This window comes from Mya arenaria, chromosome 15 (assembly GCF_026914265.1).
Source record: "Mya arenaria isolate MELC-2E11 chromosome 15, ASM2691426v1".
Classification (NCBI taxonomy): Eukaryota; Metazoa; Mollusca; class Bivalvia; order Myida; family Myidae; genus Mya; species Mya arenaria.
In genome coordinates, this window is record NC_069136.1 from 4,680,996 (window position 1) to 4,753,084 (window position 72,089).

Here is a 72,089-nt window from a genome sequence, read left to right on the forward strand (position 1 = left end):
ATCTTTTCGGGAGCAGTTTCGCTCCGGGATTATTGCAAATTTACCTACTTTTAATAACATTGTTAATAGCGCAGATTGCTCAAGTAAAGACTCTGTTAATAATATGTTGCTTATGTTTACAAACACAATACGGAGTGTAGCCGACCCATTGTTTTCTAAAGAATGTTTTTTTAAAGATTAAGTATTTTTTACAAATTATACAAATAGTAATAAGAACTGTTTTGATCACGACTGTATTATTTCACAAAATCTGTATTTAGAAGCACTAGGAATTTTCAATAAGGATAAATCAGATGCTAACAGATTGATTTTATGTGATCGGAAAACTTATTATAAGAATATTGTTCGTAAAAAGAAGAATATTGATTATAAAAAGAGAATGAGTGATATTGAAAACTTAAGAAAGAGCAAACCTAGAGACTTTTGGAAACATTTTAAGTCTAAATCCTCTAATAAATCAAACAAAATACCATTAAAGGAATTTCGGGAATATTTTGAAACACTTAGTAATAACACGTTTGGTGATATTAATCACGATGCCGAAGATTTTAATAATAATAATGATTTTAATGTTCCAAATAATTCTTTTCCTGAACTGGATGAGCCTATAACTATACAAGAAATTATAAATGCTGTCAAGTCATTGAAACGATGTAAGGCTTACGGCAGTGATTATTTGTTGAATGAATATTTTATCGAAACTGTAGATATATTATCTTCGCATTTATTCTGGTCATTTTCCCGAGCAGTGGACAGAAGGTATTATTATTCCCCTTCATAAAAAGAGTTCAGAATCTGATGTCAATAATTACAGGGGAATTACTTTAGTAAGCTGTTTATCAAAATTATTTACCACTGTTATAAATAAGCGTGCCGAAACATTTTGTGAAGAACATAATATTATTTCGGATGCTCAATTCGGATTTCGAAAGGGGCGCTCTACAATAGATGCTATTTATATACTGTTATCTCTGATACAAAATTATTTGTTTGAAAATATAAGACTATATATTATTTTTGTCGATATGATGAAATGTTTTGATACTATTTATAGAAATGCATTATGGTTGAAGATGTATAAATGTGGAATACAAGGGAAAATACTTAGAATTGTTCGGGACATGTATCAAAGGGTTAAAGCATGCATTAAATCATTATCATCATATTCTAATTATTTTAGTTATGCTGTAGGCTTACGCCAAGGGGAAGTTATGTCCCCTTTATTGTTTTCTCTATTCGTAGAAGATATTGAATTATATTTGCAAAGCGATATTAATTTAGGATTACACATAGATGATATTGTATTGATTTTATTATTATTTGCTGATGACATGGCCATTGTAGATAAATCTCCTGATGAACTTCAAACCCATTTGGATAATTTAGCAAATTACTGCAACACTTGGGGATTAAAAGTTAATACTGATAAAACCAAAATTATGGTGTTTCGTAAGAGAGGTGGGTTATTGCCCAATGAAAAATGAACTTATAATGGCCACGATATTCACGTTGTTAACGACTTCAATTATTTAGGTGTTGTGTTTAATTATACTGGCAGTTTTTGCCTTAACCAAGAACATTTGATTGGTAAAGCCCTTAAGGCAATGAATATTTTATTTTGCAAATGTCAAGAGTACGACTTGAAACCAAAAATATTGTGTCAATTATTTGACGCATTTGTTGGTTCTATTTTAAATTATTCGGCAGAGGTTTGGGGCTACACAAAATCTAAGGAGTTAGAAAGAATTCATTTAAAGTTTTATAAAAGATTATTAAGAGTGAAAACAAATACTTGCAATGCCACTGTTTATGGCGAATTATGAAGATTTCCTTTATATATTCAAAGATATGTACGTATAGTGTCATATTGGTTTAAGGTTGCTACCACTGATAATATTATTATCAAAACTATATAAACACAAGCTAAGAATGATTGTGACAAAGGTTGTCGTAATTGGGTGTACAACATAAAAAAGATTTTAAATGATTTTGGTTTTAGTCATGTTTATGACGATATTTACAATATTGATGTTGAGAATACATGATGCTTTTAAACAAGATTGGTATGGTACTTTAAAAAAAAAAGCACGGTACTAGATATGTATAGAAATTTTAAGACTAGTCTTGAATATGAGAGTTATTTAGACATTATATCCCAAAGTTTACGATTTTTCTTTTGCAGACTGCGACTCTCCGTGCACCCACTCCATATTCAGACTGGTAGATACGCTAGAAATAATGTTGTTCGAAACCAAAGATATTGTCTTTGTTGTAATTCCAATTATATTGAAGATGAATTTCACTTTATCTGTGTGTGTCAAGCTTTTAATGATTATAGAAAAAATATATTAAGAAATGCTATTATACCAGACCGTCTGTATTTAAATATTTACAACTTTTGCAATCAAATGATAAAATAGAGCTTATTAAACTATGTCTGTTTGTTAATTATTCGCTTAAAGTAAGATCCACGATAATTAATGTTAGAACTGAATACTGTAATATTTGTTCATCCTCTGATTTAGACAGATGATTTTTTTGTATTTATATATACTTGTTAGTTTTACATTGTTTGTTATTATGCATACACGTTGACATTGACTAGTATAAACATATGTGTTGCTGACGATGTACATTGTACAAGTCGAAATAAACTGTCTGTCTTTAAACATATTAACACCGATCATAAATTGCCCACTTACGTTACCTCAAAATCAAACATCAATAAAAAGTACCAAAATACATCGATATGATACCATAGTTAAATACTGTATAGCTTAAACATACTCAAACAAGTAACAGGATGGGCAGTTTTTCTACCGGCGAATTAATTCTGGGTTAATACGGGGATTGTAAACTCGAGAATTATTCGAGTGTTATTCGTAATCCGGAATTCTTCGCACTGCGTCTTTTCTTAAAATTTACAAATCCAAGATGTATACTGGGTTATGAGCATTCAACCTTAAAAGTGTAACATTGCACAGGTTAATGGTATCATTTGCAGTACATCTTGATACATGACTAATTTTGATTTATAAATACGGAGCGAAAAGGTAAACATTACTCTCAATTTGAGAAAAATGTTATTTTAGATATTGTCGATAAGTATAAAACGTGTATTGAGAATAAAAGAACGGACGCCGTCACCATTTCCAAAAGGGAAGAATGTTAAAAGCAAGTGAAAACAGAGTTCAATGCACGGTAACGTATTAGTTAAAATTTTATAATATCCAATGATAAAAAAAGTTAATTATATATTTATATATACCTTGCAATACATAAACATGTATTCCATTTGATACTCTTGTGACATGTACTCTACTAAATTACTTATGTTGATGATTTTAAAACCTATTATCCATTGCATTGACATATAATTCATCGTTTTAAAATGTTTCGTTTAATGGCATTCTAACAAACAATACATATAATATAAAAAATAATAAAAAAGAAAACAGTACTATTCATACTTTCGTTGATGTATTGTCGCATACCTGTATTTGGCGACGATGTTGCTGGATGGGAAATATTATGAATGTTTTCTTCAGGGACGTTTTATAGCCTGAATCTTTCTTCACAACGTCCGAGACCCTCGAAACACTGATTCCAAATGTATCGCCTATGAGTAAAAGGATCATACGATCAATAAATGTAATATTTCCAAAGCACATCATATTAGCCCAACATATTGACGTTCATATAAATGACCCAGTTGTTTATTGTATAAATAATTAGATATAAAATAAATATCATATTGTGCAGTACACATTTTTATTGAAAACACAACACAAATAATTTTGAAAATCTATATATCTAGCAATCCAAAAGGTTCTAAAACAGCGTCCTTTGGAAGCCGATATCGATATACAAAATATGCATCATCACATTGATTTAATTGGGTTCACCCGGTCTCTAACTACTCGCTGATGACGTAGCAAGTAATAAGCCATTTTGAATCGATCTGACATTCTCATCATTCAAATAATCCAGCTATATCCCAAGATTTTTTAAACAAAAGAAAACTACCCGCGAATAATGCCTGTGTTATTCAGAAAAAAACGGCAAAATATTTAACACTCGAATAATTCGCTAACGGGTAAATTTCCTCGTGGCAGGATTATTTGCCTTAAGAAACACGTATTGGGGAATTAAATCGGAATTAATAATTCTTCGTTCAAGTAAAAAACTGGCCATAATATAGTTTCTTATTTCAATATGGTTACTTTATTTACACTTAATAATAATAATATTAAGTGCCGAATTCAGAACAGCAAACCTCTTTCACACTCAATTAGTTAATATTTTGTAATCACATAACGGTTCCGATATTTTCGAGTGAAAAGTATATCCGTATTCACAGATGTGAGTGTAACTCAAGTGTTTTCTCATAGTTGGGACATTTGTGAGTGCTCGGCAAGGCCACTTGAACAATCGAGGACAGGTTGTAAATACGAATTGAATGAATGCGAGTGTTATATGTACATGACAAGTAAAATATATGGAATATATCAGGTATTTGGAACAAATAAGCGAAATTAGCGTTTCCAGACAATATTTAAGAGATCGGGAAACTCCATTGGGATACTTTAATAACGTGGATTTCTTAATAAATTTAGAGTTTCAAAAGTATGTGTCCATCACATATTTGTTTTGATTCGTGGTGATCTCGAACGTCATGCAAACAGAGCTGTAGCAATTCCTTCTTGGCTCAATATTTGGTAGCTTTGAGGTCAGGGGTGTGTTGGGGTTCTCCCCCTTGCATATCAAATGCATTAAAATATTTACAAATATTTTGTTAGTGGTTGAAATTTTTGTGTTATAAATTTTAAGAATTTATTTAGATAGACACGTTTATTTAAGGAGGCGATAAAGCAGAGTTGTACAGGAACAATAATGGCTATTTTTCTATAAACATTCAAGCTGTGTATGATACAAACTAAACGTTTTATCAACATCATTGTCCGTTGGCCAGGTTCAGTACATCCCAGCAAAATATTCAATTGCAGTCGACTTTGTAGACTCTTTGAAAATGGCACACATTAAAGTATATAGTTTTGTCCCCGTTTTTTTAACATGAACCTTAAAGCTGCACTCTCACAGATTGAACGTTTTGACAACTTTTTTATTTTTGTCATGGAACGAGCCACTTTTTTTTGCGAAAATGCATTGAAACCAATCATATAAGACTGCTGACAAAAAAATAGATCGCAGATTTTTATCAGAAGTTCAAAAATTGATGTCATATGCATTTTTCTTAAACCGTTAGCCATAAAAAGTTATTTTTCGAATGGAAATATGAAAATCTGCGATCTGATCTTTTGTAAGCAATCTTTTATCATTAGTTTGCAGATATTTACGCAAAATTTTGCTCTTTCCAAGACAAAAAAATGTAAAAACGGTATTTCTGTGATAGTGCAATTTTAAAACCTGTATTATTTACGTCATTACTGGTAAAGTAACTGATATCACTTAATAATTACTCCGCCAAAATATATTTGCTATAAAAGCTGTTACAACAATGTTGTAATAATGCATTATTTTTCTTCTTGAATCACTTATAAGAAAAAAGCTTAGGTCTTCAATCCGTCTTATCCGTAAGGTGACTCTTATACGTGTATGTACTTATTGCTAAAACAATATAGCCTTTTGAGAATATTTGTTGGTGTTGTCGTTGGTGATGATGCTGATGCAGATGTGCTTTGGTCCATCTGGGTACGCTTCTAGGTGACTCTGGTTATGCGCTGAGGCATTTCCTGTTGACACCGGTACAGACACCCCATTATAGGCCAGACAAAAATACAATATCACAAATGCAAGGACAAGAAATTCAGTCGAACGTATGTTTGATGTATGGAAAACGCGCTTCCCTTGGTTGGCTATGGGTCTGAGACTTAAAATCAGACTGTCATCAATGTTATCATTGCCACTGCTGATTTCCATAATAATGCGAACATATTCAATAATGGTAAGACAGACTACGAAGGTGACACTGACGACATAGATGATGTCAGCGATGATGACATGGACGCCGGAAATGACAACAACATTTAACCGCGCGCTCAAGTCAACGCAATTGACGCGGTTGAGCGGAACACAGTTATTCCTCGTTATCTGCATCTACCGACGAACTAGACGAATATTTGCCATTTTCTGGACATGAAATTAATTTACTTTATATTATTTTTCACTTTGAGGGTATATATAATACCGCCATTATTATGAATTAAATTTTGTGATTATTTTTATTATTATTATTATTATTATTATTACTTTATTAACTTTTTCCTTTAAAATGTTATTTTCACATTCAGAATAATATTGGCGCTTGCTTGTCGCCGTATCCAACAATAGTAATACTCTACACAGATCTCAAATAAACATATGTTTTCGTTGACAGTTGTATACTCTCTGCACCCATAATCAAACAGATAATCCGATATGATAATAATTATATACATGTATATTTACTACATTCGTCATTTGATGAAGTGGAGTGTTAGCGAGGATTGTGAATATGAAGTGATCACTTGATCGTCCCTTACGTGAATGTGGTTGAAGTGTGAGTGAGAGTGGATGTTCTAAATTTGGCCTTAAGATTTATACTATGTTTTAAACATAAACAATTGATGTTTTATTTTATACGGTATATAAAGTATTTTCACTGGATTGCATCAATTCATACGATTGTTCATAGCAACGAAAGGAGTTCCGTATAAGCCATTATATTTATGGAATCATAGATAGTTTAGCATTAAGTTGTTGATTTCTAATGGATACGCATTCATTGATTACTCAGGAAGAAGAAGAGAGATGCAATACAGTATAAGGCGTAAACGAAATAAACTTCATAACTTGAACACTTTTTTAGATACTGAACCCGTTTCACCTGGAGATGATTTGACTTAATTATGTCCAATACGGCGTATGGCAACCTTGACCTAAGATTATCGGTCAGCCATATCAATACCGCGTTTGTAGCATATTTTAGCAATCCTCTCGTTGTGTTTTGCTTTGACATATCATCTGTCTTGTTTTTCTGAAAAAAACTCGTTAGCGAAAAATAAATACGTATCTTCAACTTGTAACAACCTCAAACCTATTTCCCGATGATCATATTCGATACTTATTCAATACTTATTTGTTTGATTCGACCTTCCTAAAATGGCTTAAAAGATTTCTAGTTTCATTTAATAATCTTAACAATGGTCAATGGTATGTCTAGTTTCATTTAAAATGACCTATGTGAATTGTAAATATATCCAGTTCTTGTTTATTTATTTCACAGGAATTTACGGTGTTTTGAGTCGGCCATAGGCCGGAAGAAGTCGTGTTAATATTTATTTATTAATCTCATAAGGAGACACTTAAATGTGCCCATGCATTTAGGTATGATGAAATGTGACTTAGTTCAACGATTTTTTTTGCATTGTATAAAACAGTATAAGTATTGATAAGCAAAGATTTGTTGCAACCAGTTCTTTAGAACAAAAAAATTATCATCAAACAATTATAATTAATACAAATTCCAAGCAGAATTAAAATGTTATATTATTCAATTTATAGTATCTTATTAATTATAATATCACAACTTCTTGTAGTATAAATGCATTGATAGAATTTCTCATATCCTTGGCTTACGAATAATATACTTCGTATTGTAGTAACATCCCTTGGGCCACAAGCGCGATTTCGATATTACTAGTAAGGGCAATAACAGCGACAAATTTTGTATTTGAAAAATATAATCGACACTTTTGTAGTTGAAAAGTGTTATAGATTGTTAAATTTATGCACAACGAATACAATATACAATTTAGGTCAAATAAATTATCTTCAAGATCAGCACCACACGATGGAAAGGTTGTAGTAGTTCACTAACAAATTGAACGACTGAATATGCTATTATTATGCCCTTTATAAAAGTATGCATTATTTTCAAATCATATTTCGTTGAAAAAAAAGGATTACGTGTTACATGTTATATTTAATAAAAAATAATGTAAGAAATTCATCAACATTTAAGGATACGTTTGTTATTTTTAACAAAGTAGTACTTGAATAATTGACATTATTCAATGAAATATGCACTAACTTTATGAATTGAAGTTGCTTCCCTTGCATTATCGTGCAACAAATGGTATTACAGTATTGAATACAATTTAAATAAAACATGTATTTTAAAGGCGATTACTTCTCATCAGTTTGTTTTCTTTACAGTTTTCACATTCCGAAGAACAAAACAATGTTATAGCACATTGTCATTTTTTCAAAGACAAAACCTAACGATTTCAACGAGAAAAAAACTCATGTAAATAGAAAAAGAAAAACTGATATATCATCGCGTTGTTTGAATTTTATTTTCCATCAAGCACAAAGTACCGAAGTTAACATAATATTTATTAATTATTGGTAAAAAAATGAAACCGTGTTCTGCAATCGTCCGATATACAAATGTTGTTGTTTCTATTTTTTATACAAAGATACTTTACATGCTACAATGCATTCACGCATGACTAACTATGACTTTGTTCAACAATTTAAAGAATGTTCGTCTGGTATATTAGTATACTAGGATGTATAAGGAATAATACGTTGCGTCTATCTTTTAAAAAACAACACTTGTTATAAAAGAACAATTATAATTACTGCAACCATTACCAGATTTATAATTTGATACGTTATATTTATTATAACTGATTAATTATTATATGAAAACATAACGTCTTGTAGTATTACCACTTTGATTGAGTAACTTCTATCTCCAATATTCAAAGAAAACTGTTTGTATTGTAGTCGCCTCCCTTTGCCCACAAGCGCGTTTTTATATGACTTGTTATGCCAACAAGTGCGACTCATTTTGTATTTTTAAAAAAAGTTAAAAATTATTAAATGTATGCACATTAAAATATTATAAACAATATAGCTAATATATACCGTCTTCAAGATCTGTAACTTTCGAAGGTTAGGTAGTAGTAGTTCACTAACAGAATTTTTATTTTTACTTTAGTTCTTTACTTATGCCCTTAAATGTATGCAATATTATCCTATAATAGTTGATTTTAAACACGATAAACATTTCACAAGTTATATTTAAATACAAAATATTGTGTAATATACAGCAACATATCAGGATAATATCGCTGCTTTTAAAAATATATTGTAAAAATAATTTCAAGTTTTCAAACACCCAATAAACACCACAAGTATAACATGTTGTAAATGAAACCACTAACAAAGCACACATATTTTATTGTATGTAAGAAAATATCTGAGGAATCATATCTTAGATTGTTGATGTCCCTCAATTATTATAATCGTTTTATTTCGTTCAGCTTTTGCTTTTTCATTGTCTGATGAGGACTGTTTTAATGTTTTCCCGTCTTTTGACTTCTTTTTCTTGTGCTTTACTGGCCTAGGTGGAAGTTCTGATTCGTCAAAGATCGGTTCGTAAGCCTCGGCATCCTCGTCGTCTAGACAAGTATAGACAAATGATAAAGTTGTGTTTTACAAATGACTCGTTTATACAACTGGATTGTTCTCTAAAGTTTTAACTACTTTGTGGATAAGTGATAATATGTTTAGAAAATGAATTATTAAAAATATTTTTTATATAAGAGTTTTACATATCCATTCTTTATGTACCCAATGTACATGTAAATAACCAGATGTTGTCATAAGGCAATACCATGTTATTGCATTGAATCAATACAATACTTACCTAATAGGTTAATGAAATGCAACTATGCAACTAAAAAAATATTTATTACCAGAAGGAGTCCTTGCAAACTCTACACGATTCAGTTCAGGCATGTCAAAATCAGAAGCCATGACGAGGGCCTTTACTATATCTGAAGGCTGAATTGCGGATGAATCACCGGAGGCATCCATGTGTGATTTATCGTGTTCTCCTATAAACCAATAACGCATATGATCAACAATAAAGTAGTTTTACCTTGTTAATTTTGTATCAGATTTAATTGGTATATAAATTAACGTTGAACTCAAATACCAAATATTCTACAAACACATAAGGGAACCAATTTGCATCAGACATTCAGACAGCAGAATATAAACAATATTTGTGTTTTATCAACAGTTTATACCGCCCCATCGCATTCATTTGAGGTAGGATAATGTCTTGTAGCTAAGAGGGTTTTGTTGTTGTTGTTGCTGTTTTGTTGGATCCTTTTTAATTTGCATGACCAATATTTGCACTGAAATAATCTATTAATTTTGTCTTACTTACTTACGACTTGCACCCGAGTACTTTCGCTGGTTCCAAGAACTTCTCGTTCTTCTCCAGGTACGTGCACATTCTTTTCCTCAATTGTCTTGCGGCGTTTCACAATTCTTCCACGGTATGTCTGGTCAACACATTTACCCACTGTTGAAAGCGTCATCTGAAATTAAAGTAAGTTTTGTTGAAAATGCATTTCAGTTTGTTTGGTATCTATGTTAAGTTTTGCTTAGTTTTTAATATTTCTTTAACTCATTGTAGTCAAAATACGGGCAGTCTGTTTATAAGGCTTTACCTTTGCCGGAGAAATGCATATGTTGATATCAAACAATACGTTAACGTTGTAAGCATTAAACAATGTCATTATTTAACGTAATATATAATATATAGTGGTAATATATATTGTTTGTAAACATAGACAGAACATAATGACAGTAAATACAATGATTTGATACTTAATTCAAATACATTAATCATTTTATGATTGTCTGCACATAGAACTAAGACACTTCCAAAAACAAATATGGACTTTTAAAAAAAATCTCTTCCAACAAACGTCGAAATGGAAACGTACGACGGGATTTCGCGTGCCGTGGTATGTCTTCTCTTCGCATGTTATTATAATTATGGCTATCGAACTACCAACAATTGCAACATACTATAAAACACGTTTTATCCCGTTCACTTAAATAAACACGGACAAAATGAATTACTCTTTGATTGGAGGAAACGTGACTTAAATAGTGGAAAAGCATTTTTAGGCTCCCAATCCAAATATGCGTATGAAGGACAACTTACAACTGAGGACTCCTGATTAGTATGTGCGAGCATACGCCCGATAGCCAAGACAGCGTTTGTGACCTCATTTTGTCAATCGCGTTTGAGATGCTTATTAGTGTACCTCAAAATAGCCAAATGGGGACATGAGCAACATGAACATTCCTACACTTCAAGTTAATCTGAAGATGATGAAGCTAAATATCTTTCAAGTCATTCATCAGGAAAAGCACAGTGACAGACATCGAAATACTAAAAGATCAAAGGACAGGTCAATGTAATGAGTTGCGTATTCCACGTCCGAATATGCAAATGTAGAAGTGAGAATTATCCCAACAAAAACATGTTATTGGATGTGAAGACATTTCTTAACAAGACGGAGTGCAAATATATTATAGCGAATCCTTCCAATGGCAAATGCCGCAAGATTCATACTTCGGAAGACTACCCGACTATACTCTACGATGCCACTGCAATTGTAATCTACTACAGACAGAGTATGGTTTCGAAAATTAAACCGTTAGTATTTAGCAACATCACTCAATTTATTGGGGTTGCAAAATTCACGTTTTGGAAATGATGGCATTATGTTACATTTCATGTATGCTGAATCAAACACCTGGTCAACTTAGAACGTCAAAAAGGCAAATAAACTGCAGGTAATAATATTATACTTGTTGTACAAAATATATCTCATAATTCGTATATCTCATGCATAGCATTTACACAAATACATCTCGTTTTTCCTTGCTATTGTATTGATTCACTTGACGGCCCTAGGTAGTCAAAGCGGTCGATATCACAACGGTCAGTGATCTGGCTATATTCTCGTGCGTTCATTAGTAAAGTTTGCGGGGGTTACATACACTAATTGTAATTAAGTATGTTTCACTTTTAAATGACTGATCACTGCTGTTTTGCAAAGTATAATTATTTCATTAGTTTAAAGTTTATAAAGAAAACTAGTCAAACGAGGAGTCATTTTTATCCTATATGATCGGCATGTTCTAGTTGCCCCATCCACAATATAAAGCATAGAGAAGGTCACCATGGACTTGGAAAGACGCCAACAGCTTTTTCATTATCACTCTGAATTTAATAGAGAAAAAATGCTTGGAAATTTATTGTGGTGTGTTTTTTAGTACATGAGATGTGTGAAAATGTTCTTATCATATATAAATACTTCGTATGAATAACACTTCGGGGATTCGGAGAGGGAAATTGAAATAATCAGTGAAGTCAGGCATCATCATCGAAAACTAGGCGGAAAATAGGTCAACATATTTGCATGAAGGAAACCATGCACAATTCATTACCTGCCTGTTTCCCGGCTTCAAATCGTGAACAAAGTTTGCTCGGAAGACCGGCTGCCATACACTGTGGCCTATGATCAAATGCAAATGGCGTTGAGAAAATCATATACAATTGGAAACCATATTTTCGCATGTATGCAGCACTATTATATATGATTCTAGATCACATGCCTGTCAAAGGACAAACTAACCGTAGTCATCGTTACTATTGTTGACGGCAAGATGGATTTAATTATCCATTTGATTATTTGTGGGAAATTTATAAACTGCAAAGTCATAGCATATATAGGTTTCACGCAAGGACAAGTCGATTTCCTTATTAACAACACCAAGTTTTGCAACGTTTGTAAATAATACGTTACTTTCAGATTATAACTTACATTCTAGACTTCTTTTGATTTTTGTTTCAAATAACCGGAAATGAGGCTCCGAAATAACTGTCCGCACAAGACTTAATTACTGCACATGTATCCACGTAACACATTTGTTAACGTTTGTTCAATATTTAAATACAAAGGCGTAAGCAAATCTGAAGTGGTTATCAGTTTAATTTTTATGAACGCATGCACATAATTTAGCTTGTCTGGATATTAATTCCGCCATTGCAGGTCTGTGCTTATTAAACAGCAACAAGGAGGTAATTGAATTTTGGTTTGATAAAAATAATTAAGATGTATAAAGATACTAGTATATAACTTGTTTCCCCTTTTCAAGCTACCTTTTTGACATAAACACAAATATTCTCATCATTAAAAATGAATAAAAACGAGAATGTTTGAAATAATTATCACCATTGTTGCCATTTTGCTCACTAAACAGGTCTGTACTGGCTTAACGCCTGGTCGGTATTCAGTGTTTAGCTGTTACTTACACACCCATACAGTACAAGTGTTCAACAGATACGAGCGAACGAATGGCAAAGGTACGTTTTTTGAATTCAATATTCGTTTAAAAAATATGTATGTATCAGTTAGTCTACTTTCTTAGAGTTCCTAAAATGAAACAACTCGCAAATTCAAGCCGTCATTATCAAGATGTTCTCTTCTTAAATCGTCCGTGTCGGTTAAAATTAACATGCCCCATTTTAATCACATTTACACTGATTCGAGTACACAACAATTGATAGTGGATGTTCAGTGTCGTACGTCGGAGACATATTGTCAGCCCTACAAGTTGCTGTAGATAAAAGGGGCTTTTCGGCCCAACTAACTACGAGACGGAAAAGTAGCTCACATAAGCGAATACTGCCCATATTCAAGGCAACAATGGCCTTACGGAAAATCAGAGTTAAACAAGATGATATTTCTCTCGTTTTGAATAAGCCCTGTTCTACTAAAATTCCAACTCCACTTAATACTAGTATTTTACAGTCTGTGACGTAACCCCTACATAACATAAACAAACTGGACAAAGCACAAACTGTTAACACATGTCAGTAATTCATTTATCAACACTGGTTGGTGTTACCGCCATGGAACTGTCATCGGAAACAAAGGAAGTAACTACTGGTTCAAGTTCAGAAACAGTGTTATTAAAGAATAAATACATAATAAACATCACAAAACAACAGACACGACAACTAGTCAAGACTCCAAACATTAGTTACATGTATATATCTTATGTTTGTACTTTGATATAAAGAAAACATCTCAATGAAAAAAGAATGTATGTAAATAGATATCAATGGTTTAATACACACATTCATTCTAAACCTGATATTAAGATTCAGGATAAAGTTAAAAATTAGTTTTCAAAATATAAGTTCGTTTTGATATTCTTTTGATGTAAAACTTAATAAAAACTCATTCTCTCGAGCATTTCTCCATCGAATATTAAGTGTTTTCTTTTAATTTAAATTAAAGTCAAACACCGTTTGATCGAACTCCCGGAGACCAGCGTAAAGACATCCAGCCTTAGGAAATTCGAGCCCAGCTGGAATTCTTACATCCTGTTGAGAGAAATCGGTCCTTTACATCCAGTTCGAATTAACGGGAAAATCGGGCCAAGCGAGTTCGAGCCAAAAGGGTTAGACTGTTTAGTTATTGCATATAGGTTAAGGTTGATAAGTAGCGTTATATTATTTAGTCTGTTTAAATTAGGTATAAGAAACATTTTTCGAGGTTGAATTCATAATATTGCTTTTGTTTATCTTTATTATGAACATAATGTAGAACTGTGAGTACACTCTTCTTCGATTCAAGTATTTAGTTGAAATAAAATTACCACATCCTAAAATAAAATACGGATGAGTTTTTATTTGAATTAAAAAAAAACAGGCAACGATAATTTCAGTACAGTATGTTATATAAATATTGCCTTCCGTTAGGGGAACAAAGCATCTTGTAAACCCGAGATAACACTGATGCCAAGGTTGACAGTGATTGCCGACGGTTCAGATGCGGCGATGTTTACCTCGAGGGAGGCAATATTTGTGTTGGTAATGAGAACCGTGTTATGTATTCTGGTGTCAAGTAGGAAGCTTCTGTTAACGTAAATGAAGAGAATACATGGCAAAACGAGTACTGCATAGGAGACCACATTTCGAACTATAATTTTCCACTTTAAATTGCGTGCAACCATGCATCTCATCGATATTTGTCTTTTGGAAACTTATGACGTCCTTTTTCGTTAACGAAATGGTACAACATAAGTTGTTTCAGGCATGATTTATCACATCCAATGTCTAACTGTCAAACAACCATGGAATGGGTGGAATGATCAAATCCGAGGCTACCCGGAAAAAGGACCTACTCGACAACAGCGCCACCTATAGTGTGATTTGGGGCAGATCACCCGCTAAAATCGCCCTATTTATACAAAATTAGGTCAGGTAACGTAAATTTTTACCTTCGTTTTGATATTTCTGATTTAAATTTTAGCATTTTTTCCAACTTGTTACGAGAAGTTTTCGGTCGTAATTATGTAAGACGGAACTTATCTAAATTTAGTTTGTAAATTAATATATTTTTACCACAGAACAAACAATTCGAGACAAATTCAAAACTATAAATGTGTCAAAGCAATTCGCAAGTTTTCGTAATTGGTAAAATATAACAATATGTTTCAATGACTGTTATTCACACCGCTAACTTGTAAGTAGCATTTTATAATATGCATACCCGTTCGTATCTGTAAAAAAAACATTGGTATATTATCTTTGTCGTGGTTCATAATATGATGCAATGTATTCGTAAAACTGACGGAGACAAAACAAATGTGGATGTAAATAAATCGTTATTGTCGTTTATGTATGTGAAACAACATATTTCGTTCAAATTATTAGTATTCTGACACTTTTTGTAAAATTGACCATAATGTTAGTCTGAAGTTTGTTTTGTGTTCAACCATGCCGTCAGTTTCACCATTTCAAATAAAGTTGTATTCAACTAATTCTATATTTGCGTATGTGTATACCGTATCGTGATATTAGGAAGAATGTTTGTCCTTTTTATTATCATTTTGTCAAATGTTTTTATCTGTGATTTAATTAATTCACTCTTTATTATTTGAAAAAAAAATACTCCTATAAAAGTTACAGTTATCTTACAAACAGAAAACAATGTTGGATCAAAACATTTGACTTAGTTTGACAGTATAATAACCTTTGTATTTGTGTTAAGTGAGAAAATAATTAATTATAATGAATGTTCGTGGCAAATATTACTTATGCGTAATTGATGGTTCTCCATTTACAACGCATATTTTATGTTTGCTAAATGTACAGAATGTATTTTTAAATTACCAAGGTGTCCGAAATTCGATATGGTAAAGATTTTAATGCAATAGAGTAGATATACTTTTATGTACGTATGAATATTACTTTGCATGTTTTATATGTTGTGTTCCTACTGTTGAATGAACTAAAACGTCCATGAAAATAAAAATAAAAAATGTGAAAAAAATGAAGGATAAATACAAAATACTATTTCACGAATGGGTTGTTGTTGTAGAACCGTTTACAGTCATTTTATTTTTATTTTTACTTTGTATCACAATAAGCGCATAATTTGTCTTAAAATACTGTTTACATTTTCTTAAGTCGTGAATTTATTCAGACTGCTTCTTAATTTTTAATATGAATAAAATAAACCACACAAACACGTTAAGTTTATTATCTTAAACGTTTCGGCGTAACGCCTCCATCAGTATACGTCAATGTTTTATACCTGCCGCACGTCGTTTGGCGGCAAAATAAGTGACGTTGCTAAATATATATATATGATAAAGAAACATACAAATAAACAGAATATTATTATGGATCATTGAGTGGTACAAAAGCCAATTAGAAATAGTGTAGTAAAACTCGTAATAATAGGTGAACATAATAAATTATGACAACCATGTAGTTTTTTTTAAATATCATATAAAAGTTTATTATTTAGAACGTTGGGAAACATCGTTTTAAGTTTATGGATCCAGAATGTTTCTTTTTAACTAATACCAGTTTAGCAGTATAATGTACATTGCTTCTACTATCTTGCTTTTACATAAATTTTATGTATTTGTACAACGCCATTGAATATGTATTTACGTAAAAAAATAGGCGTTTTAGCAAATAAAAATGTTTCATGTTTCATGTTTCAGAACATAACCAATTGTGTACACATATATTCAAGCGGCGAAGTGTCGTTCCTTCGACTTTTGATAGTGTTTTGATTATCATCGAAGATCCTACAACAGAATTATTATTGTTATAAGGTGTGGTTTACTTGAAACAATCATTCTTTCATGAATAAATATAAATATCTTTGGAAACAAAAATCATGAAAATAGCAAACTGGTTTCACTGAAACTGTTAATGGAAGTATAGCTTAAGCCCGTTTTTGTGGTGCCGACAGTATTGCTCGTATTGTCATTAGAAATGAAGTGCTCAGACATTTTCAAAGACAGACAAAAGCGAGTATCTACTTTGTGTTCGAAGTACGGAGCGGAATTTTACAGCCGCACTCTTACTCCTAAATAAGATTTTCCACAATTAATACAAATGTTTTAATATACAAAAAAGGATAAATACATGTCGGAAACAATGGTTCTTATAAAGGATACCGAGTTTAATTTGAAAAAAAGGTACAGAAAACACGGTATTTCCACTTTATGAGACGACAGTAAATCTTTTAGCATTCACCAATCATTTAATATTTTTACTTGTTCAGCAATCAAACACACGGCTACAATTGTGTGATTAATATTTTCCATAAATGCATTATTTAGTAAATTGTTAAAGGTTAAGCACTCAAAATGTATGTTTTATGTATTGATTTTGAATAAGAGTGCCACTTTTACACCAGCTGTACTGAGGGAAATAGATTCTGGATATGACTTTATTCGGAATCTCGGTTATCAGCATACGCTTGTTGCCAATTTTTTAATTAACTAGCTTAGAGCGTTCATACTTGTATGATAGTTTGAATAAGATACACTTGTTTTGCCAAATCTTATTCGACTTGTTTCCAATGCTACTGGGTTTATCAAGTTCTGACATTAGGTAGGCTTAGCTTCCTTTAATTGAAGGGCAACTATAACAGTAACATAAACAAAAACAATACTGTAAATATATTGTATGTGTCAAAAGGCGGTCCTTCAGATCTAAACGCCACCCTGATTTTGTCAGTAAATTACTATATAACGGTCCTTCAAAAGATCAACCGAGTCATTGATTCTTTAAAACAAAAATATTAAATTGAATAGAGCCAGAGTGTTACATTATCAATTTGTTACTTGATAAATTAGTCATTAGTCTCTATTTATCATTTCAATTTAATACCGAATATGGCAGATATTAATCAGGAGCACAGCAGATTTAGAATACCTAGAGAACCATGGTGGAAAACTTTTAAATTTAATTTTTCGTTTCCTGTGGATAAATTTGGTAGAAGACGGAGAAGATGAGTACCAAGCACGTGAGACGCCCAGTGCTAGAAGATAAAATGTTACGCGTATGATTTTACGATTGGTACGCAGACTTAATCCATTGAAAAATAAAGTTATAATTGTTTGCTTAAAAATCATACTTAACATGTGTTAAAAATTTTGTATTTGTTTTCGTTAGTTAAACTATTTAATAAAATTCTGTCTTGTTCAAAATGAGTGACACTTTCAGTGTAATATGCGTTATAATAAAAAAGGATAAATTTGTTAAAAGAACTGAATATTAGTGAAACATTTCAGCAACGTTTCATGAAAAAACGCTTTAACTGTTTCGCAGTTATGGAAAAAGGTTTTTCGACCAGAGGCGATCACATAAGATTGTGCTTAGACTGCCTTACAATAGAGCAAATCCGTATTTTTACACATCTGTTATATAACATTGCTCTATTTCTATTGGTTAAACAATATATCACATGTTTGTAAACAAATCAATTGGAAAAAATGCTTCATTTGCATTATTCTAGCAATTCATATGCTTATTTTTCATGAATGTGTATGCACATAAAATTCTCACATTAATGCTTAAAGTAATGTCAATGAAAACATAGGGACAAGCCCAGCAATGATCCTGAGTAAATGTACGAGGGAAAAGGGCCTACCAATGGAACAGAAAAACAAACTAAACAACGCCCCGTGACGACCATTAACTATAAAAACACAAACTATTAATTATTGATGAATGTTAATGTTGCATACTCGGGATTTTCAGAAAAAATATTTTGAACGGAATTACTTAAACCGGTTAACGAGAACGCAATGACGTGGAAACGAGTGTTCCTTTTAATCAACGAAATATGAACAAAAAAGGTAGAAGCTAATGAAAATAAGGTTCAATTCAAACAAAACGGATGTGAAAAAACACAAACATTTTATTGATCGAATCACATACAACCATTAGTATAAAAAATAATACGTAAAGAATATTTATTCAAGTAGATAACACATGGGTAGATATTGGCAAAAGTGGTTGTTCACAATTATTTACTATGGTTATTTGGCTCCGTAGGCGTCCATTGTTTTTTATGAAAATGTTATGGTTATATCATAATGTATCGTGAACATTCAAGAAAATAGCAAAAATAACAAATTTTTACAACTAAGCAAACATAGAAACACTTCTTAAATTGACATTTTCTAAATAACGACATTTTTGATGTTGAATAGAAAACAGTCAGTCGGAATAAGTCATGCTCAATCCTCGCTTGTCGCTCGTTACAATTGTTGATACAGGTCTTTTATGATGACGCTGTTTGCAAACCATGACTATGAGAAAGGAATCAACACATAGGAAACATCAGAAACATCAAATTGTTCTAGAACAATGTGAATTTCATATGGTATTATTTATTTCATATTGCTTTACTCAATATGTTTGTATACTTTTATAGATGGCAGCATCGCTGGTGTTCCCACAACGCATCGGACATGCATATATATATATATATATATATATATATATATATATATATATATATATATATATATATATATATATATATATATATATATATGCATGTCCGATGCAAAAATAACAAATATATATATATGAATTACAAAAACAGAATTGGACGATTCATACCTATTGCATATCATACAAGGAGTGTAAAATTGCATTGTGATATTATTGCCGCTGTGTAACATATGTTTATTTTGTTTCATCTCGGATAGTTGATAATAATTATTTGTGCTATGGCACATGTTAATGTCTTGAACGGCATGGACGCCGACAGGGATATTTAGGCTGCATGCACGCAGTTTTTTATCTACATCGCTAAAATATTCATTTTTGAGGGCGTACTTTAGATGACAATGATAATGACCATAACAACGACATGATGATGATGATGATGGTGGTGGTGGTGACGATGATGATGGTGTTGTTGTTGTTGTTGTTGTTGTTGTTGTTGGTGGTGGTGGTGCTGCTGCTGCTGCTACTGCTGCTGCTGCTGCTGCTGCTGATGATGATGATGATGATGATGATGATGATGATGATGATGATGATGATGATAATGATGATGATCTAATGGTGCTGCTGCTGCTGCTGCTGCTGCTGATGATGATGATGATGATGAAGGTGGTGGTGGTGGTGGTGGTGGTGATGATGATGATGATGATGATGATGATGATGTCAATGGTTCTCACAACACAGCGACTTCTTTTTCTCCGATAACTAGACTCGGCTAACAAGGGTACAAAAAAGCCCATTTTCTTTTCGTAAAGTCTAAAGAAAAATGCGTACTGACATGGAAGACTTAATGATAAGTTGAATGCTTATTGTCCATTATATGAAAATACAATACTTCTTACAATGTTAGTTTGAGTTCTTAGTGGTCACACGATTTCCCTAGTTTAGTTTATTCAAACGTTTTTATTCAGTTCAATATCCACAAGAAATCAATGCACGATGTAAATATATCTAGTGTATAGAATGTTAATAAAATAATAAATAATAATTTATGTTAGTGTGCATACAAAGGGAGTTGATTCCCTAGTTTCTGGTTTTCGCATAAGTTACGAATAATATTATAATAAACATGTGTAGCGCAACATTTCTTTATGTATTAAGGTCAGAAACGATATCACTCCACATATGTATTCACAATTTAATTAGACAAAGTAATTCTTTACACGTTGCATAGGGTCAGACAATAAACAAACGCAATTTTACATTATTCCTACCGCGCACCACACGAATAATATTATTGGAAATCAATAAAACAGTTAAAGGAATCGAGTTTTAAATCGTTATAAGATGTGGACAATATATGTGAAAAAAGATAATACGTGATAATAAGAAAATACACAGTTTTGATTTGATTAAAAGCGAGAAATGCAACGGTTGGTGCTTATATGTTGCTTGTTTATGTGTTATTTATTACATTAATTCAATATATTTTCTAAAAATAAGAAGCATATTTATATGTTTGTTTATATGTATTAATTTAAGTTATCAGATGTACAAATGAGACGGTGACTCCATAATTATAATCTAATTATCATTTGAAATGGTGTTTCTGACTGAATAATTATGTTTATAATATAAATGCCCAAAATAATATTATCACATGCTAAACCCTGTTTCCGGTTTTGTATAGCCATCATGTATTTTGCTGTATTACACATGACTGTGTACTATAACATTGCTCTATTTCATACAGAAAATGCCTCACTCCACGTGTTTGTAAACAAACTAATTGGCAAGTAAACCGCTATATTGGCAAAAGTCTAGCAAGTCTATTCGTATTCGCATTCGCAAGGCAACTGTATTTTGTTTACATGATGAAGATTTGATGACACGATGAAAACTATCGTGTTACGGGGTGTAAAAGTTATGTCCGGAACACACGGTGTCGCACACTGTATGTGTCGACTATGACGCAATGCTGTTAGAACTATAATTTGTCCAACGCACACTTCGAAAGACTCAAAGTAAAACAGCATAGAAGTTTTAAGTGTTTTATTTGATTGTAATAATAAATAGCAGTGATAACAATTCTTTTTTCACTAGTTTAAAATGTTAATATATATCTTTGTAATTTTGATAGGAAATCCTAACAGAGGTGTATCCACGACGCTTATCAAAACCAGAATGTTTAATCCATATCTTTTGGTCAGTATCTACCACGTGACATTCATAAGGCTATAAATTGGTTAATATTACAAAACTTTCATCTATGCATTTATAAATAAGACGTTTTAACAACAAAATGCGCTTATGGCGATAAGCATTAAAGATAAATATCTAAAGCATGTACTTGTAACGTGGTGGATATGTAACGAACAAAAGAACATTGTAAAATTAATATGCAATGTACATTTAAATATTGCAAAATATATATGCATTCTTATAAAAAAAAAATCAGTTATTAAAATGCTACAAGTAAATTACTGCAAATAATTGGCGTTGTAGCAGATTGATAGAATCACAGTAAAACATTTCCAGTCTAAATCTTAACGTCGTGATTTCGTGAAAAACAGTTATGCACCAGTTAATTGTAACCACGGTCCCCCCAGGTCCGGGGAATAGCGGGGACTTTGGTGCATTATAAAGACATTCGGTTCTTAACGTATTAAAACAGCAAGTAACGTCATCAAAAATGCTTTAATAATAGTTTTTATTTTGTTATTATTCTTACTGGATATCAGCTTAGGGTGCATTTTCTTTATACAGATCATAAAAACGATCGAAAGTTTCTGTGGTTTTAAATTATTTCAGATACTACTGTAACATTTAATAAACGCACGTAGTGCGCGAAGTGGAATGCTTTGTGGTATTCGGCATTTTTGTGATTTTTAACTAGAAAATGCATTTGATTGAAAAAATCTGGCTCTGTCTTTATGTAATGCGCAATTAAATACAACTCAAGGAAAACATGTTAGGAATCTCGCCAAAGACATGCTTACTAAAATATTTCCTGAACTCCTTGAATAAAAATATTTATTAAATGACGACTCATGATAGGTGCTATATTGTTAAATACAGCTATTACAATATGATTTTTTTACTTTATTTCAGCCAAAATCGAACGCGTGTTTTTTTTAAAAATATTTCAGGGCCCAAAACTCCTTAACCGAAATATTTCTGCGGAGCATATAGTCGCCGCTTCGTCCTTGTGTCCGTCCGCCACTTTTCGTATCCAGGCTAATTATCAGCAACAACTTACATGTAGTTAATGTATCTTTATTAGAAGGTTCACTAACAAGAGGAGGTTTGCATATTATTAGTACGTTCCGGACGAAACTTTGTCGTTTTACATTTATATATAGTGCGCATATGCCTTCTTGACAATTCAAACACTGTTAACAAAGTAATGGTAAGCACAGGAAATTATATCTTTGTTTCATACGAATGATATTGTATGTTTCATTGAACCATTGGGTTATGAAGAATTTGTAACGTTGTTGGAAATTGCCGATCCTTTATTTTGAATAGAAATCAATTGTCCGCATTTAAAATTAATAGCAGATCAGGGGGGATTATCAATTTATAAAAAAGAGCATTTTGTCACTAGCGATACGTTTATTTTGTCCCATAATAACCTGGGAACAAATTCAAGATACCGTTTGTTTCAAAGTCGACTAGTTCTTTTAGTTCAGATTTTGTGCAGAAATCTTGTTCCTTAAAATCAAGCAGAGGAAAGTTTTAACAGTACGTAGTTGTAGTTCCAAAGGAGGATTAAGACCAGTTATCATTCTAAAACTCAACACGTGTCTAAGAAAACAGCACTACAAAATCGACACTTGATCAATAATAATAAGACTGAATCAGCCACGAGATTGGACATAAATGTCAGATGCTTACCTGCACATCCCAAAATTTGATTTTGAAATGCAAATTTCTTTTATTTTGTAAACAAGGGGAAGTATACCAATTTCTTTGTTTTAATCCGACCTGTATTCCGAAGGGTTACTTATTACATCCCAGAATGTAAAACACCCGACTAGCCTCTTATATAGACAATTGGTTATATCTGAACGCAATTCGTAAAGCACTACCCAGAATTCTGGTGACCGTGTTTAATGTTCTGTAGGAACAAAGTTTCATAGCCAATCCGAAGAAATCAAGCTTGATTCCATCTGAAACAATATCATACATAGAAACATTTTTCATGATTTATATGAATTAGATATTTCCACTCCAGATGGCAAAATTCGAGCAGCGATTATGATTCTTAAAACAGGGCAAGCAAATGTTTTAATTTACGAGGACTTACTAGGATTAATGGCATTAGAGGTTACACCGAACTGACGACTCTTGATGAGACCAACTACGTTACATATCCTACATTTCTAGAGAGGAAGAACAATGAGCTTTTAGTCAGTGAACCTTTGTTATAATGCATGAGAGTTATTAAAGTTGGCAACCAAGAACAAATTCAATTTAGAGCAGCGCAATTAGTTGGTGTCAATATTTATATGAAAAACTACAGAAACAAGCTCAGAAGCCAAAAGTTTAAACATAAACCCCGTTTAATGGCACAGGGTAAACGCCAAAGACATACGAGTAGAACACCAACAATATATACTATATACAAACTAGGTGTTTATATCAAGGATTGTTAGGTACCGCTTTGGAACGGTCAGTAAAATGTAAATCTACTGGGGGTTTAAACCAGTTTGCGTTCACAACAATCCAAAATAAAGTAAAAACCTAACAGGTAAATCTTATTAATGTATGCATTAACTTGAGGAAACCGATAATAAAACAAATAATAATAAACTAATAGGTGAATCTCAAGTACTTCAAAGATTAGGGATCCCAACTCTATATGCAGACGAAGGCATACGATTCAGAGTACCTAATGCAAAAACTTTTCAAAGATACGACGCAGTTATTGTTTGAAACTATGAACATCACACACAGTCTGCCTAAGTAAAATAAAAGTTTTTAAAGCTGTGTGATTATAAAGTTTCATAATTAAAAGCATCATTGTACTAAAACTGGGAACAGTACACAAGGAAAACATTATTTAAAATAAAAATACATCTGTTTGCTTAACGTTTCTTTCAATGATTTCCTGAGTAAAATTTTAAAAGAAAGAGATGTCACACGCTGGAACATTCCTATCAAGCCAAAAACGGGTTTAAAAATAACACGAATCTGCAAAATCTTCATAACATCAAAGCACTGAAAGTTTAGTTATGTAAGGACGCTATATTCAACCTTATATTTTGGAATTCATAATAAAAAACATGAAGGCAAGAACTCTTCAAAGCATGGCCGTTATATCTACGGTTTAAATAAAATCCAACCAATTGATTGAGTCTATCCGCCCAACAAGCTGCAAAAGCATTTCAATTTTACGAATTTTCCTTAAAACATCACCATAAAAATCGTGACGAGCAATACTATATGCAATCAGCGATTTAAAACTACTATTCTACTTTGATGTTATATTATAATGACCATTTACAAATTTTGAGAAAGTTTTCCTTAATTTATGATATCTTAAACCCTTATTTAGAAGTTATTTCGTCATAAGTTTACTGCGAGAACTGGAATATGTGACATCTGTACAACTTCTAGCGAATCTCATCAACTGTGCAATAGCAACAACATATGATGGTGAACTAGGAACATTTCTATCTGGACTAAAGAAGGGCAATTAACTATTTTGAAATTAAGATCATCACGTTTATCATAAATATTGATATTCAATTTATCTTCCCTTACGTCTAGTTGCATCCTAAATTGGATGATTTTAAATTGGATGTATTAGATTTATTAAGTTACAATTGTGAAGGGTATATCGAATTTATATTAACTGTAAATACCGGCTTATCCAAGCTTAGAATATCGTCAATATATCTAAAAGAATCTGTAATTGAATTTATCAAAAAGGACAAGATCTCCAGATTAAAATATTTTCAACATACATTCACTTTCATAGCAGTAAAAAGAGGTATGCAATTAAAGGTGCATAGTTAACACCCATTTGAATGTCTTTTGTTTGCTTATATAAACATGTACGGAATTTTAGAAATTTATTATTCAGTACAAAAGTTAACACTTCAATGGCATCTGTGCCTGTCCAATAGATATATTTTTCTCCCACCTCAGATAAGTAGATGTAATAATTTAACTATGCTAGATATTCTTATCTTGCCCACGGGCGAAGATAAAATAATTACCTCCCCTGTTGAAGATTGTCGTCAGTAGCATCAAGGAAATCTTTTCTTCTCCTTAGAACTATTTAATAAGACCGATTTGACTATTAACATTAACTGGATCACTGCGCGTATATCCATGACAACCACATGCTATCGCATATCCATACGCAATTATTTTCACTTAGCAAAAAAGAGTTCCAGCAAAAAATACATTTTTACTTAATTTTGTTTAACTGAGGTGGGAGAAAAAGCATCTGCCATAGCCGATCGTATAAGATAGGTTCATCCCGACCCTCGCGCAGGTAAACCTCGTTTCCGCAAAACACCCTACGCTCGGGTCGGAATGAACCTATCTTAAACTCTCGACCATTGAAGATACTTATATTCTCCCACCTCAGATAAGTAGATCCAATAATTTAACCATGCTAGATATTCTTATCTTGCCCACGGGCGAAGATAAAATGCCCGTATGGAACTCCTTTTTAACGGTCACCACATTATAATAACCTCCGTTGTTGAAGACTGTTGTCAGTAGCACTAAGGACATCTTGTCTTATGGTAATATTTAGAACGCTAATTAATTATTTCTCCCTTCAAATGTCACCATAAAACAGTTTTCACGCACCTTTCAAGTAATAATGCTTCATTTTCCTTAGAACTATTTAAAAAGACCGATTTGACTATTAACATTAACTGGATCACTGCGCGCGTATCCATGATAACCACGTGCTATCGCATATCCATACGCAATTATTTTCACTAAGCACAAAAGAGTTCCTGCAAAAAATACATTTTTTAACTGAGGTGGGAGAAAAAGCATCTACCATAGCCGCTCGTGTAAGACAGTTTCATCCCGACCCTCGCTCGGGGTGTTTTGCGGAAACTCGGTAAACCTTGTTTCCGCAAAACACCCTACGCTCGGGTCAGAATGAACCTATTTTACACTCTCGGCCATGGAAGATACTTATAGTCTTAGCGATCATTGGTAAAAAAACTTTATTTATCAGTAACTACCATGTAAGTAGTTTTCTCCCTATCAAAAGTTTTCTCGATAAGAGGAGTAAAGTTGTTTGTAACAAAATACTGTTGAATAGATGTATAAAGCGTTGAAAAGTCATGTGGTAAGCATTGAGACCTTATATCGTCTTCTTTCAAAATCATGAACTAAATCCAAAGAATTGATGATGGGCCTAAGGGGTTAATTCTAGAGTTCTCATTAACTTTGCTACTATATTTTATATTTTTCACATGCATCTTAATCGCAGTTGAGCAGGAAGGAAGTAATCGAAACCTGTTTAGTAAAACAAGCAGTAGAACTCACTATAAATCGTGATTTATACGGTTGTTTATGCATTTAAGGTAACCAGTGTATTGTTGGAATGTTTTTATGATCATCATTCAAAACAACTTGAAATTTCACATTAGAATCAATATGATTTTTAATATCGAGTTGGCTAGGAAAGTAATTTCAAGAAAATTGTAGCTCTTCAATGATAACATTTACATAATATACATTCAAACTGTGATTACATTATCAGCTGCTTTGTCAGCTGGAACGAATACCCTCTTTATGTAGGGATTTGATATATCAATGATCAGCTATGGGGTTATCGGAATAGACTTCGGATGGAGGGCGAATGGATTATTGTTAAAAAAACTCTATTTTCTTATCTATTAGAAACGATATTGTATTCATCAACAAAACTAAGGCATTTAGTTCAATCCCTTCTCTTTTACACAAGCTTTTACAATACATGTATCTAGATAAAGTTTCAGTCAATTCTAATTTACATGTATGAAAATAAATTTCAGATGTTATCCGGTATTTAAGACCTTTATTAAGAAGGTTTGCTAAAGAGATTGTTTTTAATAAATTTAAATATCAACAAGATCATTGTATTTTCAGGGCAATTATTACAGAGCAGTACCGGGAACTACATAATAACCCACAAAGTCTAAACTGGACCGCTAAAGTAAAAACTATCCCTCAGTCATCCGGGTTTGCGGAAGCATGGTGTCGCTACGTAATTTAAACGATATTGACGTTGGATTTCATTTTGTTTTAGTTTTTTCTAATGCATAATGATGTAGGGCAAAACTATATTTCTAGATATTATGTCAGAAATCCAAGAATAATAAAATGTTTATCATAACTTAATTCTGACAATAAATTAGTTATTTTCTTTACCAAAGCTTATAAAGTAAGAAACTTGAATATATAATCACCCCTAAAGACATCCTCACACTCACTACTGCTAAATTACCTTTAGATATTTCGTGATATTGAGTAACTTTGTGGTAAATGTATGCAATATTTGATATGTAGATTTGTTTTTGTATATAACGTTGCGCTATATATGCTTAAGTTAAATAAAAAATATGTTCTGTTCTGTTCGGTATTATCTATAACAAAGAAAGAGTTTTTCTACAAATTAAATCAGACAAGGAAGCTAATAAACTTAAAACGAATGTAGGTGACAACTGAGCATTTGGCCGAAGTACGCTGCAAATGAGTATTTGAAAATAAAACTATTAATGAAATAAGGGGCTATGCTTAAATATTTCAATGAAACGGCATAATAACGTTTAGTAGAAAGATGTCTGTGTTATTTTTTTCTCGAAACGTTGGTAGTACCTTCATCAGATTACATACCTCCACTTTCTTAATACATGCAGACTGGTGATTTCTCCCTCATTTATTTCAGTATATATTAACTCCCAATTCTACTCAGAAAACCATAGCTTGTAAGTAGCTATGCAATCTCAGGAAGGATAAAATGTAAAAACGCTGTAAAAATACTACAAAACCACAAAAAGCCGCAATTTCTGAAATTTATTATCAACATGTTGTACTCACATATACATGGTATGGGTATTCGTGTACTCTATATACAGGTGTGGCCACAATAATGTCACAAAATCTCAAATAATAACACAGTCAGTCACTTAGTTCACTGCGCTGCTCCGCGCCCTGGTTCCACGAAGGAAATTCGGTACCCCACGAAAAACGATCCACGCATTATTGCCCTATTGTAAGTTTCAAGTACTCCTGAACTTGCATATAACGATACCGCTCCTGCAGAACGCTCACGCTTTTAGTAATGTTCGAAACTCATAACCAACGGTGTTGTTCTATTGGTCCATTCAAACCTTGGTAAACAGTAACGCTAGGTACTTATCAAGTCTATGCCATGGGTAACTTTGCGATAAAAACGGATCGTCTCTGGTTTTAGTACGGTATAGGCATTCGAAGGACAAATATAAGAATATTATGGTAAGATAAGTCAACACTTTCTTAAAAGGCCATCCATCGAAACCACGCACTTCATACAAAGTAAGAAGATAGGGGCTATGGTTTGATTGAAACTGTCATTGACATTCTTGTGTGCAACACCTCAACAACTCATGGGACTGGCCGAGACGGTATTCATTACCATGATATGAAGACATAACAACTGTTTAAATTAAGTGTGCCATAGTTACCAGACAAGAACATGGTGTTAACTGTTCTAGGCGTTTAAAAAGCGTAAGATGTAATAACTTCTAAAAAAAATTGCTGCGAGGACGGTTGTTTCCAGTACATTATTGGGTTTTAAAATTCCAGATACGGAAATTACAGCGATTTCGTGTATCTGCTTTTGATATTTACTTTGGTTCGTTTACTGTTCAATGAAAAGGTAATGCAAACTACAGGGTAAAGCACAGTTGTAACACAACCAAATGTCTACCCTGTTGATTGACACAAGGTAAGAGCCCGAACAAAATTTAACGAAATACACAAAGTAGAAATACCCTGCTCGTATCAAATACCTACACAAACTGATAATGTAATTTCAAAACTCAGTGATTGAATATAAACGAATGAACCAAGCCGGAGCAATAAACAAGACTATTTAAGCCGGTTTTGTTGTTTTTTATTAATTCCTGGTCTGAGATATGTGTTAATGCTTTCTCAAGACAAAAATAATTTCACCGATCTTGTTAATGGGATTATATCTATGACAAGCCATTTCTTGCACAACACATGGTTGAAGTGTTTTATTCAGAACTGCTGAAAGAGCTCGGGCTCAAGTTGTTTTTTCAAAACGATTGGCAATGTTACAAAATTGTGTAAAAGTATGTTGATTAGAGGCCCTTTTTATTCGGTTTTACATTATACCGCCCATTAAAAGCGAAAAAGTGCATGTTTTCATAAGGGTAACCATGTTCTATATCAGGTAGTAGACTATTGCATTGTTGGGAAATGTTTCCATGTTGACTTACATGCCTTTATTATTAGACCATCTCCTGGTGACTGATGTTGCCCCAAATTGTTTGAAACAAGTCTTTAAGACTTTAGAAAAAAATATCTATATGATAATCAAGCTGTTTTTATCCAGTAAAATCAAAATTAAGTAAACACATTAGCCTTAATGAAATAAGGTCCCTAAAGTAACTCGTCCATGCTTTGGTGCCAACGATGAGATTATATAATGATCATTTTACTTTTTGATACAAACATTGCATGAAAAAATAAAATTTAAGTATAAAAATCTGGTTGTAGTAGGGATCAAGCCCAATCCGGTACAGTCAAGAAAAAAATAGAAGACAGACACCATATCAAGGACTCATACTAAGCTGGCAGATATTCAAATCTCTATGCAATACATTGGTAGCATCACGTGATAGTATCAATCAACAAATCAAGCTACAGCCATTTCCTGAATCGCGTTAATAAAGCCTTTCAAAAGTGTGGACTTACAAGATAAGATGTAAGAATATACATGTATCAACATTTGTTAAAGGGTTCCAGACATCAGTATCTTAGTTTTAACACTCCTGATATTTGCCAAACTTCATTTCATATTACAAAATACGCTTCAGTATTTTCGAGAAATTGCGGTCAAACTGTGTTACCGGGGTGATGTTTTGTTTTGATAAAATAAAGATGGCAGTGTGTATTGGCTATATATAAAGTTATAGAAACTATTATAACTCTTATTCGAGAAGTTTTTTTGCGAAAATATAACAGCAGTATGCGAAAGAAGATGACCAAAGCTAATCTCTGAATCTATGCTGTTCGCCATGTACGATCTCTATAAAAAGTACTTATTAGCACATTAAACATTCAGAGTAAGAAAGAGAACTCTTCTTTCCTTACAAAGGAAATAACGTTTGAAAAGGATAGTAACTCAGTATGATAAAAACTGCGTTAACAAACTGGAGTTGTCGCTTGCTTTGTATCGATAAACGAAAGACAACTCTTTCGATCCTCTTGGAAAACTAAGAATGTTTAATTTTGTTTCCACTATTTTGGTAACAATCAACTAATAACGGAACTTTATATTTGATATTTTGAAAGGAAAAGCAATGCACAATTCAAATTCAAATTAAACAACTGTGCCAAAAACGTAAACAATATAAACGCAATGTATATAAGCATAATTTGTTATTTCATCGATGCATGTTTGACATATATGCGGACATGCATTGCAAATTATTGATATTATATATAATAAAAAGAGGCAACCAAAAAACAAAATACAGACATAGCTATGAGAAACTGAGAGACCTTGCTATTTGCCGGAACAGAACATTTTGAATATGAATGGATCGATTAATGGCGAATGGATCTTTCTTAATCACTCGCTTGATTTTCAGAATGTTTGACACAATAGTTCAAATAGGAAAACGAATTTTAAAATATAAGTGCTTTTAACAATAGTCTGTATAGCATCAGTGACTAAAGCTGTTAAAATACGCTTTGACAAAATTTAAAATGACCGGAACTTCTATTCGTTTTCTTTAAAGAGATATTGAATTGTCTCTTTTAGCAAGAAGCACCTTGTTCATAAACATGTCATCAACCAATCATTGTTTAAATATAAAGACCTTGGGTTAACCTGTTCATATATACAATACTTTCTTATTTATAAAAACTAGTCATAATTGACGTGGCAAATTGCGCAAGCGCAGAAGTGGTATTCCACCTACCGAGTTAGTCGCAGTTCGTGTTTGTGTTAGAGACGGATTATTTAAACAGGATTTCGCTGATAATTTAATACCTGATCACGTGAAAAAAGCACTTCGTGACGTTGACCAATAAAACAACAGTAAGTGTAACATTTATGGGTTTTTTTTAGTTTCAGGATATTTTATTTGAGTTAGTTTATTTTACGTGGCTTTGATCTATCGCGGCTTTACATTCTTTCGATGACTTCATATTTGATGGGTTTCCAGTATTACGAAATATACTCAGATTAAAATAAATATTTATTAAATAATAAAACTTTAATAATAATTAGGCGAATTATAACTATTATTTTGTTGTATATATTTACTGTACTCTTTTAATATAGTAAATAATGATTGCCATACGTCGTACAAATTATACAATGTAAGCTTATCAAAGTAGTGTTGAGTTTAGTGATATAATTTAATTAAGCATATCAAGTTTTGAAATCATTTTTCATTAACAGCTTTTTTGTTTACTGAGTAAATTAAATTAAAGAACAAACAAGAAGGTTTAAAAAAAATAATATCAATATGTGTTGTAAACATATTATTTATAGTATAATGGAATAATGAAATATATGGGATTCTATTCAAAACTCTAATATTACTTAAAAGATCTAAAAATTGTAATCAATATCAGAAATTAAGATACATTGAGATAGACTCCTTAGTATGTTAACTTTTTATTTCATTAGTTCGATAAACTTGAACATACTCTGATTTCTAATATAATATGGTTTAATCAATTATTTTTCTTATGTTGTTATACACATGACAATTTATGATAAAGTGACATTCATCTTATAAATCATAAGAGTACTAAACTGTACAATAACATTTGACTCTATTCTATTTCGGCCATATAGGCCTGTTTCAGGTCAGCTAAGCTCTCTATTTTGGTTTTGGCAAATTGTGTGTTATATTTACATTCTTGGTAGTTATTGGACTTGAAATCTTAAAAACCTTCTTTATGATAATCCCGATAAACTGAATTGTATTCGGTAAAATCACGATTAAGTATGAAAATCGGCTCAATGGCATAAGCTTGTTACGCAGAAGAATTTTCTAGAAATCAGGGACTTGTATTTGGTGTACAAGCTAAATATGCTTATTTGAGTTTTGCCAGTTTTAATGAGTGTTTGAATTCGGTGATGCATAGTTGTAAAATTTCATTAGGCCTTTATAGTATGGCTTATAAATGAATATTGAAATTGAAAAGGTATGACAAACGTAAAAATATATCATGGATTATTTCATTCATAATGTATGCTAGTATTTAAACGCTTTTATGAAACGAACAGCTCTTTGTTTAAAATTATAAAATGACTATTTATATTCGTGACATTGCAAACTAAGTCAATCAAATATAAAGTGACACTCCTATTCAAAATCAATACATATACATGAATTACAAACATCAATTTTGAGTGATAAACCTTTTAATACTTACTAAATAGTACATGTATGGAAAATCTTAATTATTGATAGCAAGACTGTAACCGTGTTTTTAATAACAGAAAGCGCAAAAATAGTAAATGATTGGTGAATGCTAAAAGATTTACTGCGGTCTACCATAGTCTCATAAGTGGAAATGTTCTTTTCTTTCAAATTAAACTCGGTATCCTTCATAAGAACCATATTTTTCGACATTTATTCATCTTTTTGGAATATTAAACCAATATTCTTAATTGTTGTAAATCTTATTTGGGAATAAGAATGCATCTTTAAATACAGCAGCAATTATACCGTATAAAACCTAAAGAAACGTTAGTAAAAACGATAGTAATAATATTGTAGAAGATTATTATTCATATGGTAGATAAGTAGATAGTTTGTCACCGAGTATAAGTAAACAAGGCGAAACACGTTAACATTCATTTGAATTTTTCGAATCTTTCAATTCAAATATTTTTATATGTGGTTGTCTGTAGATCAAATCCGCCATAATCCATAATGACCCTTATTAGATGCAGGAATGATTGATTTTGCCGCCTGTTAGTAGATTGCCTCTGATACAGGTATACATATATAATTGTAGGGTGCAATTGTACGTCTGTGTGCCTGCTCCACAGATATACGGTGCCTAGGGAAGATATATACATGAATGAAAAAGAAACAGTATCTTGTACAACTATCAAAGTATCTAAAACATTTGAGATGATTTGATATGCAAAACATCTCATCCGTTTTCAATCTTAATTATCTGAACTAATAATAAGCCGTAAGTTAATATTCGGTAATACCTATATTTGGTAGATTTGTACTTACTGTATATATGTGTGTGTGTGTACAGGTATTTTTACTTACGGTTAATTTGTACGAGGCCTGGTATTTGATATACAACTTGATTGTTGGTGATTTGCAAGTTTTGATGAGTGTTTGAATTAGCGGATGAAAAGTTGTAAAATTTCATAAGGCCAATAAAATGTGGCTTTTATATGAATATTAAAACTAGGAATGTATCACATACGTGAAAAAGCACATCATGGCCTATTTCGTTCATTAAGTATACTAGTATTTAAACGCTTTTATGAAATGAGCAGCTCTCTGCTAAAAACGATAAAATTGATTAATCATCTTCGTGACAGTGCCCAAAAAGTCAATCAACTTTTAAAAGGAAGCAGTAATTAAACAGTTTTAAAAATGATATTGATAAAAAATGTTGAAGAAAAATTCTTTATATGGAAGATAATTACAGCGAATTAAGTTTTTCACCGATTTTAAGTAAACAAGGCGAAACACGTATACAATCAAAATTTTCAATTTCAATATTTCATGTTGTTGTGTGTAGATCCTTTCTGCCATAATCTTTAGTGATTGTAAGTTGTGGGGATGATAATAGGTATAGTAATATCACTTTAGAGTTTAATTATACGTCTATGTGTCTGTTCCACAGATATACGGTACCTAAGGAAGAAACAAACATTAATAGAAAAGAAACAATATCTTGAACAACTAGCAAAGTCTCTAAAAAAAGTAAAGATAATTTGATTTACAAACCATCCTATCCGTTTTCAAATTAAGCTATCTAAACAAATAAAGAGCCGTGAGTTTATATTCCGTAATACTTATATTTGGGTTGATTCGTACTTACCTTACTGTAGTGTATGTATAAATAGATATATAGGTATTTTACTTACGGTTCTTTTGTAGAAATATACTTAAGCGTTTACATAAGGTAAAACCCAATAATGAATTGAAGCCCAGTTCTACATGATTAGTTTAAATCGCTTTTAGTTTCGATATACAAACTCAATTTATTTTTGTACTTTTTCAAAAGCTAATGTTCTTCGGAATCCCAAACTTGCTGGCGTTCATTTTCGTAACAATATAACTTATCTCAAAAATGATTTGAAATGTATTCATAGGAATTTGTTTTTAGAATCAATAAATAACAAAGTATAACTAACACAAACTTTGAGTGATATCCCGTTAACTCCTTACTAATTAATGCATTTATAGAAAATTCTTATTATTGATAACAAAATTGTAACCATGTATATAATGGCTGAAAAAGCATAAATATTTATTGACTGGTGGGTCCTAAAAACGTACAGTGATCAACTATCGTCTCATTAGGTAGAAATATCATTTTTTTCTGAACCTTTCTTTCAATATAAACACGGCCATTGTTTTCGATATTTATTTATCCTTTTCGGTAAATAATTGTATATATTGTGGTATTTGGGAGTAAAAGTGAACTTTTAAGATTTATTATATTTATTATTATCCTGTATTGATTTAAGTTACCTTTAATATACCTATGTTTAGCTTTTTTCTGTTCTTGTTGTTATATATATCCATGAATAATATTTAATTTTAATATATTAAAACACTCTGTTGCATATATATATAGCCACAAAATGGCATTGTTTAAAAAGAATAACCTCAATATTTCATAATTATACCAATGTTTATTAAATAAAGTACAATAATTTATGAAATTTAAGTGCACTAAAGGTAAACAAATATCACTCATTCTAATCATTAACTTCTATTTAACATGTACTGTATAGCCCACTCATGTTAGATCACATGTATTGATTTTCACTAGGCTACGCATTGAATTAGAGTGTTAAATAAGAGATAAACCTTTACCCAGCCAGTAGGTTTAAACAACTGAGCATGAACATAGTTTTGGGTTAAGATAAAGCCCACCCCTCCTTTCGTAAACAAATTATTTTTAAAAGAAATAATAAACATATGCAATAAAAGTATATGTTAACCGAACGTTTTTTTCCACAAATATGATAGGCAAATCAATATACATCTAACTAGTTAAATATATATTTCATATTTGAATAACCGGAAAAAACACAACAATAATTTATTCCGACGAGTATTAATTTAGATACAAAATATTACTTTAAACAAAGGGAAACATCTTTAATTTGAAATTCAATTTAACGTTTGCACTGTAAAGAGCTAGTAAATATTCACATTAATAGGAGTAATTATTCAGTAAAACATGTTGACACAGTTGTATTGCAAAAGCGTTTTTGGAATGTCACCACTAGCAAAGTCACGTGACGTGTGCGCGACATTGTTTGAAATGGGGCACATTTAAAGCAGTTGCTTTTATTTAATGTAATAATGTTAAAAAATATATGATTTGAAATTATAACAGCGTATTTCTAGTATAGCTTCTTGTTTAAGCCTATTTAAATGTAATCGTTTCAATTTTGTCAGTATTGTTCACCTTGCTCGAGCCTACCCTACATGTAACTGTTTGAGGTAGATCGAATCCCTTCTTTAAGATGTCCTTATGCTAGTTTTTTCAACTTTAAGTTTGTTAAAGGTGCACAACTAATACCTAGTAATTTTATTGAAGAGAAACCACTCTTCCAATACAATTTATTGTTCATGATGACAGTTTTTATTTTGTTACTACTATTAAAACAGCTGTGTATATTGATGCTTATTCCCAGTAGCAGAATATCCTTTCGCTACACTATAAAAATAAATACAAATAGTTTACTAGTAGTTTATTTTTTCTGTTGTAGCCTTAACCAAGAATATATCACTAGTCATATTGATATAAAAATGTAACGTACATGTATATATCTGTTCGTCTTTGTGTGATATGCATGTACTTCTGTTTAAATGGTTGATATAGGGTATCAAGGTTCATTTTGGTCTATTTCAAACACATAGTTTGTATAGGAGGGATTTTCAATGACATTACTGAATTCCTGTATGTGAACCACGTGATACACATTAACTTGTGAGGTCGTACAAACAATAGTCATTTCTGAGAATGTTAAAAAATGTTAAATACTATATTGGCATATCTGTATCGAAATTACATCAATAAAATCCAATGATTTTGACTTTGTTGTATGGCATCCACATAATAAATTGTTGAAATCTTCACATAGTGCATATGTGTTTATTGTAAATTTAAGTCTTATTAAGGTTCATCCCAGTTGAAATTTTATTAAAATAAAGCAAAACAATGTCAACGCATACATATATGTGAGTACACTCAACTTCAATCGCTTTCTTTTAATTAAAAGTTATTGTTTTAAATGTGCAACATTATGCATATCAATTGTAAAATGTCGTTCGCAAAATCAAAACGATTATTAAAATAAAGCAAAACAATGTCAACGCATACATATATGTGAGTACACTCAACTTCAATCGCTTTCTTTTAATTAAAAGTTATTGTTTTAAATGTGCAACATTATGCATATCAATTGTAAAATGTCGTTCGCAAAATCAAAACGTTTTTTTTTAATTAACATTGACAACATACCTTGTGACATTCTAACAAACTTGTCTCGATGAACACATTTTTATCGAACATTTCGACTCTAAATCCATAATCAATCTATATCAGATCTGCGGAAACAAAGTAGTATAAAAAAATCCAACCTGTATCAGTTGCTAGGGTACGAGGTTATCAGTAAATCTAATTTTAGCATATTGGCTGACTAAATATCACTCCTGTTTGGAATATAATAAAATATAATAATAATACCTAGTAGTAAACAAATAGTGTTGAGGCGAAAGAACCGTCAGCTAAAACTGCAGAGTTAACCAGGTTATTGTTGGTCTATATATTGCACTGTCCGGTTTTATTACAATTGTTACTAATTATAACTACTGCGACATTTAAATTAATATCAATTGCATAGGAATGTATTGTCAGAGTATTGTTATCTGTGAGTATTGTATGTAGGAGTATTGTCATTTGAGATTATTGTTTGAGTGGACATCGTCATGAATGAGTTATGTTTGTATGAGTATTGTTTGTGTTAGTATTGTTCGTGTAAGTATTGTTAGGTGTGAGTATTGTTTGTGTGAGTATTGTGAGTATTATGTGTGTGTGTGTGTGTGTGTGTGTGCGTGCGTGTGTGTGTGTGTGTGTGTGTGTGTGTGTGTGTGTGTGTGTGTGTGTGTGTGTGTGTGTGTGTGTGAGTATAGTAGGTGTGAGCATTGTTAGGTGTGAGCATTGTTTGTGTGAGTATTGTTTGTGTGAGCATTGTAGGGTGTTAATATTGTTAGGCTCGAGAATTGTTAGATATGAATATTGTAAGGTGTGAGAATTGCTAGGTATGAGTATTGTTTGTGTAAGTATTGTTTTTGTGAGTATTGTTTGTGTGAGTATTGTAATGTGTGAATATTGTTAGGCGTGAGAATTGTGAGGTTTAAATATTGTTAGGTGTGGAAATTGTTAGGTATGAGTTTTTTTTGTGTAAGTATAGTTTTTGAGAGTATTGTTAGGTGTGAGTATTGTTTGTGTTAGTATTGTAAGGTGTGAATATTGTTTGTGTTAGTATAACAAGATGTGAGAAATGTTTGTGTGTGTATTGTTAGTTATGAATATTGTAAGGTGTGAGTAATGGTTGTGTTAGTATTGTAAGGTGTGAGTATGGTTTTTGTGAGTATTGTTAGGTGTCTGTTTTGTTTGTATGAGTTATATTAGGTGTGAGTATTGTTTGTTTGAGTATTGTTAGGTGTGAGTATTGTTAGGTGTGTGTACTTTTAGGTGTAAGTTAGGTTAGAATGAGTATTGTTAGGTGTGAATATTGTTTCATGTGAGTATTGTTTGTGTGAGTATTCTTTGTTTGAGTAGTGTTCGTGTGAGTATTGATATGTGTGAGTAGTGTTTGTGTGAGTATTGTTTTTGTGAGTACTGTCAGATGTGAGTAATGTTTGTTTGAGTATTGTTATGTGTTAGCATTGTTTGTGTGAGTATTGTTTGTTAGGTGTGAGAAGTGTTTGTGTGAGTATTGTTAGCGGTGAGTATTGTTTTGTTTGAGTATCGTCAAATGTGTGATAATTGTTTGAATGGGCATCGTCATGATTAAGTACTGTTTGTGTTAGTATTGTTTGTGTGAGTATTGTTTGTGTGGCTATCGTCAAATATGAGCATTGTTTGTGTGGCTATCGTCATATATGAGCATTGTTTGTGTGACTATCGCAATGTATGAGCATTGTGTGTGGGACTATTGTCTAGTATGAGTGTTGTTAGTGTGATTATCGTCATTTGTGATTTTGTTTGTAATGTTACTGTCAGGTTTGACTTTTTTTGTGATCGTTTCGTCATATGTTAGAATTGTTTGTGTACGCATCGCAATGTTTGAAAATAACTTTTGTGCGTAGCGTCATGTGTGAACATTGTTTGTCTGCGTAGTCATATGTGCAGTTGATGTGTGTGTATTTTTTGTTTAGCAACATGATATTGATGCTGTTAAAAGACAGACACTTAATATGTATTTGCTTTATATCTATTTAAATGAATACAATTTACAAAAGGTTATTTTCTTATATCCTTATCGTCCTTTATGTTGCACTCTATACATAACAGACACAGTATACATATTTTATCTTGCACACTACACATAACAGGCACATTATACCTATATTATTCTACACACTACACATAGCAGACATAGTATACATATGTGATCCTATTCACTACACATAACAGACGTAGAACACATATGGTATCCTATAAAACTACACATAACATAAATAGTAGACATATGGTATCCTGTGCAATACACATAACAGATATAGTACACATATGGTATCCTGTAAACTACACATAACAGAAATAGTACACACATGGTATCATGTGCACTACACATAGCATACAAAGTAGGCATATGGTATTCGATAGCTACAGATAAGCATCGTTGGAAGGAATTCGTTTATCAGTGAAGAAAAACGATTTCTAATTGATTTCAATTTGTTTTAGTAATGTATGGTATTTTAATGTGTAAAAGGCCTTCAACAATTCACACACACTCACAGATATCATTCAACAATAGGATAGTATAGGGACAACCCTATTTAACATCTCTAAAGTCATGATTAAAGGTACAAGGGACCATACCAATATCTTTAACCAACGAGGCATCAAACGCAAGAAAGAATGTAGACATCAGAATAATTTAGCACATTGCAAAAATAGTAAAATATTGTTATCAAAACATAACGGTACAAAATTGGAACGTGGAATGCCTATTTATCAAAACAGAGGCACAAAAGCATGCGTTCAGAATATAATAAGTTTTGTTGCCCAAATATTTCACAACTATTTCTTTGGAAATAATGGTCGTTTCGCCCGTAAAATAGTATGTCTTTGATTGAAATATTCTTAAGTTCCTACAAGAAACAAGGAAATGCTTTTTTAAAGTAGTCCCAAAATTCTGATAAACTTCTTTTTGTTTTTCTTCAGGAGTTTTTATTCACTTTCATGGTTATTGATAAAAACAATGATTTTGTGTGTCCCAATTTCACATTGTACCGCTCTTTTAAATAAGATTTTGAACAAATTGTAAAACAAACCTCATATAGGCACGGAACTGCCTCGCAAAGGTCCGAAAGTATAAGTGTGTAGGCGGAAAGGGGGGGGGGCATGTTCAATTCCTGGAATGACGGCATTTTTTCTGATTCAGACGTACTAAACACTTTTAAAAGTGCAGCTGTGTACTTTTTGTTTGTTTGGTAAAAGGTCCACAAGTTTGCTTAAAATAGTGTAGACATCAATGTGGAAAATGTACAGATTCAACTTCAGTTTATTTCTGTTTGCATAACAAACACGATACTCAAGAAGCATGCTATACTTGCAAACGGTATATGGTGTGGATGTTAATAATTAGTTTTTAAACATTATTATTCTTTTTATTTATGCTACTAAATGGACAAGGTCAAAAGTCTTAAATAACAAACGAGTTTTTTTTCTCTTTATGACATTAAGATTTTTTAAGGTAAACGTTTGCTAAACGGTATTTCGTTTTAGTTTAAATATATCCAGAAAGTAAATTTTAGTGTTTTAAAACAATAGCACAATTATGTAGAAGCCATATTTTTGTTTTTGTATTGTTTAAAGTAATATTAGATTACATTTTAATATTTAACAAAATATCCAAATACGACTTGAATCATTTCAACAATACCATGCCACGTATTTGGTATGCAATTTGTTTTGGATCTTGGCCAATGTTCTTTCATTATAAGTTAAAAAGAACACAAAGACTGCGTTGGTCTAGACATGGTTTTTCACTGAAATTAACATTTTTTGTTATTTACTCTGGATAAGGCAGTCAAGTTTAGGTATCGCAAATCTACTAGTAAAGGTCTTGTGATTATAAGCCGAGAGATTAAAGTTATTGCGCATATAACAAGGCAGCTTTCAACAGTGACATCAGCATGGGAATTCCATACATTGAAATGTGACATGTATTACTTGCTTGTCATTGTTACTTCGTGACGTAAACTAACTCCAATTGTTGTACATGAGAGAAACGAATTTGATTTTTCAAAAGCTTAAAAATGTTAAATAATCTCGAAGAACTCAGGGAGAGCTACTTTGGTGGGCCACTGTACGTTTCTCGTCCATCGTCAACATTTATTTTCAACGACATCTACTAAACTACTCGGTCAATTCAACTAATTTAAACAGAAACTTAGTTGGTCCCCTTCAAAATTTATGCAAAAAAGGTTCCATGCAGAACTCTGGATACTATGGCAGCCCAGATAAAAATTTAGTTCTCAGAAACCACTGGCTTCAGTACAAAATAATTTCAGTGAAATTTTACTTTACGGCTTTCCATCCTTCCAGCAATTTCATTCTAGTCATGTCGGTCAGTAAAAAACATTGATACCAGGAGGTGTGGCTTAATATTACTATATGGCATTATGGTAAAGTTTCTCCTCAAAAATCATTGGCCCGAGTTTAAAATAAAGTATCTTAAAAGTTTCTTGAGTGACCTTTTACCAAATATTCGAAGCTATATTGGTTTGCAAAACACATGCCCGCCATGGGTTGAGACTACTCTTCACTTCACGTCTTTATGAAAAACTTTGAAGATCATGTGCATTGTGTTATCCTTCACAAACTTCCTTCAAATGAGACTAGTATTAAAGAAACTTCCGGAGGAAAGGTTATCTGCTATGTAGACTCAAATAAGATAATAATTAAAAAGAGCTAGGTAAGTGAAATCTAGTACAGCCTAGAAGTTCTGCAATCAATAAGTTTCAGATATACTTCTGATGTCATTGTTAGTCATGTCCTGGGCGTAATCTGGTTCACATAGACATAAGTATATTTGATATGAAACAAAAATGTTTCTCGAAATTGCATTGCCATGAACTGAGATATTTCATATCAAGAAATGACTAGCGTCACTCGACGAACTTTGCTAAGCAACACCATTTCACCTTAGCAACACACAAACTACTATGGTAACACTCATTTTTCTTAATTACTTTATAGCACCAATTTTCGCCTTTCTCTTAATATTTGGATCGTGAAAACCATAGAATTACCAACAACTTTCTTATCAACCGTTGTCCTTTTTATCATCCAATAACTTCATCAGCAACCACATTATGTCTAAGCAAACAATATATTTCCTGGTAACGAATAGTTTCCTTGGCAAAAGCTTTCTTCCCTAGTTTCTCCAGGAGCTACGGAAAGTGAAATATAGTGGCACTTCAGTCAATTGACTGTTTAAATTATTTCTAATTTAGTTGTAATACGAGCTCCTCTTACCATAAGTGGTCACTGTTGCATTGACATGATGAGTACATTCATCATTTGGTTGGGCTTTCAATGCACACTCGATGTAATACAATGTTCTGTCATTTGTGGGTGTTCGTAAGAAAGAATGTGTTAAAATAAAGGTCAAATGATTTTTTAATAAAACTTTAAACAGCTCGCATCGTAACCTTAGCGTTTCAGTAAAAGTGTACTATAAAGTAACATGATGGCATTCGTGCTGTAACATTTTCAAACTCACATTGTGAAACTTATGTTATTCTTGAAGGCTTGGTTGTTTTACTACTGATGCATTTGTTTATAGCTATGAACTTTTGTCATTTTGAACATTGTCCTGTTTGCTCACGAACAGACAAAGACATTAAATGACATTAAATATCTTTGTTTGAATATTTGCTTAATTTTTAGATCTAACACGGTAACACATATCGGTAATTTCATATTTATTTTACAATTAATTTCGCATTAAAATCAGGACAAAATAGTATTATAGAGGTTGACTTGAAAATAGTTTTTTTTATGAAATACCGTATATATAGGAAACTCAAAGTCAAAGACCGAGTGTGTGTGTGCGTGTGTGTGTGTGTGTGCGTGCGTGCGTGCGTGCGCGCGCGCGCGCGCGTGTGTGTGTGTGTGTGTGTGTGTGTGTGTGTGAAAATGGAATAACAAGAATATCGCATCAATCATAGCAAACATTCATATTTGTCAAGAACAGTTACTGCAAACAACATATTTTCCCAACTAATATACACGGTTTTAAACGTATATTCTATGTCACATTCATTAATATTATATTATCTTAGTCTTTGTAACATTCATTGTAGTATTTTTTCCCAACGTCTTGCCAATACAATTATAGTTTATATAAATAAAAGTAATTAACAGTGAATAACAGATTTGTTTATTATTGGCAAATATTATTCTTAACAAGTTAACTTGTAATACAAATTTATTTTCAATTGATGACGTATGTATTAAAATGGTGAAACTGACGATATGTTTGAACACAACAAATAATAAACACATGTGCCATTGTCAATATAAAATAACACAACTAGTGTCAATATACACGAAACATGTTTGTTGTTCACATTTAAAGTGACAATTAAGATTAGTGTAATCCAATTTGCTGTCGTCTTTGGTAAAATATAGCTCATCTAACCACCTGAAAATACAAAGCGTTTTTTAGAAATTAGATTAATTACACTGAAATTGTGATGACTTTTAAACTAATTCTAAAAACATACCGTTTATCATAAAAACGACCGATAACTACTGACAACAAGTAAGAATCGTAACATCAAAAAATACAGCGAAGATAGAAATACATTACCTGAATTAGAACAGAATTTTGTCTCTAGGGCAGTGGCAGTCTTTCGTCAGTTGCATCAGTTGAACATCACCCTTATCATCACTTGCAGCTTTGGTACAATCATTGTTCAGATTGAATTCACCTCCGTCTTCTATATCGTGACCGTTGTTTATATTCCTGCCCGCATGATCACGTCCAACGTAGGTACCTTCCTTTTGAACAAGGATTTCAACTCCGTCTACTATGTCGTGAACTTTGTTTATTTCCCTGTCGGTAGGGTCATGTGCAACGTAGGTACACTCCTCGTGAAGATGGATTTCAACTCCGTCTACTATGTCGTGAACGTTGTGTATTATTCTGCCCGAACGATTCTCTTGCGTGGTGTACCGTCTACATTTACAAATTCTGTAAATGATATACAGCATGGTTGCTGGTTCATCTACGATCTCGACGGGGACTTCCAATTTACCGTAGCAGCACCCTTTGTTGACTTCATGTTCCTCCGTCGACATGAAACGAGCTTCCTTAAGACGGTTGTTCCAGTGGTTAAGTGGGTTAAGTTCACTATTATCTAAAGACATTATGGTATTTTTTAATGTTACTTTATGCTCAATACTGCTATAGATATCCCGATGATATTTATTGTGTAAAATAAAGTAGTTAAGCGTGAGAGTGCCAAACAAGCAACACTTACTAGAGGTGAAGCAGTTGCCTTTATATAGGGATTCTTGGGAAATTTCCTGTATAAAAATATCATATAATCTGCGTCAACAAAAGAGAGGGCTGTTAATTTTAACTTTAAAAATAACTTTTATTCAAATGATCCCACTAAAAATAGAATTTCTATTTTATTTTTTTAACGTTACGCCCATTTTCACCATATAAGCCAACAATTACTAGTTTTGGAAATGACCAACTTGGTTTTCCAACTGATATATTCGCCTATTCTGAGGTCAGGAACGTGTCATTAATGACATATGATCTAAACTATCTTTCTGCTTAAATCGATCGTATTTTTATTTATCTATTATTAAAGTCCATGTCATTCTATGCGGGCGAATAGGTCGCTAAGATACTAAATATGTAATTCAAACCTACATTAACTGCATGGAAAAAACAAAAACATTTAATACAAATTCTGCATTTATTATATTTTTGAACTTTACTTATTAGGATAATGATAACGATATAAGTTAAATCTCTTCTCTTCTAGATCTGTTCAACTCGAAGGTGTACAAGTGTTAAGTTTGTAGACCTAGCCGCGGTGTATACGCTGTCGGTGCGGTGTAATCAATATCCGCACACTGTAAAATTACAGCAAATAATTGTGTACACTTCATTAAACTAATAAGCCGAATATTTACAATACAAATAAATTATTTTAACACAGAGAAATAAAACAAAAAACAACATTTTGCTAATAAGGTCCACATAGACGTTCAATTTGTACGCAGTAATTAATAAACGTGAACATTATTTTGCGAGAATATGAGAAGTACATATCATTATTCTATTACATTATATTCCTTACTTGAATCGGTATATAAATCTAAAATTAAATCAAATTTAAACAAAAGTATGCTAACAAGACAGTCTTTCGAGCCTTTCAACGATTTATTACCTATTTGTTTTATGTATACGTAAGTGTTTTGGCATGTATAAATTAATTTATAATACGAAAACCTTTCTGTTTGACACAAGTATATATCTCAAACATTTTGTCATTTCAAAGCACATCGACAAGTTGCTGGTATTTTCCTTGTTTGTAATGTTTCCTGTTACTTGAATAAACGTCTGGGTGAATGTTGTCTACTACGTTTAATGTTGTTTCAATTATGTCGAGGCTGCCGTCTTAACCATTTGTAAAAAAAAATCCGAACTCAAATATGCCGCGCTGTAATCTGCGATAACGAAAAATCTCTGTTTCCTTCGACAATTCTGTTGTTTTTGTTTCGGTCAAGTGCCTTGTATGATTAGAACTGTTTAATATTTTCAAATATGTTTTATAAAGCCCCATTATTCATTTAATGGGTTCTTATAATTTGGCCAGTTGCCTTCTATGTTTAGAACTGTTTTATATTTCTAAATATGTTTTATAAACTCCCAAATTTCTTTTAGTGTGTTTCTTATATAATAATTAGCCAGGCCACTTTAAAAACTTCGGATACTATAGTTATTATTGACAAATGAACAATAAACACATTTTATGGTATAACTATTACGTCCGAAATCACGACGTGAAAACGTAAAATGCCGTCTGAATGTAGGTTATCATAAAAAATGACATTGACATATGATACATAATAAAAATGAAAAACGTCTTGTTATAAGGTCGCACCATTTCTTTAAGATTTACTTTCTAATACAATCAGTTCAAATTCTCATTGCGCTTGGTTCGTACGGCCGTAAATAATTATTGTCCCTTGGTTAACAACAAATAAATCTTGACTTAACAATCCTTGATAAACACATCTAGTGTTGATATAGTATATATGCACTGTGTTGTTTGTTGAGCTTTGTGCTGTTGTTCCATGTTTCTTGTTTGTGATTTTGTGTTCCATGTCTTAAGCGTTTACCCTGTACCTTTAAATAGAGTTTATGTTTAAACTTTTGGCTACTAAGCTTGTTTCTGTAGTTTTTCATATAAATATTAAAAGAAAAATATTTGCTATTATCATCCATAGCCAGGGGTCGTATTCATTTGAGTCTCCCATTTTTTATAACGTTTGAAAGTTTAGTTATAAGGGAAAGAATGTTTTCATAGCATAATTTATGAATTGTTTCTTGAAAAAATACCGTTGGACGTTATAATAGTAGTCGGCATTTGATTGTTATTGCAAAAGAGACAACCCTTTTCTTCAAAAGACCTTGTCCACATTAAGGTGTTCTATTTTAAATCAACAATCAAGATTGTGACAAAAAGCTTTGGTTACCATTGCCTTACCCGTTTGCTAGTAAAAACTTCTGGTTTATAATGAAAACTACATGATGAAATGTTCTGGTTTGTAACATTTGAATCATGCTTTAAATTCATCACCAAGCATGTTTCCTTATACTTGATGTAAATAGATTATACATATATAATTAGAAACTGTTATTATTAGGTTTCGAATAGATGTGTTTATTGTAACATGTATATCTATTTTTTTATTTATATTTTATTATTTATTTCTTCTCTACTAACACTGATGCCGGTATTGTTTTTAACTGAATACAACGTTTATAGGTTCATTAGGCAATCGTTTCTTTGCAAACTGGATATTTCGCTGATGTGACCTTCTATTTCGTCTTATTGTTGTAGCCAGAATGTTCACTTGTCTGTGGTTTAGCTTGTAGCAGTATTTGAGATGAAAATACACAAAATTTCTTCTAATTAATCTGTATATTTACACAAAATAACACCTCCGATCACTATGATATTCAGTATTTTGTTTGTCCTGATCAACAATCTTATTGGCAAGACATTTGGAAAGAATGTTATTATCACCATTTGACATATTTCGAATTTCATAGAAACATACTCGTAAATTGATAAAAATGGCACGCCCGACGGAAAAAATGAAGAGCAAATACTAATATGGGTTTGTCATACAAATATTAATGCAAAGACGCTTGATCGTAAATTAAATTTAAGATAACTTGAAAGACAATTTCTAGTTGGATTTTTCAGGTTGTTTTTGTCTCTATTTGGCCAAAAAGATTATCGTTTCAGGCGTTTGCACGTGCATACTAGTCAGGAGTGTTCTTTATGCAACTTTTGTAGTTGCCTTTCACTATACATTGCAAGAGCTCAGAAAACGGGTTAATACTGTTGTGGTTCCATGTTGAAGTAGTTTGTTATTCGAAAGCCGTACTAATAAAAGTATTCTAACAGCAATCTATCACACGCCAAACTTGGACTAACTTATTGACGTTTGTTGGAATAAGATGTTAATAAATTGCCAGCTATTGCAAGCATCTTTATTATTTTTACAGATAGTAATCAAATTATGTTTGCTTGGATTCAAGAGAGGAGCCATTTTTCAGCATATTATATCTTTTTTTAGGTCATATCAATTTTTGTTATCGCGTTGAGAGTAGTTTCTTAATTTTTGAAGCTGAACATGATATACCATTTTCTAGTACGTAATGGTTTTTGAAAGATATATTTTTTCCGGATTCCCAGCTGATGCAATGGGCAAATCATATTTCTTACGCACGTACACTGAGTAATTTTCTGTATATTTACCAATGATCTTATTTATGTCGAATGTCAGTTAATCGAAACCCAATCCTTGCTGTTTTGTTCCTTATGTATAACTTGTAAGTGGGATAGTTGCCGAAATAGTTAAATGACTTATATTAGGCAAGACTGATCAACCAATATTGATAGTGAGTCAGCGTCCGAAACAGCAAGCGTCTCATGTACACTGGAAAACCATATGGGAATTACCTATCTCAACATAATCCTTCATGGTAAAAATGACACATCATTGCAGGGCAATACTGGCGTGGTTTCCTTCTTTGGAAATCACCTTCGAAACACCCTTAGCAATGGGATTTCCAAAACGCAGTTTTAGACATTCCATGTTGTAATGTAATATGGTAAAACCTCAATTTAGATATATATATATAGATACGACGAATCGAGGTTAATGTGCCACGGCAAATACCCTTGGAAATTACCGATCAACCACACGGTTGGGTAATGCTTCTTAAAGAATATTTATAAAAATATTACGATCTTAAACATGGCTAGTGTCATTTGCTGAAATTACTCGATATTGAAAAGGAGGTCGAGAAAGAAATTTATATTTCGGATTTAGTTGGGGTACAGAGCGTATGTAGTAATTATACTCTATGAAATATCATTATTTGATGTTTGACAATGTCGATTAAATGGAAGAAAACGTTTAAACTAGGTTACAATCTGTTGAGACATGACGATTGTTGAGCTGGAACCAAGCCAATTATCAAATATTTCGACTATAGAGTAATCAAATAATGTGTATCATTATATTATATGGTTTTTATGTCCTGTGTATATTGTCACTTTATATGTTATATATAAAGGTTAGACATGCGCACATTAACATTCCTTTTGTTTTGAACATGTGCATTTCTCCACTTGCGGCTGAAAAGTAAAACACGATCTTGTGATTCCGACGACAGCGAGTAAACCAACGCTAAAATAGTAATTAGCAAAATTTAACGTACAAAACAAACTGTATTGTATTTTTGACACAACTAACTTTTATTTTAGATGACGCTTTCAACAGAGGGTACTTGCGTTGACCATAGATATCGCCGAAGGATGGCAAAACGTCTTAAAACAAATGAAGAAAAGAAAATACACGAACCTGGAGGAGAACGAAACGTTCTGGGAGTCAGCGATGCTAATAGGGTCCCATTCAGTAAGTAAGATATACGTATTAAATAGTTAATAATATAACCAAAAAGAAACATCAACAGCAACGAGTACGTCTCAATATAAATTATAGTTCTATCCGAAATGAAAGCGGGAGGGGGGGGGGGGTCGGAAGCAGTAAATGTTGTTGACAAAATACAACTTATGTTTATCTGCTGCTGTCTGATTGTCTGATACTAATATTCTACAATTGTTTTGCTTATTTGTAGTATCTTTGGTATGTTTTATAAGATAGTTCAGGCTTTATATTAAAACTGTTATTATAAACAGTTCAACATAAATTGCATACACTAATTGTTAATACCTACATAAATTTTGTTAGACAATTTGGAATGTAAACCTACTTTGTTCATGTTTTTCAGGTGAACAAAATAAATCACACATAGATGCCCCTCGTGATTCATCCGCAAGCCAGCCTTTAGATATAGTAAAGGCCCTCATCATGGCTGCTGACAATGACATGCCTGAATTGAATCGCGAATTTTTCACCAGAACTCCGTCTGGTAATAAATTATATTTCTAAAATGTAAGCTTATAAATGTATTGACACAATGCAATAATGTATTAATGCTTAATGACAACATCTGGGTATCTTACATGTAGATAGCTTACATAAGAAGTTTGGATATGTTAAACTCTTATACAAAAACAAAACACAGGTTGTCATAATTAATTATTAAGCAAATTATTACTTATATACAAGGTAATTATAACTATAGAGGCCAGCTCGGTGGTAAAATGAAATCATCTATTAAACGTAGCTGATATTATTTGTTCACACTTACAGCCAACAATGATGCCGAAGCTTTTGAGCCGATCTTTGAGGAATCAGAACTACCTCCTAGACCAGTAAAACACAAGAAAAAGAAATTTAGTTTTGATGGGAAATCATCAAAACACCCCTCATCAGACAATAAAAACGCAGAAACATATACGGAGAAATAAAATAATTAGAAATATTGGGTGAAAGCAACAGTCTGATAGCAGATTCTGCACACGATCTCCTCCAGACAAAGGAATTTGCGTGTTAGAACTTATAAGTAGTTTGACAAAGTGCTCCTAAACATAATATGGCTGTGATGTTTTTGGATCGTTTGTACTCTAAATTTTGCAATGTTGTTGAGGCGATGTGAGCTTACTTTCTCATTATGAAATTAACAAATATTATTTCAAACAAAATATATTTATACATTTATTACAATAAATATAATCATTTCACTTTTAAAGACAATTAGTTTGTGGTTTTGTTACCAGACATTGCAAGGGAAGTAACTTCAATTCGTCGAGCTAGCGCATGTTTTATTCAATAACTTTAATTACCTTAACAATATTTATTTGAATATAACGAAATAATCCTTATGCATTGCTGTATATTATCTTTTTTTATAAATACATAACACAATATTAGTTATGAAGTTGATAGTCAAATATATCTCGACCAGATTAGTCATTTTAATAAAGGTATAAGAATAAAATGCCCACTTTGTTTGTTATTGAACTACTTTGACGTTACCATCGGGTTGTACAGATCTTGAAGATGTTATATTCTTGCTATATTGCTTAATGTATTTTGATTCGCATACATTTTACCATCTATTTCATTATTTTTAAAGTACAAAATGTTTCGTTGATTTTGCCATTGCATGAAATATAGAATGAAGCTTGTTGTCAAAGGGGCACAACTACAACAGAAAATATTTTTTCTTTAAGACTTAAATAATAAGGCATTTAATCAAGGCGCAAATATTAAACGAAATAGGGTTTTCATAACTAAATTGATTACATAGTATGTATATTTAAAGAATTTAAAGTTCTGCTTAAAATTGAAGTAATTTATTTGCATTGATTATAAGAATTATCTTTAACAAATAGATGCAAATGCTTATATTCTAAAATACAATAAAAAAAAAACAAATATAATTTACAACACTACAATATGTTTCATTTCGTTGAACTCAGTCACTGAAAATTACAATTCTCCTTCCAATTGGAGTACTTTAAACTATTTTGATGATAACTGTTGTTCTTAAACACTTTATGCAACATACCGTTGCTTTTATATAACAATATACTACTAAAAAATAAAAAAGTTTTATTTTGCAGAACTTGATAACATTCTGTTATGCTTGAAACATGTCTAGTATCTTTTTATAAGGTTAATTAAAAACATTATGTTTTATATTTTGGACGACTGCATACCATGGTTTTGTTTTAGCGATTAACAAATCCATATCATGTAAAATTACTTTGTGCTTGATGGAAAATAAACTTTGACAATGGGATTTTATGTCAATTTACTTTCACTATCTTTTGCGATCCCTAAGGAATGTTTTGCATTGAAACGGGTAACACATTAGGTTTTATCTTAAAATAAACTGTATACACAAGGTGTTTTAACATTGTTTCTTCGGCGGAATTTAAATACTGTAAAGAAAACAAAATGCCGTTTTCGCCTTTAAAATGGACTTTATTGATTTTGTTTGCATTCAATATTGCATAAGACTTGAACCATTTGAGCTAAATTTATAAAAAAAAATAAAAAAATAATTGTTGTTTAAACAATAAAAGGTGATAACATAAAACATTTCACCAATAGGTAAAGGGGGGGTAACTACAAAACAATTATATTACTAAGTTAAAACTTTACGAAAAGTAAAGGGACCACCTACAATGTCTACACTAAGCTATTCATTGCCAACCCAGCTCACTTATGACATATGTTATACATATATGTAATCACGTATTATGTGTGCATGATACCACATAGTGCGGGCTCTAATGTTTACTATTCTTACAGTAATTGACAGTGTTGTAAATTACTATTCACACCAATCGAAAAAAAAACTTGTATGGAAAGGGACGCAACTACAAAACTATAATAACAATTGAATGACTATTTTGTAACAATTAACAAATATATTTGTTTTTTTTATAATATCTGTTTCGGTTAATATAATTATTTTGGGAATAATTAAAATATTGGATCGGTTATGATATTTCATAATTTTCCTGATAGTAAGGGTGTCCGCATACGGAGCTGGACCTGCAAGTAGTTTAACAATGGGCACAGATTACCCGTTTGCAAGGCGACAGGGGCTATGACTGGAATCAAGAGTGATTATGTCCAACTATTTAGGTATCCAGCTGACTGGTCTTAATTGAGAAGGGTGACACTATTGTAAACAAACACTTTACTTTATATTTAGCAAATTTCCATCAAGGACGACACACAAACATTCAAGCTCAAGTAAATGTGTTCATCACAGTTAGCAAATGTTAGTGGAAGTAAAGTTGAATGATGCTCCTATAACATAAAGAATGTACATAGAAAACAACAACAGCAACATCATCAACAACAACAACATCAAAAGCAACATTAACAACATCAAAAACAAAAACTAAAAAAACAGGAATAACACCAATATCAAAAGCAACAATAACAAAACTAACAACATCATTTACATTAACTACACCATAAATAACCATTGAGGTTTAGTATCATTTTTGGGGTTTAAACAGTATTTATTTCAAAATAACATTATATTGATATACACATTTGTAGCATATACAATATTAAATGGTTGTCGAAGATAGTGATACATGGAAGGTATACAAATGAAATATGCACAAAACAAAATAATTTGACAGAACTGAGAAGGAAGCTATGGTAGATTATACTATGCCTCGCTTCTGTCACTCTTTCAAGCTGCTTGAAATGGTGTAAATGTTGTTATTGATTGTATATTGATGCAATCGTTAAAAATTGATGGATAATGTGGAAGATGAGACGTCAAAAATGCGCATAGGGTATGGAAGAGAGTAGTGTAAAGAGCAGGAAGAGTGGGGGGCATGGATAGGTCAGGTCAGTTGTAGAGTCGAGGTTGTTCTTATTTATCATCAGGAGATTAAAAACGTTTAGTGTGGCGAATGAAGTGTTGAACGTGATTAAATATCATTGTTTGTCTGGTCCGTGGCGTTTTTGGATCCAAACAATAGAGATTGAAGTGATATAGGCCTTATAGCAGGCAATTGGTCGAATAGGTGATGCCTTTGTGCATGATATAAGGGACAGGTGAAAAAGAAATGGTAGGTGTCCTCAATTTCACCACATTGGCAATTCGGGCTATTGATAATGTTTTTAGAGAACAAATGTTCATTTAGATTACTACAATGCATCCGCAACCTTGCATGTGTGACACACAATTTGCGTTCACCCTCATAGTAGAATTGAGGAACTGTTTGTTTATTCTTGTTAAGATTTAACTTAAAAGAGGGCAAGGATGTAGAGGAACGAACTGTGTCCGGAAGTGCATTCCAGGACGATATTGTAGTTGATAGAAATGAATTTGATAACAGTTGAGTTTTACAAGTAATATCACGAAGGTTAAAAGAATTCCGAAGATTGTAGGAGGTTGTATCACCAACTCGGGACGGAATAAGTGTGAGTTTATGTTTCCTTCTTCTCTTCTTCAGAGGTTCAAGTCCTGTTTCAATATAAAGATAAGAAATGGAAACGAGTCGTGTTGCCCCGGATATGATTCGCGCTGCCTCATGCTGAACCTTCTCTATATCTTCTGCATCAGCTTGCGTAAGATTGTCCCAAACAACATCGGCATATTCTAAGAGTGGCCGAATAAATGTTTTATATAGTACTTCTAGCGATTTGCGATCAAGGACATATTTAAATGATCGGATGAGGTAGATACGTTGCCAGGCCTTGGTTTTGACGGGCAGCTATTGGATAGTGTGACGCCAAGATGTTTTTTCCGGTTGTGTTTAATGGCGGACGCTTCATAACAATGCCTTAGGAAATTATGACTTTTTGATGATGTTCTAGTTCGTTTGGGAGGATATGAGATTATCTGTGAGTTGTAGTATACCTATGCGTTTGAAAAGTCACTATTGAAATGATTTAGAAATAATTTAGAAACTTTAAACCTCGTAACGACCGTATATCTACATGTACCTATATACCTGTATACTTGTGTATTGACTTTTATAAACAGGTCAAAAACTAGGACTTATTAGGTGAAGTTATGCTCGAAATTTTATTGAGTATTCTGTGGATAATTAAAAGCGTGAACCTGAATAATATTGAAGCATACAGTATGCTTAGCAATTTTCCGCTTTGATTGAAATGAGTATATCCACGTCTACGCCAATAAATGCCAATAAGTCCACCAAGAGGGATTTTTCTGTCCTATCATCGCCCGAAGAGTTTTTAGAACTTAAGAAAAATCGTATTTGTAGTGACACGAGTGATTCCAGTGACAAGTATAATTATACGATTGACGACATGACCGATACTATGGCTGGGGCTGGGGCGCAACTAGACCCTTCTATCACTGCAATGATAACAAAGGCAGTGCAGGATTCACTCCTTTCTAGTATTGAGCCCATGGTGAATTCAATCGTTTCCGGTGTTATGTCTGGCCTGAACACTAAGATTAATCAGCTTGTTGATGAAAACACAAAATTGAAACAGCGCATCAGTAACCTGGAAAGCAAAGCTGATGCTAGTGAACAATATAGCAGACGAAACAATCTTCGCATATCGGGCCTTCGCGAGGAAATGGGCGAAAGTACAGACCAAATAGTTATGGCACTTTGTCGGGATATTGGGGCCGATATCACCATTGAAGAGATTGATCGATCTCACAGAGCTGGTAGGGTTGTCCATGATGCCCCTCCTCGTTCCATCTTGGTTAAGTTTGCGACCTACCGCGCCAGGCAGAAATTCTACCTGCGAAAAACAAAGCTTAAAGAAGCTGGCCACAAACGCGTATTCGTAAACGAAGACCTGACGAGGCCACGCTCAAATCTTCTCTTTCACGCTCGTAGTTTGGTAAAGGCCGGTCGCATTGAAGGGGCATGGTCGTCTGATGGCACAGTACTAGTTCGTGTAAAACAGAACAGTTCTTTCATCACTAAACGGATTGACTGCATAGACGATCTATCCCAGTACAAGTCATATGCTGACATTGCTAAGTCGCCAGCACCTGTGTGACTTAACTTTTCATCTGAAGTATAGTTGCAGTATACCTGTATTAGTTTGACCTACCTATTCAATCTACCTTATTATTCTCACCTGTTTGTACATGACTGTACAGTATTTATGTATACAATATAAAAGGTTAATGTTTAGATGTTGCGCGTACTAAAACGACCATATAATTGAATGCCAACATAACAATTTGTAGCGATTTTGACTGATAGGCTAAATTATGTTATTGTTTCTGAAAAGTCACCTTTATATATTAATGCAATAAGGTAGTCAATATTTGTTTTCTTATTATTTTTCTTCTGTTCCAATCAAGTTTTGTCTTTAGTTACAAAGTCTATTTAATGTTGTTTTTCACTTTGTGCTATTGACCTAGTTATCAATATTGGATATTCGTCTCTTAAAAATATGTAAGTGGTCAAAACCAATTCACTAAATTAAAAGGAGATTATTTTAAAGTTTAAACGACAACACATTAACCTATCGTTATAAGTATAAACATGTGTTAATGTATCGAACAGTGATTATCTTCAAAATTGTACTACCAGCATTGATCACATGAATTGCTTATTATGTCCCTTACTTTTAAATTTTGTTTTGATAATAAAAAGGTATTTGGCATTTCGGGAAAAATCTAATAACTATTTGGCAATTATTTCTTATGACTATATAGATGGAATTCAATTGTTTGATTTATTTTAATTATATATGTTATACTTTGAATGTTTAACCAACTTACGGCTGTTAAACCTTCATAATTACATGGACGTTTTATTTTCCTTTTTTTAAAATCTAATAGCATTACTGTAGCAGTTTTAATCATGGAGAATAGTTTTGCTTGTTATTCCAATACTCGGTCAATCAATATACCTTTAATATTTAATTTAGTAAAGGTATTTCTAACGTTGACTAATAATTAGTAATAGCTATTTGACTAAGTATTACTGTAATACAATGTGTTATGTATATACTCACATCGATATTTTATTTCTACCACTATTTAGATTTATTTGCTTGAATACATATTATTCATCTTACTAAATCTACCAGTGCAACCTAATACGTGTTTTCCAATTGAAACACCTTCCCTTTCGTTTTGTTAAGGTGTTTCAGCATACGGACACAATAGCTATTTAAGATAGATAATCTATTATCCTTACCTTAGTTCTAAAAAGCTCAAACTAGATATTCATTCGTTAAGATAAGCATTATGACTGGAGTGCTAATACTAAAATCTTAAGATTTTGATTGTTAATTACTGCAAAATATGCATATGGTTTGAAATTAAATCACTTATACAACTAATACATTTTACATTTTGACCAAACTATGTATTACCTGTTCTTATACAATGTATGCAATATATGTTCATTTTTTAACCATGGTCCAATGAAGAAACTACTTACCTACGTTAAATAGCTTCGATATACTTAGTTGTGCTATAATTTTTCTTAGATGAACAAATAATTACATGTTTAAAATATCTTTCTTGGTATAGCTACTGCACTTACAATTATACAGTCTACATTTTCAAAGAGACTCTTATGTGTCCAATAGTACTGTCATCATCAGTTAAATAATATTATTTTTGTTTTGACTTAAACCAATAAGTATTTCCTTAATGGTACTACGCATGATATATCTTATATCCTCCTAAAACTATCAACATATGGTTACATTTACCTATCTTTTTTGTCCCCTTTTCAAGTTCTTTCTTTCTGTCTATGGTGGTTGGTATCTGGATGATTCACGTCCTCGTGTCACTGTTTGGCCTAAACATAGAAGTAGCTGTATGACACTGATTATGTTATTGTATGTTTTATTGGTTGGTTAATCTCATGAAAGCCCACATGAACGTGTACGCGCTTCAAAAATATAAGTACATCGGCCATTTCAAATGTTTTGTTTATTTGGTGTTTTTACTTGGCTTATTAAACGATACAGGTGGCATTTATGCTTTGTGCCTTAATTTTAAGGTCACATCAAATTTAGGCTTGCTAGCACGTCAGCACCACGATATAAAACTGAATCATTGTTCGGCATTACGTCACGCAGCACGTGTAGCTTTCCAATCTAATTCTGAATTTACAAGTCACTGCTTAAGTGTATTGTTTTCCACTGTACTATTCACTTGGTTATCTATATTTCTTTTATTGTCTGGTGATGTTCACCCAAACCCAGGTCCTACTTCAAGTCAAGACTCATCTGTCAGTAATTCTCATTTTGACTTTTCAAATAACTTGTCAAACTTCTTGTCTTGTCCTAATTACCTTTCGCTTGTTCATTATAATGTCCAGAGTTTACTACCAAAATTAGATATATTGACATCTGAACTTCGCTCTTTCGATATTCTTACTTTTTCCGAAACTTGGTTAGGGGATGCAACTTTAGATGGTCAAATTCTTATTCCTGGATTTTCTAATCCAATTCGTCGTGATCGCAGCGATAATTGTTATGGTGGAGTTGCTGCTTACGTTAAAGAAAGTATAAGCTTTAAACGACGAAGTGATTTGGAATTAAATTATCTTGAATGTCTGTGGCTTGATCTAAAATTTCACACCAATAAACGAGTATTAGTTGGTGTTTTCTATCGTCCACCTAATTCTGATAATAATTACTATAACCTCATTGAAGATTCTATTGGTCTAGCAAGAGAAAGTGGTGTTGATGATGTTATAATTACAGGTGATTTTAACCTCAACACCCTAGTTGAAAAATCAGGGAGGAAAATACTGTCTTTATCGCAACAGTTTGCCATCGAACAATGTATCAAAGATCCAACTCACTTCACAGAAAATACTTCGTCGATTATCGATCTTTTATTTGTTTCGAATTCCAACGACTTATTCCATAGCGGCGTTGGTGAGCCATTTCTTGAGCAAAACACTCGATTCCACTGTCCTATTTTTGGTATATTTAAATTCCAAAAACCAATCAAAAAGACTATTCGTCGTCGTATATGGAAATATGACAATGGGAATTATATTCAACTTTGTCAAAGGCTTTCAGATACTGATTGGTCATTAGTTCGTAGTCCAAGCATTGATTGTTTCACATCTTCTCTTACTAAGACTGTTGTTGATCATGCGCAGGAGTGTATTCCTAATAAAGAAATATATATCCATCCCTTTGAACCTCCCTGGATAAATGCAGATATTAAACTAAAAATACGACAGCGGAAACGCGCTTATAAAAGGGTCAAACTCACTAATAATCCAATGCACTGGGCCAGATTTCGTGGCTTGAGAAATGAAGTCGTCTCTCTAATCCGGAGCTCAAAATTGAAATATTTTGATTCACTTGCTTCGAAACTTAAATCTGATCAACTCACTTCCAAAGATTGGTGGAAGACCCTTAAATCATTTATCTCTCCGCAGACATCACGGGAAATCCCCCCGCTAATTAACCCGCTTAATGACGAGTGTGTTGCAGACAATAAAGGCAAGGCTGACATTCTAAATGATTATTTCGTTCTTCAGACTTATGTTGACGACTCATCACATGTATTACCTCGGGTTGATTTAGCTTTCAATGATAGAAAACTTGATTTAATTGTTATCATGCCTTCAGAGGTAAAAGATGTTCTGCGTAGTCTATCAATTGGAAAAGCATCTGGACCCGATGGCATTGATAATCGTGTTTTGCGAGAAGCTTGTACAGCACTTAGTCAACCTTTATGTGATTTATTTAACGCTTCGCTCTGTTCTTGTATTGTTCCTACAAATTGGAAATGTTCAAATGTTTGTGCTGTGTTCAAAAAGGGAGATCCTTCGGACCCTTCTAATTATCGACCAATATCTCTTTCAAATACAATGGAGAAGGTTTTCGAAAGAGTTGTATTTAAACATGTATTTAACTTCCTTCGAGACACACATTTCTTTACCCGATATCAATCTGGTTTCCTGCCAGGGGATTCTACCGTAAACCAACTTACCTACTTATATAATAGCTTTTGTCAAGCTCTCGACTCTGGTCTCGAAATAAAAGTTGTTTTCTTTGATATAAGTAAAGCATTTGATAAAGTTTGGCATCGTGGTCTTCTCTTTAAACTCGAAAGAGCTGGCGTGTGTGGTAGTTTATTGTCTTGGTTCGCCAACTACTTAGAAAACAGACGACAACGCGTTGTTATTCCTGGAGCATCATCTGACTTAAAATCAATTAAAGCAGGTGTTCCACAAGGATCAATTCTGGGCCCTCTTTTATTCCTTGTTTATATTAATGATATAGTTAGCGAAATTGATTCGTCTATTAACCTTTTTGCTGACGATACTAGTCTATTTGTTATAGTGGATTCCCCACAGACGGGGGCTGTTCAATTACAGAGAGATATTGATAAAATAAGTCTTTGGGCTGAAAAGTGGCTGGTCAAGTTTAATCCAAACAAATCAGAATCAATGGTTATTTCTCGAAAGAGGAACAAACCAATACATCCCTCTCTGTACATGTTTGATATCGCTATCCCTGTAGTGGAATCACACAAGCACCTTGGTATTTTCTTTTCTGATGGAGGAAATTGGCATTCTCATATTAACTATATTATTGAAAAGGCTTGGTCTAGAGTCAATATCATGAAACGACTCCGTTATCAACTTGATAGGAGGTCTCTTGAGGTCACCTATCTATCATTCATACGGCCAATCTTGGAATACGCTGATGTTGTTTGGAGTAATTGTACTCAATATGACAAGGATGAACTTGATAAAATTCAAACTGAGTGTGCACGTATTGTTACTGGTTGTACTCGACTTGTTTCCCTGCGACTTCTTAAGATCGAATCTGGTTGGGAGGATTTAAGTTCTCGGCGAGAAAAACACAAGCTTCTTCTTTTTTTCAAAATGAAAAATGGTCTTGCACCAGATTACCTTTCTGACCTCGTTCCACAAACAGTAGGCCAAGCCTCGTCAAGATTGTTAAGAAACTCATCACACATATCTAGCATTCGTACACATACTTCACTTTATATGAATTCTTTCCTACCTTATACTATATCTGCATGGAATAATCTCCCAGGCGAAGTAAAATTGATTGACAGTGTTTCTGGATTTTAAACTTATCTGAAGTCGGATGTCCCAAAAACGAATGATCTTTTTTATTATGGTAAGCGCCGATTACAAGTCTTGCATACACGTCTTCGCAATGAATGCAGCTCACTGAATCATCACCTGTTTGTTAGAAATATCGTGCCGTCTCCCCTCTGCTCGTGTGGAATTCAGGAAACATATACAGATCAAAGGCAAATAATGCTGTCTTCTGTAGAAGAGCTGACTGAAGTAACTCTTCATAATCTGCTTTATGGTGATGAAACTCTTTCAGAAGATCAAAATAAGATAGTGTTTGATGCTGTTCATCTGTTTATTCAATTGTCCAAACGATTTGACTAGTTATCCAACATTTGTATCGAATTCAGACTAAATTTGTAATGTCATTCATAGTACTAAGCTAAGTAGATTGCTTGACACTTGAAGTGTATTACCTAAACCAACCACCTAACCTTTCCTTCTTCAACTCTATATTTCTCCGTTTGAATTCAATTAACGATATGGTGTGATACTAGTAATTAAGTAACCATGTTATCATATGTCCCAGATATAGTTCAACATTCTATTACTTTATATTCATCGTTATGATTTTCATTTTGTCATCTATATAGAGTTTATATAATGTCCGTCACTTAAAAAAGCACTCTACAAATTGTTTGGAGAAGAACATTATAAGATTTATTTATCTTTCGTTCTCATCCGTTTCATAATATTTGTACTTGTATTTGATTTACATTGTATTTGACATGTATTGATGAATAAAATATGTTTAAACTAAGATGTTTATGGGAAGTAACTTCCACTATTTGAACATTGTCCATAAAGATTGGTGGATGTGCCTGTCTGTTTGTTTTTCGAGAGATAAGAAGTGATTCAGTTTACGCCAGGTTGAATGATACAAGCCACATTTCTGCCCACATATGGATCTTTTCCATGTCATCATTTAATTGCTGAGCAGCAGACAAAGGGTCATCGACAATGATATACATGGTAGTATCATCTGCAAAAAGACGTATGGGTGAATTTATTTCACGAACGATATCATTAATGTAGACAAGGAAGAGTAAGGGACCAAGAATTGAACCTTGCGGAACTCCGGTAGATATTGAAACCGTATCAGACATAGTACCAGACATGACAACGCACTGTTTTCTATTACTGAGATAATCAGTAAGCCATAATAATAGAGGACAAGAAATACCACTTTCTCTAAGTTTGAAAAATGAGGGCTTCATGCCATACGCAATCAAAGGCTTTTGAGATGTCACAGAATAGTGCTCGTACTTCTTTACCCTCATCTAAAGCGAGGCAGAATGAGTGATAAATAGATACAAGCTGATTAACAGTGGAATCCTTAGGAACAAAACCTGACTGAAATGGTGAAAGAAAGTCGCTTTGACGGAAGAAATTGAACATGTATTTATGCAAAATTCTTTCTAGAACCTTACTTATAACACTCAAAAGGGATATTGGACGGTAATTACAGACGTCTTGGGGATCTGACTTCTTAAAATCGCGCATACATGAGCCAGTTTCCTCTGGCTAGGTACCTTACCAGAACGAAGAGAGTAGTTAAAAAGGTCTCGAAGGAGCTGTGAGATTTCGGTTGCTATCTCCATTAGAACATAACTGTTTATAGAGTCCGGTTCTGTTGCTTTACCAGTCTTAAGAACCTTTATTGAGTCAAGAACGTCTTGATTGGAAATATCGAAATCCTGCATGGACAGAGCATCAGAGACAGTGGGAAGAGGTGTGTAAGGTATAGTAAGAAGGGTCTGTGATTGGAAAAAGTTGTTCAGAAGATTTGCCTTGTCAATGTTTGATTCGTAGACGGTGCCGTTGTGGATGAGAGGGGGAATGTGCTGTGATGTCGACGTAGGACTCGTAATTTTTTAAAGGTTTTCCAAAAGTCTGTTGAGGAGAGGGTATTATCTCGTAGTAACGTAGCAAGTTTTTCATAATGTGTTTGCTTGGCAGTTCTTATAATATGGTTGGCATTATTGCGTATCATCCTATAAGCTCGCCAGTTGTGTTTATTGTTCGAGAATCTGGCTCTTCTATATGCTCTTTGTCTTTGGCGGATTAACTTACGAATTGCATTATGAAACCAGGGAGGGTCCTGAGTGCGAATCGTAATAAGCTTTGACGGTATACATATTTCACAAAATGTCATAAGTTGGTTAGTGAAATTATTAGCGTACATATCGATATTTGTGTGGAAACATGAACTCCAATAAAAAAAATGACACAAGCGATCGAAGTTCGACATAATCCCCTTGTGAATATTTCCAGACTTTTCGTCTAAATGTTGATCCGGCCGTTTTGTTAAATTTCAATATGCAATAAATAGGGCAATGAAAACGAACTAACTGATCCAGAAATGGCTCCCCTACACCACATTTTAAAACAATATCTGATGATGAAACTTAAAATAAGTCGAGAAGAGATTCTGAGTTTTCTGACTTGTGATAGACTGTACTGTTGACATACGTACTCAATCTTTTGTCCAGATAATGATTTATTCATATCAAGATTGAAATCACCTGTTATAATTATGTCTTTAATACCAGTATAAACCGCCAGTGATATTGAGTTGGTAATGGATTCAAGAACATATGAACTGGAATCAGGTGGTCTGTAAAAAGTACCCAAAAGACGTTTAGTTTTAATGCGTAATTCGAGCCAAATATATTCTACATCATTAACTTCAAGATCACGTCGCTCTAATACAAATATGTCTGATTTGATGAAGACAATGACACCTCCATGTGGGTCTGTAGGTCTGTCTCGTCTAAAAGGTTTATGAAAGGCAGGAAAATGAAACTCAGAAGATTCAACATTAGGCGTTAGCCATGTTTCAGTAAAAGCTAAGACATCAAAGTTATGTAAGTCAGCATACAAAATGTCTTTTTTCCCGTAAAAACTCTGCACATTGTAATGTACTATACTTAAGCTACCATGGACCGCACTAGAAGCTTCAGAAGAGGAGGTTGACAGAGACGATATAGCACCGGGATTTTCATTAACATCACCGGAAAGGAGTAAAAGCATGGAAATGGAAATGGAAACCATCAGATTAATTCAAAATGGGTTTAATGTTTCGTACCTTTTGCTTGAGTTTGATAAAAACAGAACAAACCGACCCTCATTATTTTTGTGCCTATTTCAATAGAAATTTAAAATCATGTTATACCGGGATCAAACAGCTCTCTGAATGAGGGATATCTACATACTACCTGACTTGTACCACGGGAAAATAGGAAATAGAAAGAGAAAGAGGGGAGAAAAGATGTATAAGGAAAGAACGTGTGTAACATAACTAGGACCTTAAAGTTGAAAGTTCCCTTAAATAGTTAGGGTTTGGGTAAATTTTATAAAGTATTTATGTAGTGATAAAATGTGTCACACCAAAGCAAACATTATAGTAAAACTACAAGTAATATTTGAAAAATTATTAAGAAGATAATTTAGGTTAACAGCTTCTTAGAGTATATTCCATGTTTTCGGTTTGTTATCGGACGCGACTTTATAGATAACAAAACCGAATGAGTGCGACTTTTCCGATCAAATTTCAATGTCATTCTTAAAGGAGAAACTACCTTAAACTCTTGAAATGGTTGAAAATCAGATACAAGGAAAATACTGCAAGCGGTTTCTCCATACCATTTGTGAATCATAAAATATATAAGTTAACAACGCGAAATATTTAAACATCAATAGTGCCACAGGAAAGGAAAATATGCTTTACTGAAAATTATTTTTACCGAAAATTGCAAGTGATTCATTGCAACCGAGTATGTGTCTTTAATGTGTCAACAGGTGTGCACGCTTTTCTCCGGGCAGGCGAGGTTCAAAACTACGTCAAATCGTAGGTATATTACTATGTTTTAATTTCAGGACTTACTTAATCCTCTTAAAAATGTGCTTATTGTATCATGTTAGACTTATCAATAATGATAGTTTTTTCTTTAAATAAGAGGTTAAGATTTTTTTAACAGAATGTAATGGAGAACGTGTTTTGCTTGGTTGTCAAAAAGGGAATTAATGAGTTCTTTTAAGTTAAATGGTCGTTATACAAAGAAAGCTGTACATGAACAAGCAAGTGCACATATATCATATTAAACTGGGCAAAGGTATACATATATTCAAATATAAAAACAAGAGTTTACACGGCTAAGATGGGTTAAACTACACCCCCACACACATACACATTCATATATTTATGCACATACACACATATATATATGCATACATATATACACACACACATACATATATATTCATACATACATACAAATACATACACATATACACATATAAACACATATATACATATATAAACACAAACAAACACACACACATACATACACATACATATATACATACATACACATACATGTATGTCAAATTAGTATGTATATGTACTTAAACTAAGAAATGTATACTTAAGTATGTTTCTGTTATAATATGCATTTTACAAATTTACATAAGTGAATTTTTAACCTCAACAATATCTCATAATCTTGAAGATGTTTAAGGCTTAGAATGTTAGATTGCAAATGATTCAATTATTACTAAAAGACTAAGGTTTAACTAAGGTATAAAACAGAAAGTACATGTCTCAGAGTACATAATATATATGAATATGTATATTCATGATTCAGAGCTATGATAACAGCAATGTTGAAGAACATGCTTAGTTAAGATTCAAGATACAGGTATATCACTTAGTGCAGCTATGACAAAACAAGTGATATAAGGTTAATACTTCCTATAGAACATACATGTTATTGTGTAAGATAAACATGAGTATAAATGTTCAATGAAGAGATCTTTAATTAGTCAAACAAAGTTAAAGAGACACACATTTTAATGAATGTATACATCAATATGCATACATGTGTATAAACACACACACACGCACGCACGCACGCACGCACGCACGCACGCACACACACACATATATATATAACATATATACATATAGAGTGCATGTTCATAAACAAGTTTTAATTTCACTCAAGTATGGTGTACAAAATTGAATAATTGAAATGAGGGGTTTGGCAAACTAAGATGCAAACCATGTACTTGGCATAGTTCATGAAGAGGGGGGGTGTACCCATATGGAGCAAGGGCTGAGAGGCTGTTTATCCTGACCATGGGACCTTGCTCACTAGTTTTAATGAATACATTTCCATCAAAGGTCCATGTGTCAGTGACAGGAAAATTTGGGGTTTTCTTTAGGTTTCTACGCCGGTTTGCAAGTTCACCCCTGAGTTTTGTTACGTGTTCGTTTATGAAGGCATTACTTTTCTTTTGTCTTAATTGCTTTCTTATTTTCATGAAGTCACTTTTGGTTTTGTATGATACAAATTTAACTATGATGTCCCTTGGTCTATCCTTGGGTCTACCATTTCTGTGGGACCTGTCAATGTCCTTTGGTGATATGTCTAGGCCACCTTCCTTGGCTACTTGTATGGCAATAGGGTCAGTGTTCTCTTCTGGCTGTTCTTTTATGCTACTAGTAAGTACACGGTTTCTTCTTCTGTATTGGTTAGCAGCATCCATTTCGCTCTCTAAGTAATTGACCTGAACCTTTAACTTAGACACTTCTTCTTTAAGGCGCTGTACTTTTTCATGGTAAGCAGAGTTCACCATAGCTTTTTAATCATCTCTTAATGACTGTCGGAGACAAGTCACTATTCGCTGTATATCCCCGTCAGACAGCATGGATTGTTGGGGTTGGTTGGGGCCCTGATTTGGCATCTGAGGCGCCATGTTTATGGGCGACTGCATGTAGACTGGCAATTGAGGAGGTATGTAAATATACTGATGTTGTTGCTGCTGTTGATGAGGTGTAACATATGCAGATGCATTTCTGGCATTGACAGGGGTTGTATTGAGGCTCATATTTGCCTCAGTTGCCATTATGCAGATATTTTCATTTGTACATGTCAATTGAAATGTCAGGGTTAGAACTTGTGTTAACCCAGTTTTTATCATTTTTTTAACATGTATATAATTAATAGAGTATGTCGCCTTGACAATGTTTGATAAAAATGTATAATAGGGTGAATAATACATACAGCACATCAATAGTGAAGAGTGAACAATTGGTAATTATTGTGCTTTAATTTTACTAATTGATTAAAACTCGATTTAAAGGACAACTCAAAGCTGATACAAATCATTTTTGTACAGGTGTCCGTTTTGAAATGCCATCAGAAAATAACCTAGTTGGGTAACAAGCACACAAAGTCTGGTGAGAGGCGAACATTTAACATTTGATAGTTATATTGAAAGATGTAGCAGCATAAGCATGTTTATGAGACTAAATATTAATGTTGTTTCAGCTTGGAATTAAAACAGTCAATTATTCATTTAAGAAAAATTTCGTGACCCCTAGAACGGTTGCCTGTTTGTTATTTCTTATGTCTAGGCATGTACAAATATTATGTAGTGTAATAAATGCCACAAACATATAACACACAAACACTTTGACATTAGCGCTTATTGAAATAAAATAAAAATGCTTTATTTATTAAGGTCTTTATTATTTGTTTGCTACCATATACCATAGCCCTTATTAACAATTGCCTTAATAGGTTATATTCTATTGGTTTAACCTGAATAATTAGATCGTTTGATCGTATCCCATTAATTTAATAATCCTTAAAAAAGACGATGTTGTAGATTACAATCCCGACCGATTTACAAACACACCTGTAGAGAAAGAACCGCGACTACACAACTATTTAAACCATTAAATGATTATTATGAAACAATTAAGAAATAATGGCTTTTGATTCAATATAATTTTGTTTAACATAGCAATACGAGTGGGGGGGAATTAATATGTTTGATTAAAGGATTCAAGGTTTTGAAGTTTAAAAGTTAAGGTTCAATGAGAGCTGTCAACACGTAAAAAAACTAAAAGAACCGAGATTACTGCCTAAGATTGTTGGCAGTATATAACTGTAGCAGGAAAAAATGTTGTATATTTTAAGAGCATACTGAAAATGCAATATAATGTGTGTACTAGTACAAGTAAATAACCGAAAGCTTGAGCGTCACGGAGCAAACGCCAATGCTCGTCTAGTGTTTTTCCAGTGTAACAAGGGGTAACACTTTACCATTATTAAAGCCAGAGTGATGACCATTGCTTTACATGTGTTTATTGTATCTCTTATATACATTTTAAAATGTTATGGGTGAGTACTGAATATATCATTTACGATCGTCGACAACTGGGTAACAATTTGATGAAATTATTATGCAATGTATCTGAAAGGAATTCATTTTTAGGCTGTAAACTAAAACAACATTTAACATTGTCTTTAGGATAGATGTATACATTACTGTTAAAATGGTTGATGATAAAAATGATACATGCCATAGACATGCTTAAGATAACCAATATCTGTAAACGGTGATTCTGGTAAAACAAAAACACTTCTCCACATGTCACTTAAATAATTAAGATAATATGATAAACTGTATATGTATGGAGCAACTATTGATACTTAATGAATGAGATTGCAGGAAGCAATGAACAATTGATAAAATCATATATGTTACAGAAATGGATAGTAAACATATTTTATTCATCAGCGTATACACACATAACATAAAGACAAACAGAAAACAGATGTACAATCTAGAAAAGGATTAGAACGAAAGATAAATGTTTCCTGAAAAGTTATTCTCCAAACCTTATCAAACGTGCATATTTAATGACCGACATTTGTACAGCTTACAATGCAGATGACACAATGATATTGATATTGTTTAATTGAATCAAGTGTTATTGTTTAACGCGATTTGGCTTTATTTGATATTATTTTAATATCTATTTTTTTACAGACGACGTACACAGACAAGACAGAAGCTAGAAGTTAAACATTTTCTTATTAACAATGTTATAGTAAGCTTAGTTTATTTTCACTTATCGAATAAAAATGTCGTTGAATTTGTTTAAGAACAGAATAAAAAAAAGTTAAAGAGAATAAGAGAGAAGAAAGAAGTAGGGTGGTTGGTTTTAATGAAGAACTTCCAGTGCCTATTCCTCAGTGATCCTGATTGGTAGTGCTGAATATCACATGTTTACAGAAATTACCGATTTGGGATCGGGTAAAAAAAATTGTTTCACGAAGAAAGTTGAATACATATTGAAAATAAGTTTTTCAAAGACCTTCTCCATAGTATTCAATATAGAGATTTGGCGATAATTTGGTAGGTTGGAAGGATCCCCTTTTTAAAGACAGCGCAAACATTTGAATATTTCCAATTACTAGACGGAAAAATACAAAAAGTAAACGAAGCTTTAAACAAATCACACAAAGGTTGGCTAAGTTCTAAAGAAGTAAAATACGATTATAAATGTCATCAAGCCCAGATGATTTATCAGCCGAGAGACTACTTATAGTATCTTTGACTTCGGAAGATACGATAACAATCAAATGAGTTTAGCATCATCATTCTTTAATTAAGTTCAGGTAATACTTGAGTTGAATCGTCAAGATAGGTCTGAAGGACAAAGAAATCATTAAGGATTTCGGTCTCGCCTTGGTAGTCTGCAACGCTCTGGCCATCTAATGGGTTGAGAAGTGGAGGAATACCTCGTGATTTAACCGGAGTGATAAATGACTTAAGTGTTTTCCACCAGCCCCTGTAACTAAGTTCTTTGGATTTAATTTCCAAAGCAATAGAGTCAAAGTATTTCAATTTCGATCTCCGAAACAGAGTGATTACTTCTTTACGCAATTTGCGAAACTTATTCGAATGTATCGGATTGGTAGTGCGTTTGACCTTTCTATAAGCTCTTTTTAGCTGTCGATTTTTTATTTTAATGTCATTATTCATCCAAGGAGGTTCAAGAGGATTGATAGTTATAACCTTGTTAGGAATACAACTGTTGGAAATATCAACAATTGATTTACTAAAATTAGAGGTGAACAAATCAATATTTGTATTCATAATTATTGACAAATTGGGTGTCCGAAAGCTTCTGGCAAAGTTGCGTATAGTTCCTATTGTCATATTTCCATTTTCTACGCCAAGAAACCTTCTTTACCGGTTTTTGTTATCTAAAATACCACAAAATAGGGCAACGAAAACGATTGTTTTGATCCAGAAATGGCTATTCAACCTCCACTATGGACTAAGGAGTTTGAGTTAGAAATGAATAAGAGGTCGATAATTGAGGACGAATCTTGTCAAGTGTATAAGATATGAGATGCATTGTTCAATGGCAAATTGGGGTGATAAAGATTTGATTTTGCATCCCGAACTATCGACTAAATTGTTCAGATTGAAATAACCTGTAATGACGATATCCTCATTATCGCGTATCTTTATTTCTAACCAGAGACACTCAAGCGCAATTAACTCCAAATCATTCCTTCTTTTAAAATTGATACCGTCTTTGATATAAGCGGCACCACCACCATACGAATCGCCTTTCTGACCATGCCGAACTGGTCTTGAGATGCCAGGAATTCGGATATGGTCGTATATTACTGCATCAGCTAAACAAGTTTCAGAAAAGGTAAGGATATCGAAAGAACTTAGTTCAGTTGTCAATAAATCCAGTTTTGGAGACTTTGAATATTATTATGCATAATAGAAAGGTAGTTGGGACAACACAGAAAAGTTGAAAGATTAGTGGATATATCGCTATGTGAATTATGAGAAATGGATAGTGTCATTGATATCTTTATGTTCTATACTTATCACGTTTTTTGTCTGAATCTGTATATGTACTTCCCCAGATATGACAAAAAAGATTTAGCCTTTTAAAAGTATTTTTCTTGTGAATGTTCAGTCATCATCATTTTTTACTGAAACGGTATTTCAATACTCTAGCACAATATGCTTCTTTTCAAACTTATTTTTATGAAAACAATACATAGAGACAAGACCGCGATACATTCACACTGGCTTAGAAAATATATCATCGTACAACAGACTAATTTTATCCATAACCACAAGCGACATGATTTCCATAAGCATTGGTTAATATTCCCAATGTTTTATTAGCTGGTGTAAGTATTGTTTCAAAATCTGTAAAAATAATTAAAAGAGCCATTTATTGCTTTTGGTAATTTTAAAACCACAATTGCTAATATCCTGGAGGTGGTAATTTAATATTCTGCGTACCATTAATACCTACAGAGACAGCTGTATGATAATTTAGTAATATTGATGTTGTAAAATGTTGAACACATAAACACTCGGTGACCATCTGTTGACTGTGTCTTCGTTAACATTTTTAAATCCTTTATCTGTACATAATGAAATATTTTATAACGTTATTTTAACAAAAGATCACAAGTTTTATTTTCTGGATTTATAGCCTTCTAAATTTACAGTTTCCTGATTTACTGACCGACTGGCGATACAATCCTTGATTTACACTCCTAGTTTTATATATTTTGTATGTGTTTTGTTGGAGTTTTGTGCTGTTGTTCCATGTTTCTGGTTTGTGATTGTTTGGTTTTGTGTTCTGTGTCTTTGTCGTTGACCCTGTGTTAACACTTGAACTGTACCAGTTTCTGTAGATCATCATATAAATTTGGACATGTTTTATGGATACATTTGAATCTTTGTTGATTGTACTAACTAATATATTAAACATGAACATACTACGTCTTTCAATTCTGGACTGTCCTTGATTTTTGGAAACTTTTAATGAAGGTGAATATTTGTTCTTTATATTAATTTATTCTCTGTTTGTGGTTGTTCAGGAAGCATATATGCTAAATGGCACCAACGAAAACATTCATTGCCCTTATCATTCTAAATATTAATTAATCTTTTCCTGTTTTAATGACATATGATAATGGTAGATATTACGAGCCTCTTAAAGGTTTTTATATAACAATGGTTATGATATGCTTATATCGTTATTTATATCCTTCGATCCTTCAATTGTTAATGTAGTTGTTAGTGCTACAATTAATCTTATATCATGATGTTCCTTAATTTTAGTATTTAAGTGGAAAGTGGTTTTACAGCTTCATCTTGCTGTTTTTAGAATCATCTTCATTTATTATATTGTCTTCATTTTCAGCATATATATATGCATTATCCTTAGATACATGAACTGATGGTAATACCGTATTGTTCACGATAACCATTGATTGTAGTGTCATCTATATATACATTAAAGTAGTTATGCCTTGAGGAATTCATATATCCGACTTGTTCTATCATATTTTTTTGAAAAGGCGCTTTGTACCCTGTGTCATCCACACATTTCAATACATCCTGGCTTTTATATTTAAATTATTGCCAGTAGAATACAAACAAACTTCTATATTATTTACTATTGGCTTCGTTATTTCTTTCAGTTGCAATAACTGATTTTGGATTACATATCTTTTTTTCACGAGCAATGAATAAATTATTTCTATCGATTTACCACTTCCCTATCTTGCGATGCTACACCTTTT

General features: G+C 32.6%; 1 protein-coding gene across 2 annotated transcripts; it reads left to right on the top strand.

The window, feature by feature from the left end:
• Window positions 1–31,825: 31,825 nt before the first annotated feature.
• LOC128220282 (uncharacterized) lies at window positions 31,826–51,865 on the top strand. 2 transcript variants are annotated; one of them, XM_052928620.1, is made up of 4 exons: window positions 31,826–31,958; window positions 49,432–49,582; window positions 49,959–50,099; window positions 50,384–51,865. In XM_052928620.1, the coding sequence occupies exons 2-4, from the start codon at window positions 49,432–49,434 to the stop codon at window positions 50,539–50,541; spliced, it is 450 nt and encodes a 149-aa protein (XP_052784580.1). In that variant the 5' UTR covers window positions 31,826–31,958; the 3' UTR covers window positions 50,542–51,865. The 2 variants fall into 2 exon arrangements, with proteins under 2 accessions (XP_052784580.1, XP_052784581.1); XM_052928621.1 differs by lacking the exon at window positions 31,826–31,958 and adding an exon at window positions 48,872–49,008.
• Window positions 51,866–72,089: the final 20,224 nt, after the last annotated feature.

Excerpts from the sequence above, each read along its gene's own strand:
- LOC128220282 (XM_052928620.1), top strand. The coding sequence starts at position 49,432 with ATGACGCTTTCAACAGAGGGTACTTGCGTTGACCATAGATATCGCCGA. Across the intron at positions 49,583-49,958 it reads TGCTAATAGGGTCCCATTCA|GTGAACAAAATAAATCACAC; the intron begins GTAAGTAAGATA and ends CATGTTTTTCAG. Across the intron at positions 50,100-50,383 it reads TTTCACCAGAACTCCGTCTG|CCAACAATGATGCCGAAGCT; the intron begins GTAATAAATTAT and ends TCACACTTACAG.